The sequence below is a fragment of the Bufo bufo genome, chromosome 2 (genome assembly GCF_905171765.1).
Source record: "Bufo bufo chromosome 2, aBufBuf1.1, whole genome shotgun sequence".
NCBI lineage: Eukaryota > Metazoa > Chordata > Amphibia > Anura > Bufonidae > Bufo > Bufo bufo.
In genome coordinates this window covers 840,702,943-840,775,031 of record NC_053390.1, presented here as the reverse complement: position 1 = coordinate 840,775,031, position 72,089 = coordinate 840,702,943, and the positions used below count along the sequence as shown (strand labels likewise).

Here is a 72,089-nt window from a genome sequence, read left to right as displayed (position 1 = left end):
CACAGTCCTCCTGACCCGGTCCTAAAAATCCACCAATACCACAGTCCTCCTGATCTGGGCCTCAGAATGAAGACATACCACAGCCCTCCTGACCTGGGCCTCAGTCCAAGGCCATACCACAGTCCCCCCAACCTGGGCCTCAGTACATCCATACCACAGTCCTCCTGACATGGGCCTCAGTACATCCATACCACAGTCCCCCCAACCTGGGGCTCAGTACATCCATACCACAGTCCTCCTGACATGGGCCTCAGTACATCCATACCACAGTCCTCCTGACATGGGCCTCAGTACATCCATACCACAGTCCCCCCAACCTGGGGCTCAGTACATCCATACCACAGTCCTCCTGACATGGGCCTCAGTACATCCATACCACAGTCCTCCTGACAGGAGCCTCAGAGCGCAGCCATACCACAGTCCTCCTGATATGGGCCTCAGTACATCCATACCACAGTCCTCCTGACAGGGGCCTCAGTATATCCATACCACAGTCCTCCTGACAGGGGCCTCAGTATATCCATACCACAGTCCTCCCGACAGGGGCCTCAGTATATCCATACCACAGTCCTCCTGACAGGGGCCTCAGTACATCCATACCACAGTCCTCCTGACAGGAGCCTCAGAGCGCAGCCATACCACAGTCCTCCTGATATGGGCCTCAGTACATCCATACCACAGTCCTCCCGACAGGGGCCTCAGTATATCCATACCACAGTCCTCCTGACAGGGGTCTCAGTACATCCATACCACAGTCCTCCTGACCTGGGTCTCAGTACATCCATACCACAGTCCTCCTTATATGGGCCTCAGTACATCCATACCACAGTCCTCTTGACCTGGGTCTCAGTACATCCATACCACAGTCCTCCTGACCTGGGCCTCAGTACATCCATACCACAGTCCTCCTGACCTGGGCCTCAGTACATCCATACCACAGTCCTCCTGACCTGGGCCTCAGTACATCCATACCACAGTCCTCCTGACCTGGGCCTCAGTACATCCATACCACAGTCCTCCTGACAGGGGCCTCAGTACATCCATACCACAGTCCTCCTGACATGGGCCTCAGAGCGCAGCCATACCACAGTCCACCCAACCTCAGCCTCAGACCATAGCCATAGCATAGAAGCCTCGTAGGCTCAACTGTGTAATAATGTGAATAACTAATAAATTACGACCCAAACCAATAACAGAGGCAACTGAAAACTAAGGAGTGGCCTTCCAAAATTAGCAATGGAGATTCCACCCAAAAAGCCATACTGGGGGCCGGAGTGCCCGTACCATGGAAGGCAGGCGACCAATTGTGTCACCTTAGTAAGGTGGGAAGAAAGGCGGGAGGCGGACAGGCATCACCAGCTTGAGTAAGGAGCGGACGGGACTCATAAGTGATGACAAGTGGTGGACCTCAGCCATCAGTGGAGGACATCTTTGTCATGAAGGACAAAAAAAAAAGGTCTGGTGGCGTCCTGAGGGGACAGCTATGGCTGGCGGGCTCAGCAACTCTGTTGGGAGCTGTGCTGTGGTTGGGGTCAGGCTCAGCCTACACTACTTTAGGTGTGAAGGGAAATAAAGGCAGATCATACAATCAGAAATGACTGGTGTATGTATCGGGGGTAAGTCTCTGGAGAAGGAGCTTGAGCAGGGATACTTATTGTACAACGGACATAAGGTCAGTGGGCCTGCACGATATATCGCTAAAGAAATTGTATCGCGATAATCGCCGATTGCGATATGGCGATTTGGCCGACCTAAAAATGCTGCCATTATTTTTCACTTTATAAAGACACACTTTTTTCTCCCAAAAGTGGGAGGAAAATGGCAGTGCGTCTCATAAAGCGATGGTTGACTTTTTACGTGGCTGACACTGATGTATCGCCGGCCGCTATGCTGCACAGCGCGGCTGGCGATACATCAGTTACGGGGAGGGGCTGGAGGCAAGTCGCGGCGGGCCCCGCGCACATAACGGTCTTTGTATGCAAAGTCTTTCTTTACCTCTGAAACAACCGCTCTCCTATTGATAAAATCGCCAGCCTCTGTGCTCACTATGAATGCTCTGCAGAGAGCGGGTGGCCGGCGCATGACCTCAGTCAGTCACGCTCCTGCTTCATTAATAAAGTGGGAGGAGCCTGACTGACTGAGGTCATGCACCGGCCGCCCGCTCGCTGCAGAGCATTCATAGTGAGCACAGAGGCTGGCGATTTTATCAATAGGAGAGCGGTTGTTTCAGCAGTAAAGAAAGACTTTACATACAAAGACCGCTATGTGCGCGGTCTAGGACACATGAGGGGACATTAACAAAGTAATGATGTGACAGATATAGCATCTTATGCTGGCCCCCCTCATTGCCCTATGTGTCCTAGCACACATCCCCCCCATAACAGTGCATCATCCACAGATCCCCCCCATAACAGTGTGCCATCCACAGATCCCCCCCATAACAGTGTGCCATCCACAGATCCCCCCCCATAACAGTGTGCCATCCACAGATCCCCCCCCATAACAGTGTGCCATCCACAGATCCCCCCCCATAACAGTGTGCCATCCACAGATCCCCCCCCATAACAGTGTGCCATCCACAGATCCCCCCCCATAACAGTGTGCCATCCACAGATCCCCCCCCATAACAGTGTGCCATCCACAGATCCCCCCCCATAACAGTGTGCCATCCACAGATCCCCCCCCATAACAGTGTGCCATCCACAGATCCCCCCCCATAACAGTGTGCCATCCACAGATCCCCCCCCATAACAGTGTGCCATCCACAGATCCCCCCCCATAACAGTGCCATCCACAGATCCCCCCCCATAACAGTGCCATCCACAGATCCCCCCCCATAACAGTGCCATCCACAGATCCCCCCCCATAACAGTGCCATCCACAGATCCCCCCCCATAACAGTGCCATCCACAGATCCCCCCCCATAACAGTGCCATCCACAGATCCCCCCCCATAACAGTGCCATCCACAGATCCCCCCCCATAACAGTGCCATCCACAGATCCCCCCCCATAACAGTGCCATCCACAGACCCCCCCCATAACAGTGCCATCCACAGATCCCCCCCCCATAACAGTGCCATCCACAGATCCCCATAACAGTGCCATCCACAGATCCCCATAACAGTGCCATCCACAGATCCCCCATAACAGTGCCATCCAGAGATCCCCATAACAGTGCCATCCAGAGATCCCCCATAACAGTGCCATCCACAGATCCCCCATAACAGTGCCATCCACAGATCCCCCATAACAGTGCCATCCAGAGATCCCCATAACAGTGCCATCCACAGATCCCCATAACAGTGCCATCCACAGATCCCTCATAACAGTGCCATCCAGAGATCCCCATAACAGTGCCATCCAGAGATCCCCCATAACAATGTCATACCCAGACCACCATTAGTTCAAAATCCACCAAAAGCACACCTTCTGGTTCAAAATCTTTTTTATCTTATTTTCCTCCTCAAAAACCTAGGTGAGTCTTATAATTAGGTTTGTCTTATAAAGCAGAAAATACGGTACCTGACTGACGGGTCACGGCAGGGGCTCCTGTGGCGGCGTCAGCGGCTCATACGGGAAAATCCAAGCACATAGACCTCTAGCACAAATCCCTTAAAATATCGCATCACATATCGTTATCGCAATTTTTAGGGCCCTAATCGCAATCTCACAAAATTCCTATATCGTACAGCCCTAGTAGGCAGCAGAAAAGGCGACCCCTCACACCCGATCTAATGTGTATGTAATAACTATCTGGTAAGTGCATAAATAATCAAAACCAGCAGCAGTCCAGACCTCTACATAGAAAGAACACAAAACGGCTCCAGATACCGGGGCCGTATCTGTGTACACAGGGTGTGATGAGGGGTGGAGGAGGCGGTGGTATGTGTGTACACAGGGTGTGATGACAGGCGGTATGTGTGTACACAGGGTGTGATGACAGGCGGTATGTGTGTACACAGGGTGTGATGACAGGCGGTATGTGTGTACACAGGGTGTGATGACAGGCGGTATGTGTGTACACAGGGTGTGATGACAGGCGGTATGTGTGTACACAGGGTGTGATGACAGGCGGTGGTATGTGTGTACACAGGGTGTGATGACAGGCGGTGGTATGTGTGTACACAGGGTGTGATGACAGGCGGTGGTATGTGTGTACACAGGGTGTGATGAGGGGAGGCGGTGGTATGTGTGTACACAGGGTGTGATGAGGGGAGGCGGTGGTATGTGTGTACACAGGGTGTGATGAGGGGAGGCGGTGGTATGTGTGTACACAGGGTGTGATGAGGGGAGGCGGTGGTATGTGTGTACACAGGGTGTGATGAGGGGAGGCGGTGGTATGTGTGTACACAGGGTGTGATGAGGGGTGGCGGTGGTATGTGTGTACACAGGGTGTGATGAGGGGAGGAGGCGGTGGTATGTGTGTACACAGGGTGTGATGACAGGCGGTATGTGTGTACACAGGGTGTGATGACAGGCGGTATGTGTGTACACAGGGTGTGATGACAGGCGGTATGTGTGTACACAGGGTGTGATGACAGGAGGAGGAGGTGGTGGTGGTATGTGTGTACACAGGGTGTGATGACAGGCGGTATGTGTGTACACAGGGTGTGATGACAGGCGGTATGTGTGTACACATCGTCTCCAGCATCTAATCCCACGTAAATAACCTCTCCCTTCAGTTAGGGAGCAGTATAAGAGGGGAGAACTACGACTCCCAGCATTACTCTCACACTTGAGGGGGTTGTCTTATTAGGATATGCCCCCATTGTCTGACAGGTTCAGGTCCCAGCACTGGGAAGTGGGGGCAGGTGCACTGCACAGCCGCCCTCCATTCATTTCTATGGGGCCAGGGATAATAGCTGAGCGCTGGCCCATAGAAGGGAATGGGAGGGGCGGCCGGTCGTGCGCGGTGGGATCTCATTCACTTCTATGAGGAGAGTCCTTGGTTGTGGCCGGTCCAGAGTCCTCCATCCTCCACTGGGACCCGCTTCGTTCCCTGTGGTGGGATCTACACCTATCAGACAATAGGGGCATATCCTAGTGAGATGCCCCCATTGTCTGAGATGAGATAACCCCTTTAATCTACCCCTTGTAATGCTAATGAAATGATAACGCGAAACTGACGGCCAGCAAACGCGGCGTTCCAGACACACTCTGCACAAGCCGTCACACTCTGAACACCCTTGAGGGCCGGGGTACTCTTCACCCACCTCCAGCAAAGCCCTTCCCAGGTGTCAGTAGCCGGGCGGCTGGGCACCCCGGCCACAGTTAGCCAAAAACCCCAAAGTAAGTACCGTGACACCATGCAATGGTTAATAGGGAAACACAAGATTGGTCAGTAAACGTAAGCCAGGACACAGGAACCAGAAGACAACCAAAACCAGAGTCAACCACCAGAGGAGCCACTCACCAGAAAGCTTCAGATCCAGAACCAGGGAAGCGACTGAATAATCAGCACTGAGAAGACCAGGTTTAAATTTCCCTCCACAGATCACCTGACACCACTGAGGTCACACCTAATCTCCACCCTCAGACCAGGGATGCACAGGTGAGGGCTTAGAATACAGAGGAAGGAACCTCCCACCACATGGCCAAGTCAGGAGACATGACAACAGAAGTTCCCTGGCAACAGCTGATGCTAGGAATTCCGGCGTCCCGTCTCCCAGCAGCACCACGATCTGGAGTGGATCTCACAGAGTGACGCGCATGCGCAAAGCGCGAACCTTTACTACCTTCGACCTCCGGGGGCGACACCCAGGGCCGTCTTTTCGAATGGGCACGCTGGGCAGTTGCCCGGGGGCCCCACTTGCCTGGGGGCCCGCCTGCCCAGTGAACCCACCAGCCAACTTCCCAACCGTCATTTAGCAGCGTTGCCGCCAGGGCCGTCTTTACCAAGGGGCAAAAGGGGCAGCTGCCCTGGGCCCAGTTGCTCCTGGGGGGGCCCAAGGCAGCTGCCTCTTGAGCCCTGCTAGCTACTGCCCCGGGTGTCAGGCTGTCGGCTACACAGGCATCATGATCGTACTGTGTTAATGATCTTAATTCTAGGACCTTAATGAGTTTTGATCTAGGACCTTAATGACATCATTACCATGTGACCAGTAACCTAGCAATTACTGGTCACATGGCTATGAAGTCATCACAGGTCCTATCAGGAGTGTTGCAGAAGTTAACTGTGGAGCTTTTCTGTGTAAAGATTACATCAGAAAAAGGTGACATGGGGTTATTATTTTAATATACTGTCAACTACTGTATAGTGGGGTGCTGTGTACTGTGTGGGGGGCTGTATACTGTGTGGGGGCCTGTATACTGTGTGGTGGGCTATATATTGTGTGGTGGGCTGTATACTGTGTGGTGGGCTGTATACTGTGTGGGGGGCTGTATACTGTGTGGGGGCCTGTATATTGTGTGGTGGGCTGTATACTGTGTGGTGGGCTGTATACTGTGTGGTGGGCTGTATACTGTGTGGGGGCCTGTATACTGTGTGGTGGGCTATATATTGTGTGGTGGGCTGTATACTGTGTGGGGGCCTGTATACTGTGTGGGGGCCTGTATACTGTGTGGTGGGCTGTATATTGTGTGGTGGGCTATATATTGTGTGGTGGGCTGTATACTGTGGGGGTGGGGGGGTGGCCTGTATACTGTGTGGTGGGCTGTATAGTGTGGGGGGGCCTGTATAGTGTGGGGGGCCTGTATAGTGTGGGGGGGGGGGCTGTATAGTGGGGGGAGTGCTATACTGCTGTACTGTATAGTGTGGGGGGCTGTATACTGTGTGGGGGCTGTATATTGTGTGGTGGGCTATATATTGTGTAATGGGCTGTATATTGTGTGGTGGGCTGTATACTGTGTGTGGGGGGGGGGGTGGCCTGTATACTGTGTGGTGGGCTGTATAGTGTGGGGGGCCTGTATAGTGTGGGGGGGGGGGCTGTATAGTGGGGGGAGTGCTATACTGCTGTACTGTATAGTGTGGGGGGCTGTATACTGTGGGTGCGGTATAGTGTAGAGTGCTGTACTGTATAGTGTGGGGGGCTGTATCGTGTGGGGGGCCTGTATACTGTGGGTGCGGTATAGTGTAGAGTGCTGTACTATATAGTGTGGGGGGCCTGTATAGTGTGGGGGGCCTGTATACTGTGGGTGCGGTATAGTGTAGAGTGCTGTACTATATAGTGTGGGGGGCCTGTATAGTGTGGGGGGCCTGTATACTGTGGGTGCGGTATAGTGTAGAGTGCTGTACTGTATAGTGTGGGGGGCTGTATACTGTGGGTGCGGTATAGTGTAGAGTGCTGTACTGTATAGTGTGGGGGGCTGTATCGTGTATAGTTTGGGGTGCTGTATACAGTGAGGTGCTGTATAGTGTGGGGGTCTATACTGCTCTACTATATACTGTGGGGTACTGTATAGTGTGGGGTGCTAAACTGCATACTGTGTGGTGGGCTGTATATTGTGTGGTGGGCTATATATTGTGTGTGGGAGGGGGGGGTGGCCTGTATACTGTGTGGTGGGCTGTATAGTGTGGGGGGCCTGTATAGTGTGGGGGGGGGCTGTATAGTGGGGGGAGTGCTATACTGCTGTACTGTATAGTGTGGGGGGGGGCTGTATAGTGGGGGGAGTGCTATACTGCTGTACTGTATAGTGTGGGGGGCTGTATACTGTGGGTGCGGTATAGTGTAGAGTGCTGTACTGTATAGTGTGGGGGGCTGTATACTGTGGGTGCGGTATAGTGTAGAGTGCTGTACTGTATAGTGTGGGGGGCTGTATCGTGTATAGTTTGGGGTGCTGTATACAGTGAGGTGCTGTATAGTGGGGGTCTATACTGCTCTACTATATACTGTGGGGTACTGTATAGTGTGGGGTGCTAAACTGCATACTGTGTGGTGCTGTATACTATAGGGTGCTATACTGCATACTGTGGGGTGCTGTATACTATAGGGTGCTAAACTGCATACTGTGTGGTGCTGTATACTATAGGGTGCTAAACTGCATACTGTGTGGTGCTGTATACTATAGGGTGCTAAACTGCATACTGTGGGGTGCTGTATACTATAGGGTGCTATACTGCATACTGTGTGGTGCTGTATACTATAGGGTGCTATACTGCATACTGTGTGGTGCTGTATACTATAGGGTGCTAAACTGCATACTGTGGGGTGCTGTATACTATAGGGTGCTATACTGCATACTGTGTGGTGCTGTATACTATAGGGTGCTATACTGCATACTGTGTGGTGCTGTATACTATAGGGTGCTATACTGCATACTGTGGGGTGCTGTATACTATAGGGTGCTATACTGCATACTGTGTGGTGCTGTATACTATAGGGTGCTATACTGCATACTGTGTGGTGCTGTATACTATAGGGTGCTATACTGCATACTGTGGGGTGCTGTATACTATAGGGTGCTATACTGCATACTGTGTGGTGCTGTATACTATAGGGTGCTATACTGCATACTGTGTGGTGCTGTATACTATAGGGTGCTATACTGCATACTGTGTGGTGCTGTATACTATAGGGTGCTATACTGCATACTGTGTGGTGCTGTATACTATAGGGTGCTATACTGCATACTGTGTGGTGCTGTATACTATAGGGTGCTATACTGCATACTGTGTGGTGCTGTATACTATAGGGTGCTATACTGCATACTGTGTGGTGCTGTATACTATAGGGTGCTATACTGCATACTGTGTGGTGCTGTATACTATAGGGTGCTATACTGCATACTGTGGGGTGCTGTATACTATAGGGTGCTATACTGCATACTGTGTGGTGCTGTATACTATAGGGTGCTATACTGCATACTGTGTGGTGCTGTATACTATAGGGTGCTATACTGCATACTGTGTGGTGCTGTATACTATAGGGTGCTATACTGCATACTGTGTGGTGCTGTATACTATAGGGTGCTATACTGCATACTGTGTGGTGCTGTATACTATAGGGTGCTATACTGCATACTGTGGGGTACTGTATACTATAGGGTGCTATACTGCATACTGTGTGGTGCTGTATACTATAGGGTGCTATACTGCATACTGTGTGGTGCTGTATACTATAGGGTGCTATACTGCATACTGTGTGGTGCTGTATACTATAGGGTGCTATACTGCATACTGTGTGGTGCTGTATACTATAGGGTGCTATACTGCATACTGTGTGGTGCTGTATACTATAGGGTGCTATACTGCATACTGTGTGGTGCTGTATACTATAGGGTGCTATACTGCATACTGTGTGGTGCTGTATACTATAGGGTGCTATACTGCATACTTGGGGGTTTACATCCACTTTAATCATACAACTAAAAAAACGAAATAAATATAGATATATATATAAATGTACACACACTCTGGTGCTGGTGGGTAATGCTGGTGTGGGTACTGCTGGTGCTGGTGGGTATTAATGTTGGAGTGGCGTGTGTACTGCCTGGGTACTCTACATTGTGACATCACAAAAAAAAAAAATGTTTGGGTTTACATCCACTTTAAGTTATTAGTGCCCCTCAAGTTTTGACTGTAATATCTTATGTGTCCCCCTTATATAGCAATCTTAGAGTTGCCACTCGTTCGAGGAAGTGTAAAAAAGGTGAGGAAAAATAAAGTTTATTACGTGTTGGTGAAAATAACCTTTAGTGCAGAAATGAAACGTAATGTTTTGAGTGGAGCACAGAAGAGGAAAAAGGCTGCAGAGGAGAAAGAGAAAATGTGCAAACTTCCAAAACTAACATCTTGGCTCAATCCAGGTGCAACGTCAGCCAGTAGTTCTGCTCCTCCAGATGTAGCATCCACATCTACATGCACTCCAATTCCAGCAGAAATACCAATGGTATCATTACCTGATCCTACTGCTGGGGAAAATCCACAAGAGGAAATGCCCAATAAATATCGCCTTATTGATAATTTGCATTTTTATTCTAGTGCGTGATTGTGTAGACAGGGCCCCAGTGCACTGTATTGCCCGGGGGCCTATAATGCTCTTAAGATGGCACTGGCGACACCCTGCCTCTCGTGGCCAGCAAAGGATGAGGGAGGGTGGCCAGAGGTCCGGAGACCACCTGGGAAAATGAGAGACACGTTTTTGCGTGTTCAGGTGAGACTGCGTCTGGCTGTCGCCCCTTCACTTCCCTCTCCTCATGTACAGACCTCACCACAGCTTCTTCCCCAGAACTTCTCCCCACTCCTCTCCTGCACTGGTCACATGATGGTGACATCATCACAGGCCCTTCTCTACCACTGCCTCTAGAACTGATCAGGTGACTGTGAGGTCATTACTGGTCCTTCTCCACCACTGCCTCTAGCACTGATCGGGTGACCCCGAGGTCATCACTGGTCCTTCACCACTGCCTCTAGCACTGATCAGGTGACTGCGAGGTTATTACAGGTCCTTCTCCACCACTGCCTCTAGCACTGATCAGGTGACTGCGAGGTCATTACAGGTCCTTCTCCACTACTGCCTCTAGAACTGATCAGGTGACTGCGAGGTCATTACAGGTCCTTCTCCACCACTGCTTCGAGAACTGATCAGGTGACTGCGAGGTCATCACAGGTCCTTCTCCACCACTGCCTCTAGAACTGATCAGGTGACTGCGAGGTCATCACAGGTCCTTCTCTACCACTGCCTCTAGAACTGATCAGGTGACTGCGAGGTCCACACAGGTCCTTCTCCGCCACTGCCTCTAGCACTGATTAGGTGACTGTGAGGTCATCACTGGTCCTTCTCCACCACTGCCTCTAGCACTGATCAGGTGACTGTGAGGTCATCACTGGTCCTTCAGCTCCTGCAGTGTGTACTGTGTGAGGGAAAGCAAAACGTGTCTATTTTGTATACATATTGATTTTATAGCTATGTATAACGTGCACTTACACAAGAGGGGGAGTTATCCTTGGAAGACAGGAGTACAACTCCCCCCATGCTGACCATTCCTTTTCTTATCTGAAACCAAACATAGTAACTCAGACCTTGTCTCCACCAGGACCCCTGTATTGTGTCTGTGTATGTCTACCTGCTCTGCTTATTACAATAAGGAGGGCATTACGAGGAACACATCTTGTGTCGGGACCTGGAGCGGCTCCCTCAGCTTCACAACAGTTAGGAGACCGCATCACAGCAGAAGGTCGACCTCAACCGTAGGAGAAGGCATCACAGCAGAAGGTCGACCACAACCGTAGGAGACGGCATCACAGCAGAAGGTCGACCACAACCGTAGGAGAAGGCATCACAGCAGAAGGTCGACCACAACCGTAGGAGACGGCATCACAGCAGAAGGTCGACCTCAACCGTAGGAGACGGCATCACAGCAGAAGGTCGACCTCAACCGTAGGAGACGGCATCACAGCAGAAGGTCGACCTCAACCGTAGGAGACGGCATCACAGCAGAAGGTCGACCTCAACCGTAGGAGAAGGCATCACAGCAGAAGGTCGACCACAAACGTAGGAGACAGCATCACAGCAGAAGGTCGACCACAACCGTAGGAGACGGCATCACAGCAGAAGGTCGACCCTAACCGTAGGAGACGGCATCACAGCAGGTCAACCTCAACCGTAGGAGAAGGCATCACAGCAGAAGGTCGACCACAAACGTAGGAGACGGCATCACAGCAGAAGGTCGACCTCAACCGTAGGAGAAGGCATCACAGCAGAAGGTCGACCACAAACGTAGGAGACAGCATCACAGCAGAAGGTCGACCACAACCGTAGGAGACGGCATCACAGCAGAAGGTCGACCCTAACCGTAGGAGACGGCATCACAGCAGGTCAACCTCAACCGTAGGAGAAGACATCACAGCAGAAGGTCGACCACAAACGTAGGAGACGGCATCACAGCAGAAGGTCGACCTCAACCGTAGGAGAAGGCATCACAGCAGAAGGTCGACCACAAACGTAGGAGACAGCATCACAGCAGAAGGTCGACCACAACCGTAGGAGACGGCATCACAGCAGAAGGTCGACCCTAACCGTAGGAGACGGCATCACAGCAGGTCAACCTCAACCGTAGGAGAAGGCATCACAGTAGGAGACGGCATCACAGCAGAAGGTCGACCACAACCGTAGGAGACGGCATCACAGCAGAAGGTCGACCACAACCGTAGTAGACGGCATCACAGCAGAAGGTCGCCCTCAACCGTAGGAGACGGCATCACAGCAGGTCGACCACAACCGTAGGAGACGGCATCACAGCAGAAGGTCGACCTCAACCGTAGGAGACGGCATCACAGCAGGTCGACCACAACCGTAGGAGACGGCATCACAGCAGAAGGTCGACCTCAACCGTAGGAGACGGCATCACAGCAGAAGGTCGACCTCAACCGTAGGAGACGGCATCACAGCAGAAGGTCGACCACAACCGTAGGAGACGGCATCACAGCAGAAGGTCGACCTCAACCGTATGTGGGAAACCCCTGGAGCAGACCCCTCCCCCTCCATGATACGGTACAGCAGACCCCTCCCCCTCCATGATACGGTACAGCAGACTTCTCCCCCTCCATGATTCGGTACAGCAGACTCCTCCCCCTCCATGATTCAGTACAGCAGACTCCTCCCCCTCCACGATTCAGTACAGCAGACTCCTCCCCCTCCACGATTCAGTACAGCAGACCCCTCCTCCTCCATGATTCATACAGCAGACTCCTCCCCCTCCATGACTCAGTACAGCAGACTCCTCCCCCTCCACGATTCAGTACAGCAGACCCCTCCTCCTCCATGATTCAGTACAGCAGACTCCTCCCCCTCCATGATTCAGTACAGCAGACTCCTCCCCCTCCATGACTCAGTACAGCAGACCCCTCCCCCTCCATGATTCAGTACAGCAGACTCCTCCTCCTCCTCCATGATTCAGTACAGCAGACTCCTCCTCCTCCTCCATGATTCAGTACAGCAGACTCCTCCCCCTCCATGATTCGGTACAGCAGACTCCTCCCCCTCCATGATTCAGTACAGCAGACTCCTCCTCCCCCTCCATGATTCAGTACAGCAGACTCCTCCCCCTCCATGATTTAGTACAGCAGACTCCTCCCCTCCCCATGATTCGGTACAGCAGACTCCTCCCCCTCCATGATTCAGTACAGAAGACTCCTCCCCCTTCATGATTCAGTACAGCAGACTCCTCCTCCCCCTCCATGATTCAGTACAGCAGACTCCTCCCCCTCCATGATTCAGTAAAGCAGACTCCTCCCCCTCCATGATTCAGTACAGCAGACTCCTCCCCCTCCATGATTCAGTACAGCAGACTCCTCCCCCTCCATGATTCAGTACAGCAGACTCCTCCCCCTCCATGATTCAGTACAGCAGACTCCTCCCCTCCCCATGATTCGGTACAGCAGACTCCTCCCCCTCCATGATTCAGTACAGCAGACTCCTCCTCCTCCATGATTCAGTACAGCAGACTCCTCCTCCCCCTCCATGATTCAGTACAGCAGACTCCTCCTCCCCCTCCATGATTCAGTACAGCAGACTCCTCCCCCTCCATGACTCAGTACAGCAGACTCCTCCTCCCCCTCCATGATTCAGTACAACAGACTCCTCCCCTCCATGATTCAGTAAAGCAGACTCCTCCCCCTCCATGATTCGGTACAGCAGACTCCTCCCCCTCCATGATTCAGTACAGCAGACTCCTCCTCCTCCATGATTCAGTACAGCAGACTCCTCCTCCCCCTCCATGATTCAGTACAGCAGACTCCTCCCCCTCCATGATTCAGTACAGTAGACTCCTCCCCCTCCATGATTCAGTAAAGCAGACTCCTCCTCCTCCATGATTCAGTACAGCAGACTCCTCCTCCCCCTCCATGATTCAGTACAGCAGACTCCTCCTCCCCCTCCATGATTCAGTACAGCAGACTCCTCCCCCTCCATGACTCAGTACAGCAGACTCCTCCTCCCCCTCCATGATTCAGTACAGCAGACTCCTCCTCCCCCTCCATGATTCAGTACAACAGACTCCTCCCCCTCCATGATTCAGTAAAGCAGACTCCTCCCCCTCCATGATTCGGTACAGCAGACTCCTCCTCCCCCTCCATGATTCAGTACAACAGACTCCTCCCCCTCCATGATTCAGTAAAGCAGACTCCTCCCCCTCCATGATTCGGTACAGCAGACTCCTCCCCCTCCATGATTCAGTACAGCAGACTCCTCCTCCTCCATGATTCAGTACAGCAGACTCCTCCTCCCCCTCCATGATTCAGTACAGCAGACTCCTCCCCCTCCATGATTCAGTACAGTAGACTCCTCCCCCTCCATGATTCAGTAAAGCAGACTCCTCCCCCTCCATGATTCAGTACAGCAGACTCCTCCCCCTCCATGATTCAGTACAGCAGACTCCTCCCCTCCCCATGATTCGGTACAGCAGACTCCTCCCCCTCCATGATTCAGTACAGAAGACTCCTCCCCTTCATGATTCAGTACAGCAGACTCCTCCTCCCCCTCCATGATTCAGTACAGCAGACTCCTCCCCCTCCATGATTTAGTACAGCAGACTCCTCCCCTCCCCATGATTCAGTACAGCAGACTCCTCCTCCATGATTCAGTACAGCAGACTCCTCCCCCTCCATGATTCAGTACAGCAGACTCCTCCTCCCCCTCCATGATTCAGTACAGCAGACTCCTCCCCCTCCATGATTTAGTACAGCAGACTCCTCCCCCTCCATGATTCAGTAAAGCAGACTCCTCCCCCTCCATGATTTAGTACAGCAGACTCCTCCTCCATGATTCAGTACAGCAGACTCCTCCCCCTCCATGACTCAGTACAGCAGACTCCTCCCCCTCCATGATTTAGTACAGCAGACTCCTCCCCCTCCATGATTTAGTACAGCAGACTCCTCCCCTCCCCATGATTCAGTACTGCAGACTCCTCCTCCATGATTCAGTACAGCAGACTCCTCCTCCTCCATGATTCAGTACAGCAGACTCCTCCTCCTCCATGATTCAGTACAGCAGACTCCTCCCCCTCCATGATTCAGTACAGCAGACTCCTCCTCCCCCTCCATGATTCAGTACAGCAGACTCCTCCCCCTCCATGATTTAGTACAGCAGACTCCTCCCCCTCCATGATTCAGTAAAGCAGACTCCTCCCCCTCCATGATTCAGTACAGCAGACTCCTCCTCCTCCATGATTCAGTACAGCAGACTCCTCCTCCTCCATGATTCAGTACAGCAGACTCCTCCCCCTCCATGATTCAGTACAGCAGACTCCTCCCCCTCCATGATTCAGTACAGCAGACTCCTCCTCCTCCATGATTCAGTACAGCAGACTCCTCCTCCCCCTCCATGATTCGGTAGAGCAGACTCCTCCCCCTCCATTATTTAGTACAGCAGACTCCTCCTCCATGATTCAGTGCAGCAGACTCCTCCTCCTCCATGATTTAGTACAGCAGACTCCTCCTCCATGATTCAGTGCAGCAGACTCCTCCTCCTCCATGATTCAGTACAGCAGACTCCTCCCCTCCCCATGATTCGGTACAGCAGACTCCTCCCCCTCCATGATTCAGTACAGCAGACTCCTCCCCTCCCCATGATTCGGTACAGCAGACTCCTCCTCCATGATTCAGTACAGCAGACTCCTCCCCCTCCATGATTCAGTACAGCAGACTCCTCCCCTCCCCATGATTCGGTACAGCAGACTCCTCCCCCTCCATGATTCGGTACAGCAGACTCCTCCCCCTCCATGATTCAGTATGGAAGACTCCTCCCCCTTCATGATTCAACACAGACTGCGCCCCAAACAAAGCCAACCAATCAGGAGTAGCCCCCGGAACTGTTCACCCCGCCCCCTGACGTCACTTAGCAATACACATGCCGGACTTCCTGACTGGTACCACGTGACTCCGATTCTCACGTGACAGGCAGACGTCATAGGCGCGCCGCCAGCCGTGGAGGTCAGCAACATGGCGGCGCCCGAGTAACACATGAGAGAGCGTGAGCTCCGGGTGACGTCATCACTGTGTCCGCTGAGTGAGTATGACGGAATGCTGCTCTTCACCGCCGACGGCAGATCGGCGTCAGGTGACACAGCGGGGGAGGGAGACCCCGGTACCGGAGGAGTCATGTGATGTCCGAGGGGGGAGGGGGAGGTGTGCGCCCCCGGGGTATGTGCCAGGGACTCTGCGGGCACACGGGGGTGTCGGGGTCTGTGCGGGCACACGGGGGTGTCGGGGTCTGCGCGGTCGCACACACGGGGGTGTCGGGGTCTGCGCGGTCGCACACACGGGTGTCGGGGTCTGTGCGGGCACACGGGGGTGTCGGGGTCAGTGCGGGCACACGGGGGTGTCGGGGTCAGTACGGGCACACACGGGGGTGTCGGGTCAGTACGGGCACACACGGGGGTGTCGGGGTCAGTACGGGCACACACGGGGGTGTCGGGGTCAGTACGGGCACACACGGGGGTGTCGGGGTCAGTACGGGCACACACGGGGGTGTCGGGGTCTGTGCGGGCACACACGGGGGTGTCGGGGTCTGTGCGGGCACACACGGGGGTGTCGGGGTCTGTGCGGGCACACACGGGGGTGTCGGGGTCTGTGCGGGCACACACGGGGGTGTCGGGGTCTGTGCGGGCACACACGGGGGTGTCGGGGTCAGTACGGGCACACACGGGGGTGTCGGGGTCAGTGCGGGCACACGGGGGTGTCGGGGTCAGTGCGGGCACACGGGGGTGTCGGGGTCTGCGCGGGCACACGGGGGTGTCGGGGTCTGCGCGGTCGCACACACGGGGGTGTCGGGGTCTGCGCGGTCGCACACACGGGGGTGTCGGGGCCTGCGCGGTCGCACACACGGGGGTGTCGGGGCCTGCGCGGTCGCACACGGGGGGGGGGGGGGGGTGTCGGGGTCTGTGCGGTCTGCGCAGTGTATTGTCCTGTGGATGGTTGTGTCTCCAGTTGTCACCTGTCATTATCCTCCAGGTTGTCGGCTGTTTCCCGGACAGACGAGCTCCTCGGCCATACGCCTGGTCGCCATGCTTCACCTTCCTCGGGCCCCGCTCCTCCTGCGTGTCTCCTGCGGCCCCTGCATAACAAGCTCCCGGGGCCGGAAGTCTCGCTTTGATCCACCGGCAAAATCTAAAGCTTCGCGAATCAAGTTCCCCCCGGCGGTGTGTGTGGAGGAGCTCCTGAGCGTGCAGCACCGCTACCGGCAGTACTCCGCCATCCTGGGCGCCATGAGGTACGTGAGGGGGGCGCAGAGTTATGTCCCCAGGAGCTGACACTCTAAGGTCAGGAGCGGCGCTCCCCGAGGTCGGTACAATACTTCTATTACTGCCACATAGAGGACAGAGGAGGGACTGAGTATAAAACAGACAGGATTCAAAAGCCCCCGAATCTGGGGTCATAGGTCACGGCGTCCGGTAGTCAAGGCAACGTATATACAAAAGAAAGCAGTGATACGGGCAAGTAGGAATACATGAGGATACAGACTGGAGGTAACAGTACAAGTAGGAATACATGAGGGTACAGACTGGAGGTGACAGTACAAGTAGGAATACATGAGGATACAGACTGGAGGTAACAGTACAAGTAGGAATACATGAGGGTACAGACTGGAGGTAACAGTACAAGTAGGAATACATGAGGATACAGACTGGAGGTGACGGTACAAGTAGGAATACATGAGGATACAGACTGGAGGTAACAGTACAAGTAGGAATACATGAGGATACAGACTGGAGGTGACAGTACAAGTAGGAATACATGAGGATACAGACTGGAGGTAACAGTACAAGTAGGAATACATGAGGATACAGACTGGAGGTGACAGTACAAGTAGGAATACATGAGGATACAGACTGGAGGTGACAGTACAAGTAGGAATACATGAGGATACAGACTGGAGGTGACAGTACAAGTAGGAATACATGAGGATACAGACTGGAGGTGACAGTACAAGTAGGAATACATGAGGATACAGACTGGGAGTAACAGTACAAGTAGGAATACATGAGGATACAGACTGGGAGTAACAGTACAAGTAGGAATACATGAGGATACAGACTGGGAGTAACAGTACAAGTAGGAATACATGAGGATACAGACTGGAGGTAACAGTACAAGTAGGAATACATGAGGTTACAGACTGGAGGTGACAGTACAAGTAGGAATACATGAGGGTACAGACTGGAGGTGACGGTACAAGTAGGAATACATGAGGGTACAGACTGGAGGTGACGGTACAAGTAGGAATACATGAGGATACAGACTGGAGGTGACGGTACAAGTAGGAATACATGAGGATACAGACTGGGAGTAACAGTACAAGTAGGAATACATGAGGATACAGACTGGAGGTGACAGTACAAGTAGGAATACATGAGGATACAGACTGGAGGTGACAGTACAAGTAGGAATACATGAGGATACAGACTGGAGGTGACAGTACAAGTAGGAATACATGAGGATACAGACTGGAGGTGACAGTACAAGTAGGAATACATGAGGATACAGACTGGAGGTGACAGTACAAGTAGGAATACATGAGGATACAGACTGGAGGTGACAGTACAAGTAGGAATACATGAGGATACAGACTGGAGGTAACAGTACAAGTAGGAATACATGAGGATACAGACTGGAGGTAACAGTACAAGTAGGAATACATGAGGATACAGACTGGAGGTGACAGTACAAGTAGGAATACATGAGGATACAGACTGGAGGTGACAGTACAAGTAGGAATACATGAGGATACAGACTGGAGGTGACAGTACAAGTAGGAATACATGAGGATACAGACTGGAGGTGACAGTACAAGTAGGAATACATGAGGATACAGACTGGAGGTGACAGTACAAGTAGGAATACATGAGGATACAGACTGGAGGTGACAGTACAAGTAGGAATACATGAGGATACAGACTGGAGGTGACAGTACAAGTAGGAATACATGAGGGTACAGACTGGAGGTAACAGTACAAGTAGGAATACATGAGGATACAGACTGGAGGTGACAGTACAAGTAGGAATACATGAGGATACAGACTGGAGGTGACAGTACAAGTAGGAATACATGAGGATACAGACTGGAGGTGACGGTACAAGTAGGAATACATGAGGGTACAGACTGGAGGTGACAGTACAAGTAGGAATACATGAGGGTACAGACTGGAGGTGACAGTACAAGTAGGAATACATGAGGATACAGACTGGAGGTAACAGTACAAGTAGGAATACATGAGGATACAGACTGGAGGTGACAGTACAAGTAGGAATACATGAGGATACAGACTGGAGGTGACAGTACAAGTAGGAATACATGAGGATACAGACTGGGAGTAACAGTACAAGTAGGAATACATGAGGGTACAGACTGGAGGTAACAGTACTTGTATTGTTACTCCCAGTCTGTAACCTCATGTATTCCTACTTGCCCGTATCACTGCTTTCTTTTGTATATACATTGCCTTGACTACCGGACGCCGTGACCTATGACCCCAGGTTCGGGGGCTTTTGAATCCTGTCTGTTTTATACTCACATAGAGTCCCTTCTGTGTCCTCTCTGTGGCAGTAATAGAAGTATTGTACCGACCTCGGGCAGCGCCGCTCCTCTCCTCTGTACGGCTGTGGGACGCCGGCTCTTACTCTCTGGTTTTGATCTAAGGTCCCTATCAGGATGTATTTAGAGTGTTGGGGGGGACCAGAAAGAAGCCCCACAGACACGGGGAGAACATACAAACTCCAGGCAGATGTTGTCCTTGGTTGGATTCGAACCTTGGACCCCAGCGCTGCAGCCACCAGTGCTAACCACTGAGCCACCGTGCGTATGCTCCTGGGCTCTGTTCCCAGTGACATCATCACTTTGCCTCTTCACTCGATTTGGGCCCCGTAGACTGATTAAATGAGAACCCGATAAGTCTTCAGGAGCCCCATAGAATCAGAGGTGCAGATCTGAGCCCTAGTGAGCGGCTTTCTAGGGTTCCTCTTGTGTTTTTGTAGACCTTACCCTGGTGAGCGGCTCTTTTGGGTTCCTCTTGTGTTTTTGTAGACCCGAAACCTGGTGAGCGGCTCTTTTGGGTTCCTCTTGTGTTTCTGTAGACCTGGGCCCAGCAGATGCCTCCCTGGGGTCCCTTTTGTTTCCTGTACATCTAAGCCCTGGTGGGCACCTCCCTGTTGCTCCTCTTGTGTTTCTTTAGACCTGATCCCTGATGGCCACCTCCCTGGGTTTCCTATTGTGTTTTTGTAGAGCTGAGCCCTGGTGGGCACCTCCCTGGGGTTTCTTTTGTGTTTTTGTAGACCTGGGCCCAGCAGATGCCTCCCTGGGGTCCCTTTTGTTTCATGTACATCTAAGCCCTGGTGGGCACCTCCCTGTTGCTCCTCTTGTGTTTCTTTAGATCTGGTGAGCGGCTCTCTAGGGTTTCTCTTGTGTTTTTTTTTTTTTTTTTTTAGACCTGATCCCTGGTGGGCACCTCCCTGGGTTTCCTATTGTGTTTTTGTAGAGCTGAGCCCTGGTGGGCACCTCCCTGGGTTTCCTATTGTGTTTTTGTAGAGCTGAGCCCTGGTGGGCACCTCCCTGGGGTTTCTCTTGTGTTTTTGTAGAGCTGAGCCCTGGTGGGCACCTCCCTGGGGTTTCTCTTGTGTTTTTGTAGAGCTGAGCCCTGGTGGGCACCTCCCTGGGGTTTCTCTTGTGTTTTTGTAGAGCTGAGCCCTGGTGGGCACCTCCCTGGGGTTTCTCTTGTGTTTTTGTAGAGCTGAGCCCTGGTGGGCACCTCCCTGGGGTTTCTCTTGTGTTTTTGTAGACCCTGTGTCCTTACGATGGAGGAGAATCATCTGAATTAATGGTAAGAGCAGGCCTCTGGAGATCTGGAACATGACTGGTTGCTGTGGGTGGCTGCTCCGCTTTGCACAGATTTTGATGACTCTCCTCCTTACTACATGTCCATGGCAGTCGGGCTTCACCATTGACTTCGCTCATCCTTTTGTAGGGCAGATTTTAAGGAGGAGATGTTACGGTCGCGCTTTGAGCAGCAGGTGGGCTCTTTTGCTGAGCATCGTCTTCACCAGGAGGCCATGGAGCATGCAGCCCTGATGGCGTGGAACAAGGAGGAGAACAACAAGGCCCTGCGCCGGAGGTGAGGCTTGGGGGCCACAAGGTGTGTGGTTAGTGTCTTCCCAGCACAGTGCTCCTGACCAGCTCTTTCCACAGGTTGGAACGTTTGAAGGTGGAGGAGCACGCCTTCCAGACGCTGAGGAAAGAAGCTGCCAAGCTGAGAGACGAGGCGGAGCTGGAGGAGCTGCAGGAGCGGGAGCTGGAGATCCAGAGGCTGGAGGTGCAGTATGGAGGGGGCAGATGCCTTGGTTGATTCCACACAAGGTGCTTTACGTTTAGGCCTTAGTGAGCAGATTTATCAGTATGTGGGCCGGGCACCGTATTTATGAAGCCCCCTATAGATGTATGGAAAAGTGGGCGCGGTATATAAGTCACTGAGGCGACCTGGTGTGAACAGCAGCATATCCGCCTACAAGACATGGAGCGAGAGCTACAGTGTCTACTGCTGGGCACAGCGCTCGTCCGGGGCCTTCTGGATTTATAATGGGGCATTTCTTCTGCATCTTGTCCTGTGTGTCTATTGTGACCATGAAGATCCTGTCACCTGGGGGGCGGAGCCTGATTCATATGGCGCTCCACCATTGTAGTGTTGAGGTGGAGCTCCCCTTTAAGGTGAGGTGCAGCAGGCGTGTAACTGCCGGTATCTTCTTCTGCAGGAACTCTCCAAGACATTCATCACTCCTGAAAACCTGGTGGAGAGAATTGAGGCCGCCCTGAACAATCCAAAGTCCTACAACTTCTGCCTGGACCGAGACGGGAGAATCCTGCGGCCGGGGGCGCACCAGTCCTGAGACGAGCGTGTCCCCTGCGGCCGGGGGCGCACCAGTCCTGAGACGAGCGTGTCCCCTGCGGCCGGGGGCGCACCAGTCCTGAGACGAGCGTGTCCCCTGCGGCCGGGGGCGCACCAGTCCTGAGACGAGCGTGTCCCCTGCTGCCAGCGCAGGACTGCTCCAGGGTGAACGGACTCTTCTTTTCTATCAGATTGGTTCCTTGGTCATCCAAGCCCTCTTCTGCTCTGTGGCCACCTTGAGTCTCTGAAGACGTGGTGGCCATGGGTTGGGGCGAGTGGCTGCTCGGTGCGCGGTGACGACCTTTCCTTACATCTCAGAAGCCACCAACACCTGCAGGAGTTCTGGGAGGAGGATGCCCCTGAGGACGGAGATCCCCTGGACCTCAGGCTTCCAGAGCCTGGAACTTGTCTGCCCTGTAATATGAATAAATGTGTATGAAGAGCTGAAGCTGTCGTTACTGTGACGTCGTCTGCTGTGGACCCGCCCGCTGCAGTGTAACAGCGCAGCCCCATCATCACTCCCTTACAGAATGGGGGTTATCCTTCCGCGCTATGATCATGGCGTCTCTCCAATTCCAGCCCATCGTGGTGAGAGAAATGAGTGTTTACCACCTGCTCTGGGGGTCACTTACAGGCGATGTTCACCTTCGGGGGCAAGTTTATTTAGGATTGTATTTAGCTGATTTTGGGCTATAAATCATTTTTTTTTCAATTGATCTTTATTAAAAATATTGAGCCGTTCTCTCACAAAGGGTTAACTGTCTACATCCTACATTCACTTTGTGCCGCTCATCTAATGACCCTTAACCCCTTCATGCATTCTCACATACATGTACGTGTTCTGATCGGGCGGGTGCTGGGACAGTACTAGGACTGACAGCCGGGCCCCTGCTGTATAGCAGATTAACCCTTCAGACGCCGCCGTCAGTGCTTACCTGTGCACAGGAGGGGCCTCTCTGACCCCATCACCCCCGCTGCAGCCTCACACAGGAGACCCAGCACCCGGCAACTGTCAGTGTAGAACACTGACAGACAATACAGCGCAGACCCAGAGGAGTTGACGTCCCATAGTGGGGCGAACATAAAAAGTGGAAAAAAAAAGAGTTTTTTAAACACACTGCTGGACGTTTTATAACAGACTAATCCGGCCACCACCAAAGGGGCGGGAAGCAAAACGAATGATTTGATTGGTTATTGATAACAGGTAATACTGCCACATCTAATGAAAAATACTCTGCAGAATCTTGTCTCGGAGTTAGTGCTCGTTAGCAGCGCATCCCAACTAACAAGGAGTGTAACTGTCAGACTGTGAGGAGGGAGCGAGGGGCCACTGCCTTGGCCTTGCAGCGGGGGGCATTTGCTTATTAACAGAACACCCCCCCCCCCCCCCTTATCCTTCACAGCTGGGTCAGTAATCTTCCACCTAAACACAAGGATGGAGGACATGTTCATCCAAAAATGGATTCTCATCCCTCACAATTGCCCCATTTTGACCCAGAGGTTCTCCAGGTGGGACAGGTCCATCTGCCGGCCGGAGGCCAGATTCCCGCTCAATAATCCTGGTAGTTTCTTCTTTTGGTACAGAACCTGTTGGCGCACATAAACATGGGCTTAAAGGGATTCTGTCATCAGATTGAACCCCTCTAACCTCACCATATGCTCGTGTCCAGACTAATAAGAAGAATCCTAAGCTGGCCTTATTAAACCTCACCGTGGCTCTATTTGCCCAAAAAACTGGTTTTTATAACCTGTCAATCACTTACTTAAGGTGCCCAAGGGGAGGTCCGTTAATACAGGGTGCCCGGCCGCACCCCTCGCCGTCCGGTGCCCAGCGCCGCCTTCTACAGCTCAGCACCGCCTCCGCAATCCTAGTGCTCAGGCGCGGGATCTTGTAGAGGGATGGGGAGGATTGCGGAGGCGGCGCTGAGCTGTAGAAGGCGGCGAGGGATGCGGCCGGGCACCCTGTATTAACGGACCTCCCCTTGGGCACTTTAAGTAAGTGATTGATAGGTTATAAAAACCAGTTTTTTGGGCAAATAGAGCCACAGTGAGGTTTAATAAGGCCAGCTTGGGATTCTTCTTATTAGTCTGGACATGGGCATATGGTGAGGTTAGAGGGGTTCAATCTGATGACAGAATCCCTTTAACCCCAGCATATACTACTATTATAATCAGCACTACTTGCATATTGTTTGTCTTGCCATCAGGAGCCTCCACCCGCCCTGCTATGGGGAGAGGGACCGCAGTGGGGTCATACTTCTCATCATCAGGCCATGGTCTTCTGTGTGAGACAAACTGCCAACAAGACAAGTTCCTTCTACTGGATCTGGAAGGGAAGCAAACACCCGTTTATGGCTGTGCTCAGGCCTCTCTGTGAGGGCCGCATGTAGCTTGTTAGGCTGTTGTGGAGAATACAATCCTAATCTGGGGGCGCTTCCAAACAGGATCTCAAATGGGAATAATCCTGTCTTTCTGTTTGGAAAGGTCCTGACTGAGTATAAGGCTAAGGGCAAACCCTCTGGCCAAGGCCGCTGAGTTTCCTGCATGGCTTTCTGGATTTTTTATTTGAGCGTGCCATTTAGACGCTCGACACGGCCGCTCCTTTGGGGGTGGTATGCTGTATGGAAAGCCTGGGTGACCCCTAAAGCCTGCGTCACTTCCCTCATTACTTCAGGGACACCATACCTGTACACCAGCTCACTGAGCAGCTTCTTTGCTGTGTTCTTTGCCTTTGCTACTGGGAAGTCTTCCGGCCACCCTAAAAAGAGATCAACACCCACAAGGACAAATCCCTATTCTACCTGAGGCAGTTGTATATAGTCTATCTGCAGTCTCTGGAACGGGTAAAGTGGCCTGGGGGGGGGGGGGCTTGCTTGGAGTCTTCACCACTTCACCGGGATTGTTCAGTGCACAGACCATACATCCTTGTACAAATCCTGGAGCAATCCACCCTGCATTAACCACACTTACCATGGCACCTTTTGATAGGTGAGTGGGCCCTTGGGCCTCCTAAGCCGTAGCTGGGTATAGAGGGCGCGGTAAACAAATTTTGTCCTTGTTTCTCCAAATTCCATGTTCCTCAGGTTTGGCCCTTGTTTTGCCCAAAGTTCTTCCTCAGAATGGGCTTGTTCGAGCATTATTTGAAATGCACTTACAGAAATGTCCTCAGGTCTCGAGGCTCTCACTGGGGTGGTGTCAGCATTTAGTGGCTGGAGTGCAGCTTGTTTGGCTGCCTTGTCTGCTCGATCATTGCCTTCTGCTTCCACCGTGGTACATCTTGTATGAGCCTTTACCTTAATGATACCGACCTCCTCTGTTAATAACAGAGTACATAAGTTCAAGTACAGAGTCTTTATCTGTAATTGGCCGGCCTGCGGATGTTAGAAAGTCTCTAGACGCCATATTGGTCCATAGTCATGTGCAATACCAAAAGCATACCTGGAGTCCGTGTAGATGTTCACCTTCTTCCCCTTGGCCAATTTCCACACCTCAGTGAGTGCCTTTAGCTGCGCCTCTTGCTCTGACATGTGAGGTGGCCGTGGTTCAGCTATCCCTACCTCATGCTGTGTGACCACTGCATATCCAGTGTGGAACCGGCCGTCCTCCCATCAACCTGCTTCCATCTATAAAATACTCAACATCAGGGTTATCAGGGGGTTTTCATGGACATGATTAACTCCTGACGTTTCTTGTTGCATTAATTGTACACAGTCATGGAGGTCATGTTCCATCATGTCATTTAGGAGGCTGCCTGTACCTTCTATGCACCCTTTTCCCATTCTGAATCTGTGATTGGTAACAAAGTAGCAGGATTCAGAGTAGTACACCTTGTGAAGGAAATGTTAGCGGCATGAGGAGTGCACACTGGAGTAAGAGTTGCCTGGCCGTAGAAATATGCTGAGGTTGGACCTGTGTTAATATGCCCTGTATGTCATGAGGTGTTTGTACAGTCACCGGGTAGTCTAACACAATGTCAGAGGCTTTTTCTATCATTGCCTGCACTGCCGCTACCGCCCTGACACAGGAGGGGGCGCCTCTGGCAACAGGATCTAATCTGGCTGAAAAGTACACCACTGTCCGCTGGCGGTCACCATGTTTCTGAGTCAGTACAGCCGTGCTGTGACCCTGCATTTCTGATCAGAACAGGTTAAATTCCTAATCGTATTTTGGAATACCCGGGGCCGAGGTTATGCACAGCTTCAATGTATGGAAATTATTCACAATGTTGAAGAGATGAAGGAAAAGTGGCACTCACCATTAGTTGTGTTGATAGTAGCTTTATTACTGTAAAAACATGCTGGATGCGGGTCACTGCACAGATATTCAGGGTAACAGCTGTATGGCACTAACCAGTGCTTTGTCCTGTGGTTGAGGGGCGTAGTAAATACCGCACTCACTCCTCCACGTGACCAGTCAACAGGCCCCTTAACAAGTGGGAGGCACATATGGAAACTGTTGTAATTCCTGCACCGTTCACCTGATCTGGATGTAAATACCCTCAGATTACAGCTGACAGTCTGCAGTTAAAGCACATCTTGTCCGTTTCATTTCACATCCATTGTGGTGGTGTATAGAGCCAAAAATGCTAGAATTGTGTCCATGTCCCAATATTTATGGACCTGACTATTTTTAGAAATCCAGTCTAGAGCATCACGCTCTCCCTCCTTCAGATTAGAACCCTCCTTAGGACAGTTCAGGGCTTTCATTTCTTTCATAACCTGTCTCTGAGGGGAGGTCCAGGCTGGAGCCGGCCGGCCAGGGTGGAGTAAAGGTGGTTCTAAATCCCCTTGTGTCTCACTATGTTCTGATTGTGTCTCTGCTACACAACCTTGCAATTCTAAAAGGGTTTGTATCATCTGTCTGTCAGTGTTATCTAGATATTCACCAAAATTAAATCCTAGGAGACCTATAGTAATGGGGGTTTCTGCCTCGTTTGCTTCTTCTACACTTAGATTTTTGTCTTGGAAATACTCAGAATTCAGTTTCCTCACTGCCTTAAATAAATCTATTTCAAAGTGTGTATCATTAAACTCATTGACCAAACCAAAGTTCAGGCCCTTGGATAGAAGTGGGAGACCGTCTGTGTTTAGATGGATTTCAGTCCGGTTGACCACATTATGTCCCACTGGTAGCTCTTGGGTATGTTCCGCACACACAGCGAACGTCTCCAGGCTACTTGTTTCCTTTTGTATCCACTTCTTTGCGGTTTTGTGTGCTGGCATAGAAGTAGTTAAACTACCATTGAGAGGAGGAGATAGAAAGTGTAAATTATTACAAAAAGAAGCTGAATGGATAATGAGAACGAATGGGATCTTCAGGTCTGAATGATGAAAATGACCTGGCTGTCTTTACGGTAATTATGTTGTTTTTAATCCATGAATGCCCTGTGTATTTGATACATTGACATGTAATTGTCTCACCTGTTGACTGGTCACGTGGAGGAGTGAGTGCGGTATTTACTACGCCCCTCAACCACAGGAGGCTTGACAAAGCACTGGTTAGTGCCATACGGCTGTTGCCCGCATCCAGCATGTTTTTACCGTAATAAAGCTACTATCAACACAACTAACGGTGATTGCCGCTTTTCCTTCATCTCTTCAACATTGGGATTGTTATCAGCACTTCGTAAGCAGAGCACCACCGTAGCGTGCCGTGACAAGTGTGAATCCAGTCATATATCACCAGGAACCGCATGGTGCAGTGCCGACTGTGTCTTTCTCTCTATATTTAGTATGGAAATGATTCACTGCCTCTTCTGTCAGGTGAAATGGGTCAGATGACAGACAATCATACAAAGGCTGCATTAACATGGAGGCATGTCTAATCCAGGGGCGACAGTATGACACCTGCCCCAAAAACACCCGCAGGCTTTGTGCTCCTTTGGGCACTTGTATCCTTTCTTTCTAGGGTTAGGTGGCGAGCTCCATGGGAGAGGCAGTGTCCTAGAAATACAATACCAGCTTCTGCTTTGAGGCTTTACACCCGTTCTGATGTAGGAAAAGTAAAAGAGATATAGTCGCCTCACAGCAAGTCTCATTGTCTTGTTATTTTCTCTTATTATTGTAGACCTAGTACTCGCTATCGCACATTCCATTGTCGTGACGTTACTCCCCTCGCAGCTGCAGCCCCCCGCACTCTCCCCTCATACTCCGCTTTCTCTTTCCATATGTTCTCTATCTCAGCAAACAGAGTTCCTACGGGTTCTGCGACATATTTGGCTGCAGCCCCTGAATTCTTTTTCAGGTCCAGTTCTAACCCTTTTGCAGCAGCAATAAATTGTGGCAGTGCAGTGACTCGCCATTCAGGTTTACAGGCTTTTAACTTGGCTGGCAGAGCAGGTCTCAAGCCTTCTCTAAATGCGGATGTCAACAATTTCTCACCCATTGGTCCAGTCTGATCCCAACCCATGTCAGTCCAAATGGTCCGCAGTCCAGCTGCATAAGTCTCTACTGTCTCTTGACGTCCCTGAACTATGTCTTTTAGACTCCTGGAGCTCTCATCTTCTTTTCCCTTTGCCCATCACTTGAAAACTCATACAAACTCGCCAGGCACTGGCCAGGGAGTATGGAGGTGTTGTATCTCCCAGTTTTCACACATTTTTGTTGCTGAGTATACAACAATCTACCTCGCACAACTTCTCCTCTCCATCCCTCAGTTTCAACCTCACAAGCTACTTTTATCCATATATCAGCCACTTCTTCACAGCCATGATCCTTTATCCATCCACAATGTGTCCTACTGAATCTTTCCCAGACCTCTAGGTTAAGATTCCCATACTTCATCCCTGCCTTCTCCAACACTCTGTCCACATTCTTCAGACCCTCCTTACCTCCTCTTTCCTTCACCAAGGTTTTGGCTGTCTTGTAACCTTCAGGTATACTGAAATTATTCCCCATTTCTCTTCAACTGTACCAGAACAACTATAGAAAGTAACAAAATTCAGATGTCTATTCCCCCTGAGTCTCCAAGGAGCTTCCTCACTATATTCACCTAGTGTACTCTGTTACTGAGATTTATTATACAAATCAAGTCTACAAACCGGACATCGGAGTCCAAGGACTTTGATTTTCCTTGCTATAATGTTCTGCAATTTTCCAAACACAGTAAAGAACAAACAAAACGTATACCATGACTTCTAAAGCCAGACCAAAAACATCCCAATAAAAGTTACTCATGATCCGAAACTAAACCCAACAATCATAGGTATTTTCAACTTTTAAGGTTCTTTATCAATATGAACTCGACTGTAAAAGGACTTTATACGTACGTTCCTTCAACAATCCCTCGAGCCAGACAACCGGTCAGGGAGGCACAAATATAATGTAAGATAAAGTCTCTTACCTTGCAGCGCTGTCTTTTATATCTGCTAGTCCTGGTCTGGATTATCCAAGTTGTCGGGAGATGAATGAAGTGTCCATTAGTCGAGCCCCTCGTTGAAGCGCCAAGTTTGTTGGGGCAAAACCCTCACTTCTATGATTGTCGGGATTCCAAATTGAAGTTTTATTTATGAGCGCTCAGAGAGCTGACACAGACACGCTGCTGAATCAACTGCTCTACTTTATTCCATAAAAAGCATACATTTTATAACAGTATAGATGACAGATAAATCTGGCACACCACCAAAGGGGGTGGAAAGCGACTAATTATTTGATTGGTTATTCATAAAAGGTAATACTTCCACATCATACTAATAAAATTCTAATTAAAAAGATTCTGCTGAATCTTATCTCAGAGTTAGTGCTCGTTAGCAGCGCATTCCAAACTAACAAGGAGTATAACTCTTGTATGTCAGACTCTGATAAGAAAGCGATGGGGCCACTACCTTGGCCTTGCAGCTAGGAGCATTTGCTTATTAACAGAACCCCCCCTCATCCTTCACAGCTGGGTCAGTAATTTTCCACCTAAACACAAGGATGAAGGACATGTTCATCCAAAAATGGATTCTCAACCCTCACAAACGCAGTTATTACAAATAAAACTGTGCAAAAATAGCCATTTTTTGTCACCTTGCCTCACAAAAAGCATAATAGTGCGCGATCAAAAAGTAGTTTGTGCCCCAAAATAGTACCAATAAAAATGTCCCCTCATCCCGCTAAAAACAAGTCCCCTCACAAGACAGTCGCCAGAAAAAAATATGACTTTCAGAAAATGGCAACACAAAAACATGCTTTTTCTTTACAAAAGTGCTTGGTGTAAAAGGTAAAACCTATATAAAATCATACTGACCGGCAGTCAGCAATACTAAAATCCCCCAAAAAAATGGCGGAATGACTGCCATTTCTTTATCCTGCTTCTCAACAAGCAAAATAATAAGCGATCAAATCCACTGGTGATGGCAAAGCATCCCATAAAAATAAGTCCTGACACAGCTCCGTTCAGAGAAAAATAAATGTATGGTTGTCAGAAAGTGTCTGCACTGGTCCCAGAGGCTGATCGATAGCAACGTGGCGACCGTAATCTAATCCATCAGAATCTGCTCATCAAAAGCTGAATGGCGCTCCTTCCCTTCTGAACCCGGCAGGGTGCCCGAACAGCAGTTACCTCCACATTTGTGGTATTTCAGTGCCCAGAAGAACCCGCCTCACACTAAGGGCTCTTTCACACAAGCGGATCCCTGCGTGGAATCCACTGCGTGAAAGAGTGCCAAGCGGCGCTCCAGACAGCAGAGACATGGAGCAGTAACATGATTGATAATGCTCCACGCCTCTCTGTGATCTTTTTACTACAAAATCATAGTGAGATAAAGTTGTCACTGTGATTTTGTAGTAAAAAGATCACAGAGAGGCGCGGAGCATTATCAATCATGTTACTGCTCCATGTCTCTGCTGTCCAGAGCGCGGCTTGGCACTCTTTCACGAAGCGGATTCCACGCATTAGATCTACTCGTGTAAAAGAGCCCTAAGGGGCGCAGTGTCTCAGATGGAACGCAGTGGGCATAGCACATAATTCCTTTCATAAGGAATTATGAACCGCCTGGCCATCGCAGGCGCAAACCGGATACATATTTGTGTCCCGGTGGCCACGAGGTACGTTCCCATGGTCTTTGGTTAATGGGACGAGGTCAGGGTAGGGAGATATCCGTATCTCCCCATAGAAACCACATAACGGTACCAGATTTGGGCTCTACTTGTAGCCGGAACACAGGCAGGTCCATTGGTCCCAGAACCATCTCCCTATGACCCTCTGGTCTGGAGCTATGAACCCCAAAGGGTTTTGTGGGTCATTTGCGGCCAGCCCAGAAGAGGGGGAGTGGACCCCTCCCTGAGGCCGGGAAGGGAGGGGCCGGCTACAGGTTAAAAGTCTGGTGCCAGCAAATAGGCGCGTCTTTCTCTGAAGAGGGGTCACATCCTACAAATGTGTTTAGAGGGACCCAGGAAATAGCTGAGATCACGGCCCTTCATGTGGACTCCAGCAAAGAACATCTCACAATCAGGGTGGAGTCGCTGTGACCCCCCCCCCCCCCCCATGTGGTCAGGAAGCTGAGAACTGTCCGTGTCCTGAAGGGTTAATCAGGGTGGAGTCGCTTTGACCCCCCTCCGTGGTCAGGAAGCTGAGAACTGTCCGTGTCCTGAAGGGTTAATCAGGGTGGAGTCGCTGTGACCCCTTCCCCCCCCCCCCCTCCGTGGTCAGGAAGCTGAGAACTGTCTGTGTCCTGAAGGGTTAATCAGAGTGGAGTCGCTGTGATCCCCCTCCGTGGTCAGGAGGCTGAGAACTGTCCGTGTCCTAAAGGGTTAATCAGGGTGGAGTCGCTTTGACCCCCCCCTCCGTGGTCAGGAAGCTGAGAACTGTCCGTGTCCTGAAAGATTAATAAGGGTGGAGTCGCTGTGACCCCCCCCCCCCTCTGTGGTCAGGAAGCTGAGAACTGTCCGTGTCCTAAAGGGTTAATCAGGGTGGAGTCGCTGTGACCCCCCCCCATGTGGTCAGGAAGCTGAGAACTGTCCGTGTCCTAAAGGGTTAATCAGGGTGGAGTCGGTTTGACCCCCCCTCCGTGGTCAGGAAGCTGAGAACTGTCCGTGTCCTGAAAGATTAATCAGGGTGGAGTCGCTGTGACCCCCCCCCCCCCCTCTGTGGTCAGGAAGCTGAGAACTGTCCGTGTCCTGAAGGATTAATCAGGGTGGAGTCGCTGTGACCCCCCCCCCCCCTCTGTGGTCAGGAAGCTGAGAACTGTCCGTGTCCTGAAGGATTAATCAGGGTGGAGTCGCTGTGACCCCCCCCCCCCCCCCATGTGGTCAGGAGGCTGAGAACTGTCCGTGTCCTGAAGGGTTAATCAGGGTGGAGTCGCTTTGACCCCCCCTCCGTGGTCAGGAAGCTGAGAACTGTCCGTGTTCTGAAGGATTAATCAGGGTGGAGTCGCTGTGACACCCCCTCCGTGGTCAGGAAGCTGAGAACTGTCCGTGTCCTGAAGGGTTAATCAGGGTGGAGTCGCTGTGACCCCCCTCCGTGGTCAGGAAGCTGAGAACTGTCCGTGTCCTGAAGGGTTAATCAGGGTGGAGTCGCTGTGACACCCCCCCCCCCCCCCCATGTGGTCAGGAGGCTGAGAACTGTCCGTGTCCTGAAGGGTTAATCAGGGTGGAGTCGCTTTGACCCCCCCTCCGTGGTCAGGAAGCTGAGAACTGTCCGTGTCCTGATAGATTAATCAGGGTGGAGTCGCTGTGACACCCCCCCCCCCCCCATGTGGTCAGGAGGCTGAGAACTGTCCGTGTCCTGAAGGGTTAATCAGGGTGGAGTCGCTTTGACCCCCCCTCCGTGGTCAGGAAGCTGAGAACTGTCCGTGTCCTGAAGGATTAATCAGGGTGGAGTCGCTGTGACCCCCCCCCTCCCCCCATGTGGTCAGGAAGCTGAGAACTGTCCGTGTCCTGAAGGGTTAATCAGGGTGGAGTCGCTGTGACACCCCCCCCCCCCCATGTGGTCAGGAAGCTGAGAACTGTCCGTGTCCTGAAGGGTTAATCAGGGTGGAGTCGCTGTGACCCCCCCCCCCCCCCCTCCGTGGTCAGGAAGCTGAGAACTGTCCGTGTCCTGAAGGGTTAATCAGGGTGGAGTCGCTGTGACACCCCCCCCCCCCCCTCCGTGGTCAGGAAGCTGAGAACTGTCCGTGTCCTGAAGGGTTAATCAGGGTGGAGTCGCTGTGACCCCCCCCCCCCCCCCTCCGTGGTCAGGAAGCTGAGAACTGTCCGTGTCCTGAAGGGTTAATCAGGGTGGAGTCGCTGTGACCCCTCCCCCCCCCTCCGTGGTCAGGAAGCTGAGAACTGTCCGTGTCCTGAAGGGTTAATCAGGGTGGAGTCGCTGTGACCCCTTCCCCCCCCCCCCTCCGTGGTCAGGAAGCTGAGAACTGTCCGTGTCCTGAAGGGTTAATCAGGGTGGAGTCGCTGTGACACCCCCCCTCCCTTCGTGGTCAGGGGGCTGAGAACTGTCCGTGTCCTGAAGGGTTAATCGGGGGGGGGGGGGGCACAGCGACTCCATCCTGATTAATCCTTCAGGACACGGACAGTTTTCAGCCTCCTGACCACAGGGGGGGTGTCACTGCCCCCGACACCGTAGTCCCCCCACACAGTAGTGTCCCCCACATTGCCATCCCTCCCATAATAAATTGCCCCCCCCCCCACTGTGCCACACAGTATCCCACCATATTCCCCCCACGTCCTCCTGTGTGCACCCCTCATGTCCCCCAAAGTTGCCACATTATAAAATAAAATAAAAGTTTGCCCCCACACGTCCTCTGTGCACCCCGGCCCCCTCATGTCCCCCAAAGTTGGCACATAAAAGAAAAAGAAAGAAAGAAGGAAACCCTAAAAGCTAAATACTTAGTAGTGTCCCCCACACAGTAATTTCCCCCACACTGCCCCCCACACAGTAATTTCCCCCACACTGCCCCCCACACAGTAATTTCCCCCACACTGCCCCCCACACAGTAATTTCCCCCCACACTGCCCCCCACACAGTAATTTCCCCCACACTGCCCCCATACAGTAGTGTCCCCCACGCTGTCCCCCACACAGTAGTGTCCCCCACGCTGCCCCCACACAGTAATTTCCCCCACACTGCCCCCATACAGTACTGTCCCCCACGCTGTCTCCCACACAGTAGTGTCCCCCACGCTGCCCCACACACACTAGTGTCCCCCACACAGTAGTGTCCCCCACGCTGCCCCCCACACAGTAATTTCCCCCACACAGTAGTGTCCCCCACGCTGCCCCCCACACAGTAGTGTCCCCCACACAGTAGTGTCCCCCACGCTGCCCCCCACACAGTAATTTCCCCCACACAGTAGTGTCCCCCACGCTGCCCCCCACACAGTAATTTCCCCCACACAGTAGTGTCCCCCACGGTGCCCCCACACAGTAATTTCCCCTACACTGCCCCCCACACAGTAGTGTCCCCCACACTGCCCCCATACAGTACTGTCCCCCATGCTGCCCCCCACACAGTAGTGTCCCCCACACAGTAATTTCCCCCACACAGTAGTGTCCCTCACGGTGCCCCCACACAGTAATTTCCCCTACACTGCCCCCCACACAGTAGTGTCCCCCACACTGCCCCCATACAGTACTGTCCCCCATGCTGCCCCCCACACAGTAGTGTCCCCCACGGTGCCCCCACACAGTAATTTCCCCTACACTGCCCCCCACACAGTAGTGTCCCCCACACTGCCCCCATACAGTACTGTCCCCCATGCTGCCCCCCACACAGTAGTGTCCCCCACACTGCCCCCATACAGTACTGTCCCCCATGCTGCCCCCCACACAGTAGTGTCCCCCACGGTGCCCCCACACAGTAATTTCCCCTACACTGCCCCCCACACAGTAGTGTCCCCCCACACTGCCCCCATACAGTACTGTCCCCCATGCTGCCCCCCACACAGTAGTGTCCCTCACGCTGCCCCCCACACAGTAGTGTCCCCCACGGTGCCCCCACACAGTAATTTCCCCTACACTGCCCCCACACAGTACTGTCCCCCACGCTGTCTCCCACACAGTAGTGTCCCCCACGCTGCCCCACACACACTAGTGTCCCCCACGGTGCCCCCACACAGTAATTTCCCCTACACTGCCCCCACACAGTAGTGTCCCCCACACAGTAGTGTCCCCCACGGTGCCCCCACACAGTAATTTCCCCTACACTGCCCCCACACAGTAGTGTCCCCCACACAGTAGTGTCCCCCACGCTGCCCCCCACACAGTAGTGTTCCCCACAGTTACAGGGGGAGCAAATTGAACAGTTGGTGGTGCCCAAGCCTTACCGTAAGCACGTATTAGAATTAGCCCACCAACATGTTCTTGGGGGTCACCTGGGTCAGCAGAAAACACAGGACCGAGTTCTACAGCGGTTTTACTGGCCCAGTGTGTTTAAAGATGTGGCACAATATTGTGAGTCTTGCCCAACTTGCCAGATTACTAGCCCCCAGCCCCATTTCCGTAGTCCCTTGATACCCCTCCCGATCATCGAGGTACTGTTTGAGCGTATCACGATGGACCTCGTAGGCTCCGCCCCGAAGTCCTCTAGGGGTCACCAACACATCCTCGTAATCTTAGATTATGCCACACGGTACCCCGAGGCGGTGCCACTTCGTTATACGTCGGCTAAGTTAATAGCCCAGAAGTTAATGGAGATGTTCTCCCGAGTGGGGCTCCCTAAAGAGGTATTGACTGATCAGCGGACCCCATTTATGTCCAAGGTCATGAGGGAGCTATGTAAATTGTTCCTCATAAAACAGTTGCGGACGTCCGTGTACCACCCGCAGACGGACGGCCTCGTAGAAAGGTTCAACCAGAACCTAAAATATATGTTAAAACGGGTGGTATCTAAAGATGGGAAGGATTGGGATCTTCTGTTGCCCTATCTTATGTTTGCGGTGCGAGAGGTGCCCCAGGCGTCGACGGGGTTCTTGCCCTTCGAACTGTTGTATGGTCGGCATCCGCGAGGTCTGCTGGACATAGCCAAAGAGGCGTGGGAACAACAACCTACTCCCCATAAGGGCCTGATTGAGTATGTCACCCAGATGCAGGAACGGATGGAGACAGTGCTGCCACTGGTAAGGGAACATATGGAAGCCGCCCAGCGAGCCCAAGGGGGGGTTTATAATTGCCAGACCCCGGGTGCGGAACTTTAACCCTGGCGACCGGGTTATGGTACTGGTCCCGACAGTCGACAGTAAATTCTTGGCTAGGTGGCAGGGTCCATACGAAATACTTGAGAAAATGGGAACGGTGACCTACAAGGTACACCAGCCCGGACGGAGGAAACCGGAGCAGGTGTAACATGTGAACTTATGAAAGCCCTGGCTAGATAGGGAGACCAGTCCGGACAGCCGTTCTCGGCCGGGGATTTTAGGGTTAGAGTGTCCAGTTCCCCGTTCTAACTCGGGGGAAGCTGTTGCCACGATAAAGGTTGCTAACAATCTGTCCTCTAAACAGGCTCAAGAGGTCAAGGAGTTCATTAGCAGGAATACGGATGTGTTCTCGGACCTTCCGGGAGGCACCTCTGTCGTCCGCCATGACATTGTCATGGAACCTCGGGTCAGTGTCCGGTTGAGACCATATCGGGTACCTGAGGCCCGCCGACAAGCCATTTCGGAAGAGGTGCAGGTTAATGGATATTGTGCTGCGACCCCATCATCAATACACCTCAGCCTACTTGGACGATATCCTCGTCCACAGTACCGACTGGGAGAGTCATTTGGGAGAGTCAGGCTGTAGTGGACTCCCTTAGGAAGGCAGGCTTAGCCGCGAATCCGAAAAAATGCGCAGTAGGGTTAGAGGAGGCCAAGTATCTGGGATATGTAATTGGTCGCGGAGTTATAAAACCTCAGGTACACAAAATTGAGGCAATCAGAAATTGGCCCCGACCCGTAACTACTCGGCAGGTAAAATCATTCCTGGGAATTGTGGGATATTACATGAGGTTTGTGCCCCACTTTGCCACAATAGCTGCGCCACTGACAGGGTTATTAAAGGGGCGTAAGTCAGGGACGGTCCGCTGGAATGAACAAGCGGTAAAGGCTTTCTCCTCCTTGAATTCGGCCCTGTGTGTGGTTTTGATAACCCCGATTTCAAGAAGGACTTCATAGTTCAGACCGACACCTCTGAGGTTGGCCTTGGGGCTGTACTGTCTCAGGAAGTCAACGGGGAAGAGCATCCCGTTGTCTTTCTCAGCCGTAAACTCACCCCAGCCGAGACCAGGTATAGTATAGTGGAGAGAGAGTGCCTCGCCATCAAATGGGCACTCGAGGCTCTCCGTTACTATCTGATGGGCAGAAGCTTCCGCCTGGTGACCACTCCCCTCTCAAGTGGATGTGCCAGGCCAAAGAAGGGAATCCCGAGTCACCAGGTGGTTTCTGTCTCTACAGAATTACAAACTTATAGTGGAGCACAAAGCTGGACGATTACTGAGGTGTGTCCACCCCCTAAGGGTTGAACAAGGGGGGGGGGGGGGGGGTATGTGGTAAGGTGCAGGGTACCGTAATGGATGGCAGATACGTGTCACCGAGGTTCCTGGCCTCGGTGAGGTAAGAGACGGATTTTGTGTGTTAACGGCAGAAGCTGCTGACACCTTTAATACTTAGTGTGGCTGCAAAGCCAATCCGGGCCGGCTTTTACTGGGAGTAGGTAAAGAGTTGGGCGGGTGCCTACTCCCCACGTTCCAGAACCAGGTTTTGGAGCTGGGATTTAAATTCCCAGGCAGCAACCTCAGCTGAGAGGAGAAGGAAGGAAAATCACTGTGAGTCTGGGTGGTTTCTGCAGAGTGTGGAGCTGAGGACCCCGACACAGGCGTACAGAGCGCCCAGCATCCTGGGGGGAAACGTTATGTGGCTGTGCGATCGGCCAGGACTCATTCCAGTAAAGGAGCCAGGTGAAGCTCGCTGTTATTCTGTGTGTGAACGAACACCAAGTGCATGTTCTGCTTGTCTGTTTGAGCAAGAGTGAAATAAACGCTCGTTTGCTTCGTTACCTGGACTCCATTAGCCTCTATACTGCACCCGCACCCCTGTCTACCGGAGAAAACCCCCACAATAGTGAGGGGGAGGTGTATACGGCTGATGTGTGATACAGGGCGGTATATATTACTGTATATAGTGAGGGGGAGGTGTATACGGCTGATGTGTGATACAGGACGGTATATATTACTGTATATAGTGAGGGGAAGGTGTATATGACTGATGTGTGATACAGGGCGGTATATATTACTGTATATAGTGAGGGGGAGGTGTATACGGCTGTGTGATACAGGGCGGTGTATATTACTGTATATAGTGAGGGGGAGGTGTATACGGCTGATGTGTGATACAGGGCGGTATATATTACTGTATATAGTGAGGGGGAGGTGTATACGGCTGATGTGTGATACAGGGCGGTATATATTACTGTATATAGTGAGGGGGAGGTGTATACGGCTGTGTGATACAGGGCGGTGTATATTACTGTATATAGTGAGGGGGAGGTGTATACGGCTGATGTGTGATACAGGGCGGTATATATTACTGTATATAGTGAGGGGGAGGTGTATATGGCTGATGTGTGATACAGGGCGGTATATATCACTGTATATAGTGAGGGGGAGGTGTATACGGCTGATGTGTGATACAGGGCGGTATATATTACTGTATATAGTGAGGGGGAGGTGTATACGACTGATGTGTGATACAGGGCGGTATATATTACTGTATATAGTGAGGGGGAGGTGTATACGGCTGATGTGTGATACAGGGCGGTATATATTACTGTATATAGTGAGGGGGAGGTGTATACGGCTGATGTGTGATACAGGGCGGTGTATATTACTGTATATAGTGAGGGGGAGGTGTATACGGCTGATGTGTGATACAGGGCGGTATATATTACTGTATATAGTGAGGGGGAGGTGTATACGGCTGATGTGTGATACAGGGCGGTGTATATCACTGTATATAGTGAGGGGGAGGTGTATACGGCTGTGTGATACAGGGCGGTGTATATTACTGTATATAGTGAGGGGGAGGTGTATACGGCTGATGTGTGATACAGGACGGTATATATTACTGTATATAGTGAGAGGGAGGTGTATACGGCTGATGTGTGATACAGGGCGGTATATATTACTGTATATAGTGAGGGGGAGGTGTATACGGCTGATGTGTGATACAGGGCGGTATATATTACTGTATATAGTGAGAGGGAGGTGTATACGGCTGATGTGTGATACAGGGCGGTATATATAACTGTATATAGTGAGGGGGAGGTGTATACGGCTGATGTGTGATACAGGGCGGTGTATATTACTGTATATAGTGAGGGGGAGGTGTATACGGCTGATGTGTGATACAGGGCGGTATATATTACTGTATATAGTGAGGGGGAGGTGTATACGGCTGATGTGTGATACAGGGCGGTATATATTACTGTATATAGTGAGGGGGAGGTGTATACGGCTGATGTGTGATACAGGGCGGTATATATTACTGTATATAGTGAGAGGGAGGTGTATACGGCTGATGTGTGATACAGGACGTTATATATAACTGTATATAGTGAGGGGGAGGTGTATACGGCTGATGTGTGATACAGGGCGGTATATATTACTGTATATAGTGAGGGGGAGGTGTATACGACTGATGTGTGATACAGGGCGGTATATATTACTGTATATAGTGAGGGGGAGGTGTATACGGCTGATGTGTGATACAGGGCGGTATATATTACTGTATATAGTGAGGGGGAGGTGTATACGGCTGATGTGTGATACAGGGCGGTATATATTACTGTATATAGTGAGGGGGAGGTGTATACGGCTGATGTGTGATACAGGAAGCTGACAGAGGAGGAAGTTATAGAAAAGCAGAAGCTGAGGGCGGGGGAGGGACGGAGCTGAGGAAAGTTTCATGAAGTGTCTGCTCTGTGGATCCATATTGTCGGGTGGACATGTCCCTCAGAGTCGGGGCTCAGTGATCTCGGGGCAGGATGGCGGCGGCTGCGGACAAGCCTCTGAAGGAGGGACAGCTGCACATCAAGCAGTACAGGGTTGTAAAGGTGAGTGCTGCCCTGCAGTGTCTACCCCAGGTGAGTGCTGCTCTGCGGTGTCTACCCCAGGTGAGTGCTGCTCTGCGGTGTCTCCCCCAGGTGAGTGCTGCTCTGCGGTGTCTACCCCAGGTGAGTGCTGCTCTGCAGTGCCTACCCCAGGTGAGTGCTGCTCTGCAGTGCCTACCCCAGGTGAGTGCTGCTCTGCAGTGCCTACCCCAGGTGAGTGCTGCTCTGCAGTGCCTACCCCAGGTGAGTGCTGCTCTGCAGTGCTCTATCACTTACCTTTCATCATGGTTCTCCAGTATATGTGATGATGCCGCAGGTATCTGAGGAGGTCAATGTGATGGTACATACCCGTATGGTCACCAGTAGACGTCTATCACTTACCATTCATCATGGTTCTCCAGTATATGTGATGATGCCGCAGGTATCTGAGGAGGTCACTGTGATGGTACATACCCGTATGGTCACCTATAGATGTCTATCACTTACCTTTCATGTATCTCCAGTATATGTGAGGAGGTCACTGTGATGGTACATACCGGTATGGTCACCAGTAGACGTCTATCACTTACCATTCATCATGGTTCTCCAGTATATGTGATGATGCCGCAGGTATCTGAGGAGGTCAATGTGATGGTACATACCAGTATGGTCACCTGTAGACATCTATCACTTACGTTTTATCATGTTTCTCCAGTATATTTGAGGAGGTCACTGTGATGGTACATACCCGTATGGTCACCTATAGATGTCTATCACTTACCTTTCATCATGGTTCTCCAGTATATGTGATGAGGCCGGTGGTATCTGAGGAGGTCACTGTGATGGTACATACCGGTATGGTCACCAGTAGATGTCTATCACTTATCTTTCATAATGGTTCTCCAGTATATGTGATGATGCCGCAGGTATCTGAGGAGGTCAATGTGATGGTACATACCAGTATGGTCACCTATAGACATCTATCACTTACGTTTTATCATGTTTCTCCAGTATATTTGAGGAGGTCACTGTGATGGTACATACCGGTATGGTCACCAGTAGACGTCTATCACTTATCTTTCATAATGGTTCTCCAGTATATGTGATGTGATGTGATGAGGCTGGTGGTATCTGAGGAGGTCACTGTGATGGTACATACCCGTATGGTCACCAATAGACATCTATCACTTACCTTTCATGTATCTCCAGTATATGTGAGGAGGTCACTGTGATGGTACATACCAGTATGGTCACCAGTAGACGTCTATCACTTACCTTTCATCATGGTTCTCAGGTATATGTGATGAGGCCGGTGGTATCTGAGGAGGTCACTGTGATGGTACATACCCGTATGGTCACCTATAGATGTCTATCACTTACCTTTTATTTTATCATGGTTCTCCAGTATATGTGATTGTGATGAGGCCGGGCGGGTATCTGAGGAGGTCACTGTGGTGGTAATTTGTATATATCAGCGTGGCCATCATTTGGTTCTCCAGTTTGTCCTTATAAGTTTTTTACTGTGCATGGTGTTTGGAGAGGTTTTCCAGAGGAAAGAATAATTCAGGTTGTCCACTATGAATATATACAGGTTCACTTGTATGTAGGACTTGTCATCCTCACACCATATGGTTCCTCTTCATCTCTTGTGAATGTGTGTCACCAGTATATCACACATAGACCGGTCCTCACATTCCAGTGACCATGATTCTCATACGTGACGTCATGGAGCCAGAACTTTGCCTTCACCTCATGATGTCACACATTATCTGACAGAAGATGACGTAGAAAGGTTATTGTGTACAAATGGAGCTCTAGATGCGATTCTTTCACCATGACCTGCGACTGTGATGCAGATTTCAGATGCTAGCCACCACCATTCAACCATGGTAATCTTCTAGTTTCTCTGTGAATGCTCTAGGTGTCTGGTGTTGGAGGCATCTTCATCAGTAAGGTGAGGAAGTCTTTAAGCCTATGAGTTTATTCATTGATATGGCGCCGTCATATTCCACAGCAATGTAGGGAGAGTGTTACATCAGTCCTCATAGGTACTTATAATCTGTACTCCACGTTACTGTGACTGTACGTTTTTGGCGTGTAGGAGGAAACCGGAGAACCTGGAGGAAACCCACACAAACATGGGGAGAACATGCAAACTCCATGCAGATCTTTTCTGTGAACACAGACTGATCTTGTTGTGGACCTGACATTGGCAATGCTCTGCTTTTACCATCTTTATAACTTCCTCAGACTCTACTCTTCTGTGCCCTTCTCCTCTCCAGTGACCAGTATAGTCCCTCCACTGAGGACTATTCTCAGTGTAAACCGGCCAAATGAACCATTAGCAGATTCCAGGGATCCAATGTGGAGGTACTCGTCTTCTGAATCGTTTCTTCTAGAGGGGGCAATATCATCCAAGCCTGACTGTCAGATTGACCCTCACCCATCCTAACCTACCCCCTCCTTGACACTCACCCTTATCTTTACTTGGACATCTCAGGCTGACCCTTACCCTTCAATTGACCCTCCTTGATCCTCACAATTGAACAGGCAGTTGTTTTCATGGACTCCAGCTACACAGGAGTATGATATGGGTCCCTCTCCTCTGTCTCATACTGTCATACTGTCATAAAATAATACTGTCATAAAATAATAGATGGCGGAGGTGCAGTAGACATCGCTTATCTGGACTTTAGTAAGGCTTTTGATACTGTCCCACATAGAAGGCTTATCAATAAAGTGCAGTCTTTGTGCTTGGACTCCCATATTGTGGAATGGATTAGGCAGTGGCTGAGGGACAGACAATAGAGGGTTGTAGTCAATGGAGTATATTCAGACCATGGTCTTGTTACCAGTGGGGAACCTCAGGGATCTGTTCTGGGACCCATATTGTTTAATATCTTTATCAGCGACATTGCAGAAGGCCTCGGTGGTAAGGTGGGTCTTTCTGCTGATGACACAAAGATTTGTAACAGGGTTGATGTTCCTGGAGGAATACACCAAATGGAAAAGGACTTGAGGAATGGTCAAAAATCTGGCAACTAAAATGTAAAAACCCAAGAGCAGAATATACAATCAGTGATACAGTCCTAACCTCAGTATCTGAGGAAAGGGATTTAGGGGTCATTATTTCAGAAGACTTAAAGGTAGGCAGACCATGTCATAGAGCAGCAGGAGATGCTAGCAGAATGCTGGGGTGTATAGGGAGAGGCATTACCAGTAGACAGAGGGAGGCGCTCATGCCGCTCTACAGAGCACTAGTGAGACCTCATCTGGAGTATTGTGCGCAGTACTGGAGACCATACAGTGGGGGAAATAATTATTTGACCCCTCACTGATTTTGTAAGTTTGTCCAATGACAAAGAAATGAAAAGTCTCAGAACAGTATCATTTCAATGGTAGGTTTATTGTAACAGTGGCAGATAGCACATCAAAAGGAAAATCGAAAAAATAACTTTAAATAAAAGATAGCAACTGATTTGCATTTCATTGAGTGAAATAAGTATTTGAACCCCTACCAACCATTAAGAGTTCTGGCTCCCACAGAGTGGTTAGACACTTCTACTCAATTAGTCACCCTCATTAAGGACACCTGTCTTAACTAGTCACCTGTATAAAAGACACCTGTCCACAGAATCAATCAATCAAGCAGACTCCAAACTCTCCAACATGGGAAAGACCAAAGAGCTGTCCAAGGATGTCAGAGACAAAATTGTAGACCTGCACAAGGCTGGAATGGGCTACAAAACCATTAGCAAGAAGCTGGGAGAGAAGGTGACAACTGTTGGTGCGATTGTTCGAAAATGGAAGGAGCACAAAATGACCATCAATCGACCTCGCTCTGGGGCTCCACGCAAGATCTCACCTCGTGGGGTGTCAATGGTTCTGAGAAAGGTGAAAAAGCATCCTAGAACTACACGGGAGGAGTTAGTTAATGACCTCAAATTAGCAGGGACCACAGTCACCAAGAAAACCATTGGAAACACATTACACCGCAATGGATTAAAATCCTGCAGGGCTCGCAAGGTCCCCCTGCTCAGGAAGGCACATGTGCAGGCCCGTCTGAAGTTTGCCAATGAACACCTGAATGATTCAGAGAGTGACTGGGAGAAGGTGCTGTGGTCTGATGAGACCAAAATAGAGCTCTTTGGCATTAACTCAACTCGCTGTGTTTGGAGGAAGAAAAATGCTGCCTATGACCCCCAAAACACCGTCCCCACCGTCAAGCATGGGGGTGGAAACATTTTGCTTTGGGGGTGTTTTTCTGCTAAGGGCACAGGACAACTTATTCGCATAAACGGGAAAATGGACGGAGCCATGTATCGTGAAATCCTGAGCGACAACCTCCTTCCCTCTGCCAGGAAACTGAAAATGGGTCGTGGATGGGTGTTCCAGCACGACAATGACCCAAAACATACAGCAAAGGCAACAAAGGAGTGGCTCAAGAAGAAGCACATTAAGGTCATGGAGTGGCCTAGTCAGTCTCCGGACCTTAATCCAATCGAAAACCTATGGAGGGAGCTCAAGCTCAGAGTTGCACAGAGACAGCCTCGAAACCTTAGGGATTTAGAGATGATCTGCAAAGAGGAGTGGACCAACATTCCTCCTAAAATGTGCGCAAACTTGGTCATCAATTACAAGAAACGTTTGACCTCTGTGCTTGCAAACAAGGGTTTTTCCACCAAGTATTAAGTCTTTTTTTGTTAGAGGGTTCAAATACTTATTTCACTCAATGAAATGCAAATCAGTTGCTATCTTTTATTTAAAGTTATTTTTTCGATTTTCCTTTTGATGTGCTATCTGCCACTGTTACAATAAACCTACCATTGAAATGATACTGTTCTGAGACTTTTCATTTCTTTGTCATTGGACAAACTTACAAAATCAGTGAGGGGTCAAATAATTATTTCCCCCACTGTATCTCCAGAAGGATACTGATACTTTGGAGAGAGTTTGGAGAAGAGCTACTAAACTGGTACATGGATTGCAGGATAAAACTTACCAGGAAAGATGAAAGGACCTTAACATGTAGAGCTTGGAAGAAAGAAGAGACAGAGGGGAGATGAGAGAAACTGCTAAATACATAAAGGGAATCAACAAGGTAAAAGAGGAGAGAAGATTTACAAGAAGAAAAACTGCTACAAGAGGACACAGTTTTAAATTAGAGGGGCAAAGGTTTAAAAGTAATATCAGGAAGTATTACTTTACTGAGAGAGTAGTGGATGCATGGAATAGCCTTCCTGCAGAAGTGGTAGCTGCAAATACAGTGGAGGAGTTTAAGCATGCATGGGATAGGCATAAGGCCATCCTTCATATAAGATAGGGCCGGGGCTATCCATAGTACTCAGTATATTGGGCAGACTAGATGGGCCACATGGTTCTTATCTGCCGACACATTCTAGGTTTCTATGTAGGTGCTCTCCTCTCACTCATACTGTCATTCAGGTGCCCTCCTCTCACTCATACTGTCATTCAGGTGTCCTCCTCTCACTCATACTGTCATTCAGGTGTCCTCCTCTCACTCATACTGTCATACAGGTGTCCTCCTCTCACTCATACTGTCATTCAGGTGCCCTCCTCTCACTCATACTGTCATACAGGTGTCCTCCTCTCACTCATACTGTCATTCAGGTGCTCTCCTCTCACTCATACTGTCATTCAGGTGCTCTCCTCTCACTCATACTGTCATACAGGTGCTCTCCTCTCACTCATACTGTCATTCAGGTGTCCTCCTCTCACTCATACTGTCATTCAGGTGCTCTCCTCTCACTCATACTGTCATTCAGGTGCTCTCCTCTCACTCATACTGTCATACAGGTGCTCTCCTCTCACTCATACTGTCATTCAGGTGTCCTCCTCTCACTCATACTGTCATACAGGTGTTCTCCTCTCACTCATACTGTCATACAGGTGTTCTCCTCTCACTCATACTGTCATACAGGTGTCCTCCTCTCACTCATACTGTCATTCAGGTGTCCTCCTCTCACTCATACTGTCATTCAGGTGCTCTCCTCTCACTCATACTGTCATACAGGTGTCCTCCTCTCACTCATACTGTCATACAGGTGTCCTCCTCTCACTCATACTGTCATACAGGTGTTCTCCTCTCACTCATACTGTCATACAGGTGTTCTCCTCTCACTCATACTGTCATACAGGTGTCCTCCTCTCACTCATACTGTCATTCAGGTGTCCTCCTCTCACTCATACTGTCATACAGGTGTTCTCCTCTCACTCATACTGTCATTCAGGTGCTCTCCTCTCACTCATACTGTCATTCAGGTGCTCTCCTCTCACTCATACTGTCATACAGGTGCTCTCCTCTCACTCATACTGTCATTCAGGTGTCCTCCTCTCACTCATACTGTCATACAGGTGCTCTCCTCTCACTCATACTGTCATTCAGGTGTCCTCCTCTCACTCATACTGTCATACAGGTGTTCTCCTCTCACTCATACTGTCATACAGGTGTTCTCCTCTCACTCATACTGTCATACAGGTGCTCTCCTCTCACTCATACTGTCATACAGGTGTCCTCCTCTCACTCATACTGTCATTCAGGTGCTCTCCTCTCACTCATACTGTCATACAGGTGCTCTCCTCTCACTCATACTGTCATTCAGGTGTCCTCCTCTCACTCATACTGTCATACAGGTGTTCTCCTCTCACTCATACTGTCATACAGGTGTTCTCCTCTCACTCATACTGTCATACAGGTGTCCTCCTCTCACTCATACTGTCATTCAGGTGCCCTCCTCTCACTCATACTGTCATTCAGGTGTCCTCCTCTCACTCATACTGTCATTCAGGTGTCCTCCTCTCACTCATACTGTCATACAGGTGTTCTCCTCTCACTCATACTGTCATTCAGGTGTCCTCCTCTCACTCATACTGTCATTCAGGTGCCCTCCTCTCACTCATACTGTCATACAGGTGTCCTCCTCTCACTCATACTGTCATTCAGGTGCTCTCCTCTCACTCATACTGTCATTCAGGTGCTCTCCTCTCACTCATACTGTCATACAGGTGCTCTCCTCTCACTCATACTGTCATTCAGGTGTCCTCCTCTCACTCATACTGTCATTCAGGTGCTCTCCTCTCACTCATACTGTCATTCAGGTGCTCTCCTCTCACTCATACTGTCATACAGGTGCTCTCCTCTCACTCATACTGTCATTCAGGTGTCCTCCTCTCACTCATACTGTCATACAGGTGTTCTCCTCTCACTCATACTGTCATACAGGTGTTCTCCTCTCACTCATACTGTCATACAGGTGTCCTCCTCTCACTCATACTGTCATTCAGGTGTCCTCCTCTCACTCATACTGTCATTCAGGTGCTCTCCTCTCACTCATACTGTCATACAGGTGTCCTCCTCTCACTCATACTGTCATACAGGTGCTCTCCTCTCACTCATACTGTCATTCAGGTGCTCTCCTCTCACTCATACTGTCATTCAGGTGCTCTCCTCTCACTCATACTGTCATACAGGTGCTCTCCTCTCACTCATACTGTCATACAGGTGCTCTCCTCTCACTCATACTGTCATTCAGGTGCTCTCCTCTCACTCATACTGTCATTCAGGTGCTCTCCTCTCACTCATACTGTCATACAGGTGCTCTCCTCTCACTCATACTGTCATTCAGGTGTCCTCCTCTCACTCATACTGTCATACAGGTGCTCTCCTCTCACTCATACTGTCATTCAGGTGTCCTCCTCTCACTCATACTGTCATACAGGTGTTCTCCTCTCACTCATACTGTCATACAGGTGTTCTCCTCTCACTCATACTGTCATACAGGTGCTCTCCTCTCACTCATACTGTCATACAGGTGTCCTCCTCTCACTCATACTGTCATTCAGGTGCTCTCCTCTCACTCATACTGTCATACAGGTGCTCTCCTCTCACTCATACTGTCATTCAGGTGTCCTCCTCTCACTCATACTGTCATACAGGTGTTCTCCTCTCACTCATACTGTCATACAGGTGTTCTCCTCTCACTCATACTGTCATACAGGTGTCCTCCTCTCACTCATACTGTCATTCAGGTGTCCTCCTCTCACTCATACTGTCATTCAGGTGTCCTCCTCTCACTCATACTGTCATTCAGGTGTTCTCCTCTCACTCATACTGTCATTCAGGTGCCCTCCTCTCACTCATACTGTCATTCAGGTGCTCTCCTCTCACTCATACTGTCATTCAGGTACTTTTGCCTTCAGTAGACATCTACCCGTACATTGCATATCTTATCCAGTAACTTAGGCCAATAGCGTTATCTGGACTATACCTTTACAGGACATGTTTAGCATGGCTACAGCTCTACACAATGTACTGTAGAGAGCAGACATTTGCTGTCCTTAGTGATACTTCTAGCACATACTAGTGTCCCTACAGGTGGTAGTCCTGGTAGGCTCCAGAGGTCTATGCTCAGATACAGGTTACAGATGAGGACTGCACACACTTCTATGGTAGCAGCTGTTGTCGGTGGTCAGACAGTGGTCTCGGTAGCAATGTTACTATAACCTGATGTAGTGGAGGAGTATACAGACGAGGACTCATCCATGGTGAGAGAGGACTGGGATGAAGAGCTCGCATTCAGCTAATCCCTGGAGAAGAATGGGAAATACTACTGTGGTGATGATAGCTGACTAAGGGTGTAGGCTGCAGGTTGGATGGGTAATTTGGGCAGAGAGGCGATGATGGTGGCTCATCTGTAAGTTATGAGGGTGTGAGAGCCAGGAGGTGAGTCAGGAATTATAGGATCCTCTGTAGGAACATCACCCTGAAGTCTCCTTACATGTGCCTGGTGAATCAGACATTGACAGCTTCTGCCCTTGGGGTGTTCTAGAATGATAGTAGGATGTCATGTGGCTGGAAGCTCCTGTCCTCCTGACACATTATGGAGCAGATTCACTAAACCTTTCCAAGCTGTAAACTTAGACCAACAGTGAAATATAACTATTGACCTGTATGGGTGTATGACCCGTCCTGGTGATCTGTGTGGGTGTATGACCCGTCCTGGTGATCTGTGTGGGTGTATGACCCGTCCTGGTGATCTGTGTGGGTGTATGACCCGTCCTGGTGATCTGTGTGTGTGTATGACCCGTCCTGGTGATCTGTGTGGGTGTATGACCCGTCCTGGTGATCTGTGTGGGTGTATGACCCGTCCTGGTGATCTGTGTGGGTGTATGACCCGTCCTGGTGATCTGTGTGTGCGTATGACCCGTCCTGGTGATCTGTGTGTGCGTGTCCTGTCTTGATGATATACATGTATATAACATGTCCCAATCTACCCATGTATGTCCCGTCCTAATCTATGTGAGCATGCCCTGTTGATCTACACATGTATGTCCTATCCCAATGATCTACCCTACACACCCGCCGATCAGTTGTTCTGCAGTAACTTCTACACTAATACTACACAGCAGCGGCCATTGTGTGGTGGTTACTGCAGCGCTGCTCTCATTGAAGTGAATGGTAACCAGTACGCAATGGATGGAGCTACACAGAACAGCTGATTGGTGGGATGCAGGATGTCAGATCCCCACCGACCAGACAGTGATGGCCTATCCTGAGCAGTGTACCCCCTTCAAGGGTTTGGAATGATTTAATGCTTCCATTGGAAAGAACCTGCCACAGATAAACCAGGCCAGCTCGTTCCCAAAGACTGCCACATCTGAGGGTTTTATTCCAACATTATGACACAGACGTGCAAGGTTATCATAAGTGGGTGTCTGACATGGGTTACGGGCAGCACTCCACATCAGCAGGGCCTACCTGGGCAGAGGGGAATTCTGCAGGATCCGGAGAGCAAGGCTGATCCCCTGGAATAACATGGAGGTGAAACATTTGGGTCATAGGGTCTGACAATCGCGTCTACAAGGGTGTCATAATTGGGAAGCCCTGTGATATAGTTTAAGATTGGACAACATAGAACTTTCCAGAACCCTAGGGTGTGGAAGAACCTGCCTTTCCAGCCTAACCAGGAGCACCGTGTCACGGATCAGCAGGTGTGAACCCACTGTGCCCCTGACTGGCTATACTCTGGAGGGGCATGTTTAAGCAACTACCTGGTTTTCACTAGAGCCTCAGATGGTGAGGATAGACTTGACCCGTTAGGGTAGTTGCCACGGGCTACTCTAGAGCAATCCCCGAGTCAGTGGCAGCTGGTCCGGGTGGACCAGGAGGTACCTGAGTAGGTACCAGAAGTATAAGCGTAGTCAGGCGGGCAGAGATGTTACCAGGAGCAATGGTGCAGGACCGAAGGATAAGGCAGAGACGTGGTCAGATAGGCAATAGGTCAGGGCAGGCGGCACAGGTACAGGTCAGGTAATCCAGGTCGGCAACAGGAGAGAGAAAGCAAGCAGGCAGGGATCAGAGGATAAGCAGAGTCCAGGAACGAAGTATAGATCAGGAGCACACGAGAGTATCAGAAACTAGGAAACTCAAGGACCTTGACACTGAGGCATCTGAGAAGGGGGCTGAGCCACTTATATATGTGCAGGAGGGCTAGGATTTGTCAGCGAGGTCACCTGACCTAACCCACACAGCCCATGATGCACTCCGCCCCTAGAGCAGTGTAATCCGAAACCTGCCGACCTCATGCTGTGTCCAGGGCTGAGTGGAAGCTGTGGAGCGGAATCCTCAAAAGCAACAACACCTACAGAACAGAGCCCGGGGCCGCAGTGGTGAAATGGGAAGCACTGGCCACAGGTCACCGCTGAGCGCGGCACCCGGGACCGCGGCGATAAGCGGGGGAACAGCGGCGTACAGCAGCCACTGTTACACACAGAACCAAACCCAGCTTATGAATAGTCCTGGAGCTCATACATGGGGGAATGAAGAAGAACATATAGAATTTTGGGGATAAGGATAATTCAGGTCATTATCGAAAAAGGTAATCTCTTCAATTTTCTGCCAGCCTGGAGGATGAGTGGAAAACTGTGGAACTCCTGTAAAGATCTGAATGCCCAAAGCGGTAAACTGGGTGACCTATTGCAAGAAGAGCAAGGAAATTTGGGTAGTACACAGCACTTATCCCAGTTTTTTAGGCCAGATTACAGTCCATAGTCATTAATAACGCTAGGACATCATGACCCCCACATCTGCATAGACAGAAATATGATCCTGCAATGTGCCAGATATAAATCATGCAGTGACTGGAGTACGAAATATGGGCAGCCAATGGATCCACAGCAATAGCATAGAGCATGGGGGGCAGAGGACACCCCTGTCAAGTTCCTCTACCCAACCTGAAACTATCGGAAACATACCTGTTAATCCTAACCTAGTGGCAGCGTTAGCATACAATAGTTGTACCCATTTCATGAAAGTTAACAAACCTCATTCTACACATCGCAGTATACCAAAAGGGCTACAAAAGCGTCAGGCATCCAAGGCTAAGATAACCCTCCCTTCTCCATTATTATGGCTTGTGTGAATGGCAAACACAAGATATCTCAGATGAGGGTTGTGAGACTTCCCAAGAATGAACCCACGTCAGAGCAAATTTGTTCAGAATTTTAACATCCATTTGAAGGCGCAATATTGGTGAATCTGAGGAGCAGATAGTATGGTCCTTGCCCAACAGCAACAAAAATGGCTTCAGTTCTCAAGGCAGGAATCAAAATCCTGGTCAAATAGGGTTTTAAGATCAGGTGGTTTAGACCCAAAGAATTTCTTACACAATTCGCTGGATAGGCCATCTGATCCCGGAGATTTATTATTCCTAGTGTCAGAGATAACAAGAGTACTTCTCTGTAAGGGGTTTGTCAAGGAGGTCTTTAGCCTGGTGATTATGAAACCAACACCAGGAGTGAAGCTTCCACAAAGATACGTTCTAATGGAAACACCTGCAGTTACTGACATTGAGATAATGCCCCATTTACACCTTCAGGTTTTCTGATGCAGTTTTTAAAGCCAAACCCAGGAGTAGATTCAGAAAAGAGGTGCAGTAACATTTGTCCTTCATAGGTGGACACTCCCCTGATGGCTACAGTCCATGGCTGCTCCAGGCGGGGTTGTCATCTTTGATGACAGTTAAATAAGGATGAGCGAATGGTTTCTCCGAGGAGCTATATGTCAGTGTGACAGCGGCACTGCGTAGAGGTGACATAACTAAAGAGGTGTCACGGCCCAGGAATCATAGCTCGATCTGTAGAGCAGTGATCAGTAACGCACTCGGCTCCTTAAACATGGGAATGCACTTTTTGTGAGAATTTTGCTCTGATTCCGCAATCAATCCACAGAAAAATCTTCAAGTGTTGATTGCATATTTTCACCCAATGCATTGCTTGAAAGAATCAACATAATTCAGACCACAAGCCAACTTATACATGGACAATCTCCGCAACGTGTCGATGGGTCTGTGGGTTTCATCTAGTTGGCTGGTGTTGTGTTTCTCACAGGCAATCCTAGAACACATGCATGTCAGTGTGATAGCGGGAGATCTTGTGGTGGGGGAATAGACTAGTACGATGTGTGACGTGTCCCCCACATCTGCTGGTCTGATCCCCTATTATGTTCCCACATTGACTAACAATGGATGAAGAAGATTCCGTCCTCTGGCCACCGCACTGGCCGCAGTCAAAGATGGCACAAAACTAACAGTGATTCCCCTTTCACAATTTCATCAGGATGTCTGGGCATCTTCTAAGGATGAGTTCACACATTGCATCTTCGTTTCAGTCATCAAAATTTGACTTGTAAATTCTGCATTGAAACCCCAACAAACCTAGCCAGTCACAGTGTAAATATTGTGTCTCAGATTCTCAGCGTGCTGCTGATTGTTCCTACCTGCTCCAGAAAAGCCATGGAGATTCAACAGGGATTCTGTTCAGTGCAATCCAGCACAGTAGAATGGGGGTCAGGCCCTAGTAACATAGTAACACAGTTTATACGGCTGAGTCCTCCGTCCAACAGGTCAGCCTATTAGGGTACTTTCACACTTGTGGCAGAGGATTCCGGCAGGCAGTTCCAGCGAAGGCAATCCGGACGCAAACTGATGGCATTTGTCAGATGGATCTGGATTCGGATCCGTCTGACAAATGCATTGCAATACCGGATCCGTCTCTCCGGTGTCATCCGGAAAAACGGATCAGATATTAATTATTTTTTTGCATTTTTAAAGGTCTGCGCATGCGGATCCGTTTTGCTGGAACATTTAATGTCGGATCTGGCACTAATACACTTCAATGTAAATTAATGCCGGATCTGGCAAGTGTTCAGTATTTTTGGCCGGAGATAAAACTGCAGCATGCTGTGGTATTTTCTTCGTCCAAAAAACGTAAGAGGGACCGAACTGATGCATCCATTCAGAATGCATTAGGATAAAACTGATCAGTTTTTTTCCAGTATTGAGCTCTTGTGACAGAACTCAATACCGGGAAACAAAAACAGTAGCGTGAAAGTACCCTAATCCTGCAAGTTGATCCAGAGGAAGGCAAAAAAAAACTGTGAGGTAGAAGCCAATTTTCCTCACTTTAGGAGAAAAAAATTCCTTCCCGACTCCAATCAGAATAACTCCCTGGATCAACGACCCCTCTCTAGTAGCTATAGCCTGTAATATTATTACACTCCAGAAATACATCCAGGCCCCTCCTGAATTCCTTTATTGTACTCACCATCACCACCTCCTCAGGCAGAGAGTCCATAGTCTCACTGCTCTTACCGTAAAGAGTCCATAGTCTCACTGCTCTTACAGTAAAGAGTCCATAGTCTCACTGCTCTTACAGTAAAGAGCCCATAGTCTCACTGCTCTTACAGTAAAGAGTCCATAGTCTCACTGCTCTTACAGTAAAGAGTCCATAGTCTCACTGCTCTTACAGTAAAGAGTCCATAGTCTCACTGCTCTTACAGTAAAGAGTCCATAGTCTCACCGCTCTTACAGTAAAGAGTCCATAGTCTCACTGCTCTTACAGTATAGAATCCATAGTCTCACCGCTCTTACAGTATAGAGTCCATAGTCTCACCGCTCTTACCGTAAAGAGTCCATAGTCTCACTGCTCTTACAGTATAGAGTCCATAGTCTCACTGCTCTTACAGTAAAGAATCCATAGTCTCACTGCTCTTACCGTAAAGAGTCCATAGTCTCACTGCTCTTACAGTAAAGAGTCCATAGTCTCACTGCTCTTACAGTATAGAGTCCATAGTCTCACTGCTCTTACAGTAAAGAGTCCATAGTCTCACTGCTCTTACAGTAAAGAGTCCATAGTCTCACTGCTCTTACAGTAAAGAATCCATAGTCTCACTGCTCTTACCGTAAAGAGTCCATAGTCTCACTGCTCTTACAGTAAAGAGTCCATAGTCTCACTGCTCTTACAGTATAGAGTCCATAGTCTCACTGCTCTTACAGTAAAGAGTCCATAGTCTCACTGCTCTTACAGTATAGAGTCCATAGTCTCACTGCTCTTACAGTAAAGAGTCCATAGTCTCACTGCTCTTACAGTATAGAGTCCATAGTCTCACTGCTCTTACAGTAAAGAGTCCATAGTCTCACTGCTCTTACAGTAAAGAGTCCATAGTCTCACTGCACTTACAGTAAAGAGTCCATAGTCTCACTGCTCTTACAGTATAGAGTCCATATTCTCACTGCTCTTACAGTATAGAGTCCATAGTCTCACTGCTCTTACAGTAAAGAGTCTATAGTCTCACTGCTCTTACAGTAAAGAGTCCATAGTCTCACTGCTCTTACAGTAAACAGTCTATAGTCTCACCGCTCTTACAGTATAGAGTCCACAGTCTCGCCGCTCTTACAGTAAAGAGTCCACAGTCTCGCCGCTCTTACAGTAAAGAGTCCACAGTCTCGCCGCTCTTACAGTAAAGAGTCCACAGTCTCGCCGCTCTTACAGTAAAGAGTCCACAGTCTCGCCGCTCTTACAGTAAAGAGTCCACAGTCTCGCCGCTCTTACAGTAAAGAGTCCACAGTCTCGCCGCTCTTACAGTAAAGAGTCCACAGTCTCGCCGCTCTTACAGTAAAGAGTCCACAGTCTCGCCGCTCTTACAGTAAAGAGTCCACAGTCTCGCCGCTCTTACAGTAAAGAGTCCACAGTCTCGCCGCTCTTACAGTAAAGAGTCCACAGTCTCGCCGCTCTTACAGTATAGAGTCCACAGTCTCGCCGCTCTTACAGTATAGAGTCCACAGTCTCGCCGCTCTTACAGTAAAGAATCCTCTTCTATGTTTGTGTACAAACCTTCTTTCCTCCAGACGCAGAGGATGTCCCCTCGTCACAGTCACAGTCCTGGGGATAAATAGATGATGGGAGAGATCTCTGTACTGACCCCTGATATATTTATACATAGTAATTAGATCTCCCCTCAGTCGTCTTTTTTTCTAACGTGAATAACCCTAATTTTGATAATCTTTCAGGGTACTGTAGTTGCTCCATTACAGTTATTACTTTAGTTGCCCTCCTCTGGACCTGGAGTGCAACTAAAGTAATAACTGTAATGGAGCAACTACAGTACCCTGAAAGATTATCAAAATTAGGGTTGTTCACAGGAGCCCAGAACTGTACACAGTCCTCCATGTGTGGTCTGACTAGTGATGTGTACAGTGGTAGGACTATGTTCTTATCACAGGCATCTCTGCCCCTTCTGATGCAACCCATTATCTTGTTGGCCTTGGCAGCAGCTGCCTGACACTGGTTTTTGCAGTTTAGTTTGCTGTTTATTAAAATTCCTAGATCCTTTTCCATGTCAGTGTTACCGAGTGTTTTACCATTTAGTATGTACTGGTGACGTGTAGTATGTATTGATGACATGTGGTATGTACTGGTGACTTACATGAAGAGAATAGGGCCAAATACTGACCCCTGTGGTACCCCACTAGTGACAGTGACACATCCAATACTGCCCCCTGAGGTACCCCACTAGTGACACTAATAACCACCCTCTGTTTTCTATCCCTCAGCCAGTTACTTACCCACATACAGACGTTTTCTCCCAGTCCGAGCATTCTCATTTTACATACTAACCTTTTATGTGGTACAGTGTCAAATGCTTTGGAGAAGTCCAGATATACGACATCCATTGATTCGCCGTTGTCAAGTCTAGAACTTACCTCCTCATAGAAACTGATTAAATTAGTCTGACATGACCGATCCCTCATGAAGCCATGCTGATATGGCGGTGTTTGCTTATTTTCATTGAGGTCCTCTAAGATAGCATCTCTCAGAAAACCTTCACACAGTTTACCCACGACAGATGTTAAACTTACCGGCCTATAGTTTCTGGGCTCTGTTTTTGGACCCTTTTTTTGAATATTGGCACCACATTTGCTATGCGCCAATCCTGTGGAACATTCCCTGTCAGTGTAGAGTCCGCAAATATCAGAAATAAGGGTCTGGCTATGACATTACTTAATCTTAGGATACGGCGGTGTATGCCATCTGGTCCCGGCAATTTGTCTATTTTCATCTTTTTAAGACGCCGCTGTAATTCTTCCTGGGTCAGACAGGACACTTTTAATGGGGAATTTACTCTTACATTCTGCATTTCATCTGACAGTTTATTTTCCTCAGTGAATACAGTGGAGAAAAACATATATAACAGCTTTGTTTCTCCTCATCGCCCGGCCTAGATCTCCATAATGCAGTGAGTTCAGGTCCAGTTGTTCGGGAAACGTGGCCTTTTCTGTAATATTTTGGTTGGGTTAATGAGACCACATGGAAACGTATTTGTGATCTGCACACATGACGCAGTGCCTGCGGGCTTTTCCAGAGCCTCGAGTGCTGTTAGGCTGCTTGGTGGCTCCCTGTTGTGGCACCGACTTGACAGAGATGCCATGAAGTTGGTAAGTGGTTTTACAGTTTCATCATAACCAATACCAAGACCCTCTTGATTCCACAATGTGCTGAGCAGATCAATGACTTGGACATGTGGCTTCTGCTATGAATTATGAGCCCTCACACCGCCCTTGTTTGGGTTTGCACATATTAAGATCACATAATATTAAGATCAACACATCGCCCCCTGATTGACTTGATCTCCCATCTTGGTGGACAAGCTTTTATTTTACCCTTGCCTGTGAGGTTAATTCTGCAAAACCTCTTTACAGCTCTATTCTGGGTGGTTTACCTGGAAGTCGCTCTTGTGATGCCAGGCTCTCAGGGCATGTACTTGATGGCCTGGTTCTCACTGTAGATCAGCATTAAAGGTCTGGTATGTTTTGTCAAGGCTCCTGGTATACAACATGGCTAGTGTTTGATTCCACTTGTTCCCTTGCTCTTTAGCCTTGATCTCTCATCATTTCACTGCAACTTCTCCAAAGTCCTCTTCCTGAGATGAAATACAAGTTCACTTCCCCATCACTGCGTCCATGGGGCCAGGCTGACACAATAATTGTGTTTGCTTCCTCCAGAAACCACACAGCAGCTTGGGGTTGAGGAGCTTGTGCTGGGACCATATGTCCTATACTCCAGTTGCAGCCAGAGCTGCAGTCCTGATATGACATTCTTCTGATCTCCCTGTAGGCCTTTCTCATGTGCTGAGCTCCCATAATGCACTAATTGGGTGGATGGAGGACGTGCCATGTTCTTACTGTGTAGATTCAGCCACTATGTGAATGTTCATTTCCTCTTTCTGGAGTTGAGGCCACCATCAACCCATTCTTTATGGCTGCACACGTTTGCTCACTCCCAGTACAAACCATCTCTTCATGCATCTAGAAATTGGCGACAGTTCAGTATTATAAGCTGACTACACCAGTTCTGGAGATCAGAGCAGTTTAGTATTATGAGCTGATCACACTAGGTCTACAGATCATAGATGGTCCACTATTATGACCCAATCACATCAGGTCTGGAGATCGGGGATGGTGTCAATATTACAAGCTGATTAAACCACGTCTGGAGATCAGAGATTGTTTCAGTATTGTGAGTTAATCATGCGAGATCTGAAGATCAGGGATGGTTTCAGTACTACAAGTTGATCACACCTGTCTGGAGATCAGGGATGGTTTCAGTATTATGAGCTGATCACACCAAGTCTGGAGATCGGGGATGGTTTCAGTATTATGAGGTGATCACACCAAGTCTGGAGATCGGGGATGGTTTCAGTATTATGAGGTGATCACACCAAGTCTGGAGATCGGGAATCAGAAACATAGAAACCTAGAATGTGTCGGCAGATAAGAACCATTTGGCCCATCTAGTCTGCCCAATATACTGAATACTATGGATAGCCCCGGCCCTATCTTATATGAAGGATGGCCTTATGCCTATCCCATGCATGCTTAAACTCCTCCACTGTATTTGCAGCTACCACTTCTGCAGGAAGGCTATTCCATGCATCCACTACTCTCTCAGTAAAGTAATACTTCCTGATATTACTTTTAAACCTTTGCCCCTCTAATTTAAAACTGTGTCCTCTTGTAGCAGTTTTTCTTCTTGTAAATCTTCTCTCCTCTTTCACCTTGTTGATTCCCAATCCCTTTATGTATTTAGCAGTTTCTCTCATCTCCCCTCTGTCTCTTCTTTCTTCCAAGCTATACATGTTAAGGTCCTTTAATCTTTCCTGGTAAGTTTTATCCTACAATCCAGTATTACGAGCTGATCACATCGGGTCTGGAGATCACAAATGGTTTCAGTATTACGAGCTGATCGAACCAGGTCTGGAAATTGGGGATAGTTTCAGTATTATGAGCTGATCACACCAAGTCTGGAGGTCAGGGATGGTTTCAGTATTACAAGGTTATCACACTAGGTCTGGAGATCGGGGATGGCTGTAGGTTCTTTACCCTTCTTAAAGGGCCTGTCCAGTCTTCTGTACATGGCATATATGGGCAACCTAGTGTTATCTCACAAGTCACACGTTTGTAGCACCATCTAACCGTCTCTTGTGTCTTTTGTGACAGAAGTGGAAGAGATGCTACATGGTCTTGTATCCGGACTCTCAGTTTGGCGTGGCTCGACTGGAGATCTATGACTGGAAGGATGGCACATTGACTGGAGAGAAGATATACGCCCGACGTGCCGCTGACCGGAAGGTTATAAGACTGTCAGAATGTATCCATGTGGCCCCAGCCCCAACAGAGAATGGCCACAAAGAAAACATGGCAGCATTCATCATAGAGACAAGCGAAAAGACCATGGTGCTCTCCACAGAGCGGCTGCAGTGCGAGGAATGGGTGCAGAGGCTAAGCGAAGTCGCCTTCATGGTGAGTACCAGTGTAAAGGTGGATTTAGATCGGCCGATTGTCAGGAAGTAGTGATCGGCTGCTCGTTCAGTGAGGGAGACCACGCATTAACATGAAGCGATCTCCTGTGTCTATGCACTATATGTATGTGTCGTCTGCAGACGTCTGTGCACTATATGTATGTGTCCTCTGACGTCTGTGCACTATATGTATGTGTCGTCTGCAGACGTCTGTGCGCTGTATGTATGTGTCGTCTGCAGACGGTACTCTCCACAGTGCTGCACCCCCTACATCTCCTCCTCATCTCTGTCTACCATCCTACCTGTACTCTCCACAGTGCTGCACCCCCTACATCTCCTCCTCATCTCTGTCTACCATCCTACCTGTACTCTACACAGTGCTGCACCCCCTACATCTCCTCCTCATCTCTGTCTACCATCCTACCTGTACTCTCCACAGTGCTGCACCTCCTACATCTCCTCCTCATCTCTGTCTACCATCCTACCTGTACTCTCCACAGTGCTGCACCCCCTACATCTCCTCATCTCTGTCTACCATCCTACCTGTACTCTCCACAGTGCTGCACCCCCTACATCTCCTCCTCATCTCTGTCTACCATCCTACCTGTGCTCTCCACAGTGCTGCACCCCCTACATCTCCTCCTTATCTCTGTCTACCATCCTACCTGTACTCTCCACAGTGCTGCACTCCTACATCTCCTCCTCATCTCTGTCTACCATCCTACCTGTACTCTCCACAGTGCTGCACCTCCTACATCTCCTCCTCATCTCTGTCTACCATCCTACCTGTACTCTCCACAGTGCTGCACCCCCTACATCTCCTCCTCATCTCTGTCTACCATCCTACCTGTACTCTCCACAGTGCTGCACCCCTACATCTCCTCCTCATCTCTGTCTACCATCCTACCTGTACTCTCCACAGTGCTGCACCCCTACATCTCCTCCTCATCTCTGTCTACCATCCTACCTGTACTCTCCACAGTGCTGCACCCCCTACATCTCCTTCTCATCTCTGTCTACCATCCTACCTGTACTCTCCACAGTGCTGCACCTCATACATCTCCTCCTCATCTCTGTCTACCATCCTACCTGTGCTCTCCACAGTGCTGCACCTCCTACATCTCCTCCTCATCTGTCTACCATCCTACCTGTACTCTCCACAGTGTTGCACCTCCTACATCTCCTCCTCATCTCTGTCTACCATCCTACCTGTACTCTCCACAGTGCTGCACCCCCTACATCTCCTCCTCATCTCTGTCTACCATCCTACCTGTACTCTCCACAGTGCTGCACCCCCTACATCTCCTCCTCATCTCTGTCTACCATCCTACCTGTACTCTCCACAGTGCTGCACCCCCTACATCTCCTCCTCATCTCTGTCTACCATCCTACCTGTACTCTCCACAGTGCTGCACCCCTACATCTCCTCCTCATCTCTGTCTACCATCCTACCTGTACTCTCCACAGTGCTGCACCCCCTACATCTCCTCCTCATCTCTGTCTACCATCCTACCTGTGCTCTCCACAGTGCTGCACCTCCTACATCTCCTCCCCATCTCTGTCTACCATCCTACCTGTGCTCTCCACAGTGCTGCACCTCCTACATCTCCTCCTAATCTCTGTCTACCATCCTACCTGTACTCTCCACAGTGCTGCACCCCTACATCTCCTCCTCATCTCTGTCTACCATCCTACCTGTACTCTCCACAGTGCTGCACCTCCTACATCTCCTCCTCATCTCTGTCTACCATCCTACCTGTGCTCTCCAAAGTGCTGCACCCCTACATCTCCTCCTCATCTCTGTCTACCATCCTACCTGTACTCTCCACAGTGCTGCACCTCCTACATCTCCGTCTACCATCCTACCTGTGCTCTCCACAGTGCTGCACCTCCTACATCTCCTCCTCATCTCTGTCTACCATCCTACCTGTACTCTCCACAGTGCTGCACCTCCTACATCTCCTCCTCATCTCTGTCTACCATCCTACCTGTACTCTCCACAGTGCTGCACCCCTACATCTCCTCCCCATCTCTGTCTACCATCCTACCTGTACTCTCCACAGTGCTGCACCCCCTACATCTCCTCCTCATCTCTGTCTACCATCCTACCTGTACTCTCCACAGTGCTGCACCCCTACATCTCCTCCTCATCACTGTCTACCATCCTACCTGTACTCTCCACAGTGCTGCACCTCCTACATCTCCTCCTCATCTCTGTCTACCACCCTACCTGTACTCTCCACAGTGCTGCACCTCCTACATCTCCTCCTCATCTCTGTCTACCATCCTACCTGTACTCTCCACAGTGCTGCACCCCCTACATCTCCTCCTCATCTCTGTCTACCATCCTACCTGTGCTCTCCACAGTGCTGCTCCTCCTACATCTCCTCCTCATCTCTGTCTACCATCCTACCTGTACTCTCCACAGTGCTGCACCCCCTACATCCCCTCCTCATCTCTGTCTACCATCCTACCTGTACTCTCCACAGTGCTGCACCCCTACATCTCCTCATCTCTGTCTACCATCCTACCTGTGCTCTCCACAGTGCTGCACCTCCTACATCTCCTCCTCATCTCTGTCTACCATCCTACCTGTGCTCTCCACAGTGCTGCACCCCTACATCTCCTCCTCATCTCTGTCTACCATCCTATCTGTACTCTCCACAGTGCTGCACCCCCTACATCTCCTCCTCATCTCTGTCTACCATCCTACCTGTACTCTCCACAGTGCTGCACCTCCTACATCTCCTCCTCATCTCTGTCTACCATCCTACCTGTACTCTCCACAGTGCTGCACTCCCTACATCTCCTCCTCATCTCTGTCTACCATCCTACCTGTACTCTCCACAGTGCTGCACCTCCTACATCTCCTCCTCATCTCTGTCTACCATCCTACCTGTACTCTCCACAGTGCTGCACCCCCTACATCTCCTCCTCATCTCTGTCTACCATCCTACCTGTACTCTCCACAGTGCTGCACCATCTACATCTCCTCCCCATCTCTGTCTACCATCCTACCTGTGTCTTTGCTCTGTACATGATTTACGACTGACTTCCACCATAATCCGAACTAATCACTCCTGGCTCCAAGACTTCTCCCGATCTGCACCAGTTCTCTGGAGTGACCTACCTCAAGAAATTGGGTTAAATGACAATATATAAGGATATAGGTGCTCCCGAAAAACACATCTCATCACGGTGGCCTATCACATCCCCTGATCTCACCCCTCTCCATATATAGCCCATCTATCATTTTCTGAACCTGATCCTCCACCATACTTTCCACTGCACCCAGAAGCACCTCCTATATCGGCTGGTGACGGCTCATGCAGCTTTATATCTGCTGCCCTAATCTCCTAACATGGCCGGACCACTGTACAAAACAAGCACTCTTACCTTCTGTGTCACCCCTATCCCCTCATAGATTGTAAGCTCTTGTGTCACCCCTGTCTCTTCATAGATTGTAAGCTCTTGTGTCTCCTCCATCTCCTCATAGATTGTAAGCTCTTGTGTCTCCTCCATCTCCTCATAGATTGTAAGCTCTTGTGTCTCCTCATCTCCTCATAGATTGTAAGCTCTTGTGTCTCCTCATAGATTGTAAGCTCTTGTGTCTCCTCCGTCTCCTCATAGATTGTAAGCTCTTGTGTCTCCTCCGTCTCCTCATAGATTGTAAGCTCTTGTGTCTCCACCATCTCCTCATAGATTGTAAGCTCTTGTGTCTTCTCCATCTCCTCATAAATTGTAAGCTCTTGTGTCTCCTCCATCTCCTCATAGATTGTAAGCTCTTGTGTCTTCTCCATCTCCTCATAGATTGTAAGCTCTTGTGTCTCCTCCATCTCCTCATAGATTGTAAGCTCTTGTGTCTCCTCCATCTCCTCCGGAGTGTAAAGCGCTGCCGAATATGTTGGTGCTATAGAAATAAAGATGATTAATATTACATGGGACAGCCACGAACTCCATCCATGCACAGTGGCCATGCTCTATGGAGACAGCGCTGCTGTGTCCTGTATAATATGACAACATTCAAGTTCTGCACTGATCATTGCGTCACAGGTCCTGGGCCCTCATAGGGTGGTGGCCTTAGGTGATGTCCAGTATACATTGCTCTCCTTAGTGTTTCCATGGTCAGATAATGGCACTTTGTGGTACTAAAAATTTCATCCTCCGGTTTCCTAGTATTGATGACCCTGGTGACACAGAGCAGTCATCCTCATCTTTCTACAGACCACTGACACAGGTGCCTTCAACCGTGATGTGGACTCCTCATTAGAGTTTTGAGGTTCTCCTCATTATATCCCATATAAACTGATTTATAATAAGGCGGCCAAGACAATTATCTACTGATGGCTGTCATGGCCGAGATCTGAGCATTTACTACAGCCCCATCAATCCTCTCTTCTACCTAATCCTTCTCTGTTCTCTCATAGGGAAAGGTGGAGGGCTCCCAGGACAAGGGGTCAGAGGCCTCAGATGAGGTCACGTCCCTGGAGATGGCTATAAACAACATTTACTTCTCCCGAGAGGAAGGTAAGCGGTTCAGTCTGGTGAAATAAGTGACGTCATACATGAGAAATAATAATCTATAGTATTCTAATGCAAGGAAACATCTACTGGGGAAGAAAATAGAAACCAGACCCTCAGAGGACAGAGACAATGATGGCGGGGACAATGGAAACAGAGACAGTGATGGTGGGAAATATGATGGGGACAATGGAAACAGAGACCATGATGGCGGGAACTATGATGGGGACAATGGAAACAGGGACAGTGATGGTGGGAAATATGATGGGGACAATGGAAACAGAGACCATGATGGCGGGAACTATGATGGTGAAGACAATGGAAACAGAGACAGTGATGGCGGGAACTATGATGTAGGGGACAATGGAAACAGAGACAGTGATGGCGGGAACTATGATGTAGGGGACAATGGAAACAGGGACAGTGATGGCGGGAACTATAACGGTGAAGACAATGGAAACAGAGACAGTGATGGCGGGAACTATAACGGTGAGGACAATGGAAACAGAGACAGTGATGGCGGGAACTATGATGTAGGGGACAATGGAAACAGGGACAGTGATGGCGGGAACTATAACGGTGAAGACAATGGAAACAGAGACAGTGATGGCGGGAACTATAACGGTGAGGACAATGGAAACAGAGACAGTGATGGCGGGAACTATGATGTAGGGGACAATGGAAACAGGGACAGTGATGGCGGGAACTATAACGGTGAAGACAATGGAAACAGAGACAGTGATGGCGGGAACTATGATGTAGGGGACAATGGAAACAGAGACAGTGATGGCGGGAACTATGATGGGGACAATGGAAACAGAGACAGTGATGGTGGGAACTATAATGGTGAAGACAATGGAAACAGAGACAATGATGGCGGGAACTATAACGGTGAAGACAATGGAAACAGAGACAGTGATGGCAGGAACTATGATGGGGACAATGGAAACAGAGACAGTGATGGTGGGAACTATAATGGTGAAGACAATGGAAACAGAGACAATGATGGCGGGAACTATAACGGTGAAGACAATGGAAACAGAGACAGTGATGGCGGGAACTATGATGTAGGGGACAATGGAAACAGGGACAGTGATGGCGGGAACTATAACGGTGAAGACAATGGAAACAGAGACAGTGATGGCGGGAACTATAACGGTGAGGACAATGGAAACAGAGACAGTGATGGCGGGAACTATAACGGTGAGGACAATGGAAACAGAGACAGTGATGGCGTGAACTATGATGTAGGGGACAATGGAAACAGAGACAGTGATGGCGGGAACTATGATGTAGGGGACAATGGAAACAGGGACAGTGATGGCGGGAACTATAACGGTGAAGACAATGGAAACAGACAGTGCTGGCGGGAACTATAACGGTGAAGACAATGGAAACAGAGACAGTGATGGCGGGAACTATGATGTAGGGGACAATGGAAACAGGGACAGTGATGGCGGGAACTATAACGGTGAAGACAATGGAAACAGACAGTGCTGGCGGAGACTATGATTGGGACAATGGAAACGGGGCAGAGATGGTAAGAACTATGATGGGGACAATGGAAAAAAGGGCAGTGATGGCGGGAACTATGATGGGGACAATGGAAACAGACAGTTATCACGGGAACTATGATGGGGACAATGGAAACAGAGACAGTGATGGCAGAGACAATTATGACCAGAACAGTGATGGTGGGACAGTGGTGATGGGGATATTGATGAGAGGCAGTGATGACACAGGGATACTGATAATGGGGACAATGTTGACAGAGATAATGATGCGAGGCAGTGGTGATGGGGGACAATGGTGATGGGGGACAATGGTGATGGGGGACAATGGGGATGGGGACAATGGGGATGGGGACAATGGGGATGGGGACAATGGGGACGGGGATGATGGGGACAGTGGTGATGGGGACAGTGGTGATGGGGACAATGGTGATGGGGACAATGGTGACGGGGACAGTGACGATGGGGACAATGGTGATGGGACAATGATGATGGGGACAATGGTGATGGGACAGTGATGATGGGGACAATGGTGACGGGGACAGTGATGATGGGGACAATGGTGACGGGGACAGTGATGATGGGGACAATGGTGACGGAGACAGTGGTGATGGGGACAATGATAGTGGAGACAATACTGGCAGGGACACATCTTGCAGCAAGCTGTCAGCCTTGTGAGCAGAGTGTTGTTAGAACCTGACAATGGTGAGAAACGTTGCAGAACTGATGACACTTCATTTACTGGGCTGAGCCCTGTAAGGCCGTGGATGCAGAGGATGGTTAGTAATATGTATTAAAGTGCTGGACTAGATGATGTTGTCCTCTTGTTGCAGTGTCTGAATACCGGGTCACCGTGCAGAGGACAGAAGCTGCAGAGCGTTGCTCTCTCCGCGGAACTTATATTCTGAACGCTGATGACGAATGCTTGATACTGAAGGATCCAAGCGCTAAGAAAGTCCTGTATTCCTGGCCTTACAAACTGCTGCGGAGGTATGGACGAGACAAGGTAAGGGTTAAATGACGGAGGAAATGCTACTGAATCAAATAAAATGAAGACCAATGACATCGCCTTCATAGATTCACATAAAGTTCATAGTCAACTGTAGGCTATGCAACAGCTCCAGCAGCACCTGTGCGGTGGTCATCGCTCCAGCAGTGTCCTCACAGTGGTCATCGCTCTCGCAGTGTCCGTACATTGGTTGTAGCTCCAGCAGTGTCCTTACAGTGGTCATCGCTCTCGCAGTGTCCGTACATTGGTTGTAGCTCCAGCAGTGTCTGTACATTGGTTGTAGCTCCAGCAGTGTCCTTACAGTGGTCATAGCTCTGGCAGCGTTTATACATTGGTCATCACTCCAGCAGCATCTGTACAGTGGTCATCGCTCCGGCAGTGTCCGTACAGTGGTCGTAGCTCCGGCAGTGTCCGTACAGTGGTCGTAGCTCCGGCAGTGTCCGTACAGTGGTCGTAGCTCCGGCAGTGTCTGTACAGTGGTCGTAGCTCCGGCAGTGTCTGTACAGTGGTCGTAGCTCCGGCAGTGTCTGTACAGTGGTCGTAGCTCCGGCAGTGTCTGTACAGTGGTCGTAGCTCCGGCAGTGTCTGTACAGTGGTCGTAGCTCCGGCAGTGTCTGTACAGTGGTCGTAGCTCCGGCAGTGTCTGTACAGTGGTCGTAGCTCCGGCAGTGTCTGTACAGTGGTCGTAGCTCCGGCAGTGTCTGTACAGTGGTCGTAGCTCCGGCAGTGTCTGTACAGTGGTCGTAGCTCCGGCAGTGTCTGTACAGTGGTCGTAGCTCCGGCAGTGTCTGTACAGTGGTCGTAGCTCCGGCAGTGTCTGTACAGTGGTCGTAGCTCCGGCAGTGTCTGTACAGTGGTCGTAGCTCCGGCAGTGTCTGTACAGTGGTCGTAGCTCCGGCAGTGTCTGTACAGTGGTCGTAGCTCCGGCAGTGTCTGTACAGTGGTCGTAGCTCCGGCAGTGTCTGTACAGTGGTCGTAGCTCCGGCAGTGTCTGTACAGTGGTCGTAGCTCCGGCAGTGTCTGTACAGTGGTCGTAGCTCCGGCAGTGTCTGTACAGTGGTCGTAGCTCCGGCAGTGTCTGTACAGTGGTCGTAGCTCCGGCAGTGTCTGTACAGTGGTTGTAGCTCCGGCAGCGTCTGTACAGTGGTCATCGCTCCAGCAGTGTCCTTACAGTGGTCATAGCTCTGGCAGTGTCCGTACATTGGTCATCACTCCAGCAGTGTCCGTCCAGTGGTTGTAGCTCTAGCAGTGTCTGTACAGTGGTCGAAGCTCCATCAGTGTCCATACAGTGGTTGTAGCTCCAGCAGCGTCTGTGAAGTGGTCATAGCTCCGGCAGGGTCTGTACAATGGTCGTGGCTCCTGTGATGTCAGTAACAGGGGCCAGGGCTGTGACAATCTCTCAGTCATGTTACATCAGCCGCTCATCTTGGAATATTTTTATTTGCACATTGCTAGATGATGTTTCTCTACAGTAATCGGTCTTCTACGTTACTCTTTTAGGTCATGTTCTCGTTTGAAGCCGGCAGAAGATGTCAGTCGGGTCCTGGAAATTTTACCTTTGAGACAACACAAGGTCATGACATTTTTCAGAAAGTTGAAGGTTCAATCCGGGCTCAGCAAGGTTCAGAAAACCGTCTCAGCTGTCCTATTCTGGATACAGAGAACCCCTCAGATAACACCTCTCTGGGATCAGACTCAGGTGGATCTGACACCCAAGTCAGAAAGGACATGGAGGAGAAGTCTCTTAAAGGCAGGGCTCTTCCCAATCTCCCATTGACTAAACCTGTTCAGCCCCAGCACTTGCTTGACCATTCGTCATTGAGTGCAATACCAGGGAAGACCAACACTCCCCCACGCTCTCCACTTTCTCGATCTTTAAGTTATCAATCTGGAGAGAATGAGCACCTGATGGTTTATTCAGAGCCCAAAGACTCTGTTAAGGGGGTCAATCCTCATTTTGATCCCCTGTATTCAGATCCTGTGGACAGTGTGGCTGGTCAAGGTGTGAGGCCACATAAGGACAAAAGTGCAGCTTCTCCTCTTTACTCAGACCTCTATGAACACGTTGGCTACGAAGTTGTAGGAGGAGGTGTCGGTGCACCTTCTATGGGGCTTCCAAAACTTCCAAGAGGAGGTGAGGAGCATATTTATGATGAGCCTGAGGGCATGGCACAATCTAGTGCTCCACTTCAGTTATACTCAGAGGTACAAACTGAGGCTGGGGCCTGGAAGAAGCAAGCCAACGATGACAAGGTGGGGTATGAGTTTCCATACAATCCCAACTCGGATGACTACTCTGTGCCGAACTTTCTGGGAAAACCCAGTCAGCCACGCAACAAGCCTGGTCCTAAACCTATTCCTGCTCCAAAACCTCAAGCAAAGCTAATTCCAAAACCACCAGGGAAAGAAGATGATTTTGAGAAGGTATTGGTGGTGGCTCATTGCAGCCAAGCAAACAGGAACAATAACAATGGAAACACTCAACCCATCTATAGTCAAGTGATAAAAACAGGGACAGTAGAGACCAAGCTAAAAATTACACCGCCCCTGGCACCAAAACCACAGTCTACACCACCCCTCCCAGTGATGGGCAAACCTCTACCATCACTATCTGCATCAAATAAACCACAGCCTGGGACTTCCCCAAATAAATCTCAGTTTGCTAAAAGCCCTATCACCCATGAGGATGTCGACAACATGACAAGTGTCCTAGCCTCTGGGACATTTCAGCTGCCACAGGCTTCAGAAATAGTACCTGGTGATTTGATCTATGAGGAACTGGGAGTTTTGTGACCCGAATGCTGAAGTGGTCACGTGTTTTGTATATGCACACACATTCTTCTAATGTCCATCAGTTTGTGGCCTCTGCTCCGATGATCAGGAACAGACTGTGCTTGATGTTCTTTGAGGTTGCAGGCACAACATGGAAGGTGGTGGGTAAAAAGCTGCTGTCTATGGACACATGGGTTTAAGAAGTCCACCCACAAGGTGAAGACACTGGTCCATGAGCTCCACTCTCTGAGAAGATCCGCATCCATTGCTAGCTTCTTCTTCTACCAGTTTTGGGGATTTATGACCTGTACCCACAATTCTAAAGGTGGTTCCATGTATCTCACCTGTGATTTGTGGTTGGACAGAGATGATCGTCTACTACTACAGTGGTCCCGGGTGAAGCTGTCATGGCTGCTCCTGGCTTACTGCAGACTGTAATCTACACAGTATCTATACCAGGACGACTTCTATAAATCTGTGAGGCTCCCATCCCGGTCTGCCAGATGATGCTGTGCAGTTTTATAATACAAGGAATAAATTGTTCTGGGTTTAATGATTCATGCTACCGGTATAGGACATGTATCTGTGTGTGTGTGTGTGTGCATAGGTGGGTGTGACGCAGTATAGGACTCGTGGGTGTGACGCAGTATAGGACTCGTGGGTGTGACGCAGTATAGGACTCGTGGGTGTGACGCAGTATAGGACTCGTGGGTGTGACGCAGTATAGGACTCGTGGGTGTGACGCAGTATAGGACTCGTGGGTGTGACGCAGTATAGGACTCGTGGGTGTGACGCAGTATAGGACTCGTGGGTGTGACGCAGTATAGGACTCGTGGGTGTGACGCAGTATAGGACTCGTGGGTGTGACGCAGTATAGGACTCGTGGGTGTGACGCAGTATAGGACTCGTGGGTGTGACGCAGTATAGGGCTACTTTCACACTAGCGTTTTGGCTTTCCGTTTCTGAGATCTGTTCAGGGCTCTCACAAGCGTCCAAAACAGATCAGTTTTTCCCTAATGCATTCTGAATGGAAAAGGATCCGCTCAGAATGCATCAGTTTGCCTCCGATCAGCCTCCATTCCGCTCTGGAGGCGGACACTGCCTGCAGCGTTTTTCTGTCCGCCATGTAGTGCAGAGCGAGACTGATCTGTCCTGACACACGATGTAAGTCAATGGGGACGGATCCGTTTTCTCTGACACAATAGAAAACAGATCCGTCCCCAATTGACTTTCAATGGTGTTCAAGACGGATCCATCCTGGCTATAGAAGACGTAATACAACCGAATCCGTTCATGACGCATCCGTTCATGGTAACGGAAGCGTTTTTGCAGATCCATGACGGATCCACAAAAACGCTAATGTGAAAGTAGCCTAAGAAACATGGGTACGATTCAGTATTGAACACGTGTATGCTGCTGTATAAAAAACATGTGTGATGCAGTATAGAACACGTGTAGGATGTGGTATATAACACGTGTGTGATGAAGTATAGGACACATACATGAGTGTGATCGAGTGTAGAACACACATGTGTATGATGCAGTATAGGACATGTGTATGGTGCTTTCACTGTGAGCAGATATAAAGCCATGGTCCCGTATCACCCTAGAAGCAGGTAAGTGTCAGTGTTCTGTGAGGATGATCAGTGGCATCATTTATAAGAGGCTCCTTGTCTCACAAGTCATAGTGTGATGAGCAGTGGCATCGATGGTGGGTGCTGGGACCGCTACGGAGTAATTTATAAGAGGCTCCTTGTCTCACAACTCATTGTGTGATGAGCAGTGGCATCGATGGTGGGTGCTGGGACCTATACAGAGAAATTTATAAGAGGCTCCTTGTCTCACAAGTCATTGTGTGATGATGAGCAGTGGCATCGATGGTCGGTGCTGGGACCGCTACGGAGTAATTTATAAGAGGCTCCTTGTCTCACAAGTCATCGTGTGATAATGAGCAGTGGCATCGATGGTGGGTACTGGGACCGCTACGGAGTAATTTATAAGAGGCTCCTTGTCTCACAAGTCATAGTGTGATGATGAGCAGTGGCATCGATGGTGGGTACTGGGACCGCTACGGAGTAATTTATAAGAGGCTCCTTGTCTCACAAGTCATCGTGTGATGATGAGCAGTGGCATCGATGGTGGGTGCTGGGACCTCTACAAAGTAATTTATAAGAGGCTCCTCCTCTCACAAGTCATAGTGTGATGATGAGCAGTGGCATCGATGGTGGGTGCTGGGACCACTACAGAGTAATTTATAAGAGGCTCCTTGTCTCACAAGTCATAGTGTGATGATGAGCAGTGGCATCGATGGTGGGTGCTGGGACCGCTACGGAGTAATTTATAAGAGGCTCCTCCTCTCACAAGTCATCGTGTGATAATGAGCAGTGGCATCGATGGTGGGTGCTGGGACCGCTACGGAGTAATTTATAAGAGGCTCCTCCTCTCACAAGTCATAGTGTGATGATGAGCAGTGGCATCGATGGTGGGTGCTGGGACCACTACAGAGTAATTTATAAGAGGCTCCTTGTCTCACAAGTCATAGTATGTTGATGAGCAGTGGCATCGATTGTGGGTGCTGGGACCTCTACAAAGTAATTTATAAGAGGCTCCTCCTCTCACATGTCATAGTGTGATGATGAGCAGTGGCATCGATGGTGGGTGCTGGGACCGCTACGGAGAAATTTATAAGAGGCTCCATGTCTCACAAGTCATAGTGTGATTAGCAGTGGCATCGATGGTCGGTGCTGGGACCTCTACGGAGTAATTTATAAGAGGCTCCTTGTCTCACAAGTCATCGTGTGATGATAAGCAGTGGCATCGATGGTGGGTGCTGGGACCTCTACAAAGTAATTTATAAGAGGCTCCTCCTCTCACAAGTCATAGTGTGATGATGAGCAGTGGCATCGATGGTCGGTGCTGGGACCGCTACGGAGTAATTTATAAGAGGCTCCTCCTCTCACAAGTCATCGTGTGATGATGAGCAGTGGCATCGATGGTGGGTGCTGGGACCGCTACGGAGTAATTTATAAGAGGCTCCTTGTCTCACAAGTCATCGTGTGATGATGAGCAGTGGCATCGATGGTGGGTGCTGGGACCGCTACAGTGTAAGTTATATGAGGCTTCTCCTCTCACAAGTCATTGTGTGATGAGCAGTGGCATCGATGCTGGGATCGCTATGGTGTAAGTTATAAGAGACTACTCCTCTCCCAAGTCATCGTGTTATGAGCAATAGCATCGCTGGTGGGAGCTGTAACTGCTATGGTGTAAGTTATAAGGGACTACTCCTCTCACAAGTCATCGTGTGATAATGAGCAGTGGCATCGATGGTGGGTGC

General features: G+C 49.9%; 2 protein-coding genes across 4 annotated transcripts; both read left to right on the top strand.

Moving 5' to 3' along the window:
* The first annotated feature begins 15,775 nt into the window (after window positions 1–15,775).
* On the top strand, window positions 15,776–22,580 carry MRPS26 (mitochondrial ribosomal protein S26). Of its 2 annotated transcripts, XM_040419507.1 has the most exons (6): window positions 15,776–15,945; window positions 16,890–17,148; window positions 20,897–21,043; window positions 21,118–21,241; window positions 21,678–21,803; window positions 21,927–22,580. In XM_040419507.1, exons 1-6 carry the CDS (start codon window positions 15,900–15,902, stop codon window positions 21,933–21,935), a joined length of 711 nt encoding a protein of 236 aa, XP_040275441.1. In that variant the 5' UTR covers window positions 15,776–15,899; the 3' UTR covers window positions 21,936–22,580. The 2 variants fall into 2 exon arrangements, with proteins under 2 accessions (XP_040275441.1, XP_040275440.1); XM_040419506.1 differs by lacking the exon at window positions 21,927–22,580 and having other exon boundaries at window positions 15,793–15,945; window positions 21,678–21,886.
* Window positions 22,581–39,614: 17,034 nt separating this feature from the next.
* On the top strand, window positions 39,615–69,316 carry DOK1 (docking protein 1). 2 transcript variants are annotated; one of them, XM_040419503.1, is made up of 5 exons: window positions 39,615–39,810; window positions 58,641–58,943; window positions 63,370–63,469; window positions 65,808–65,980; window positions 67,484–69,316. In XM_040419503.1, exons 1-5 carry the CDS (start codon window positions 39,742–39,744, stop codon window positions 68,774–68,776), a joined length of 1,938 nt encoding a protein of 645 aa, XP_040275437.1. In that variant the 5' UTR covers window positions 39,615–39,741; the 3' UTR covers window positions 68,777–69,316. The 2 variants fall into 2 exon arrangements, with proteins under 2 accessions (XP_040275437.1, XP_040275438.1); XM_040419504.1 differs by lacking the exon at window positions 58,641–58,943.
* Window positions 69,317–72,089: the final 2,773 nt, after the last annotated feature.

Excerpts from the sequence above, each read along its gene's own strand:
- DOK1 (XM_040419503.1), top strand. The coding sequence starts at position 39,742 with ATGGCGGCGGCTGCGGACAAGCCTCTGAAGGAGGGACAGCTGCACATC. Across the intron at positions 58,944-63,369 it reads TAAGCGAAGTCGCCTTCATG|GGAAAGGTGGAGGGCTCCCA; the intron begins GTGAGTACCAGT and ends GTTCTCTCATAG. Across the intron at positions 63,470-65,807 it reads TTACTTCTCCCGAGAGGAAG|TGTCTGAATACCGGGTCACC; the intron begins GTAAGCGGTTCA and ends CTCTTGTTGCAG.
- MRPS26 (XM_040419507.1), top strand. The coding sequence starts at position 15,900 with ATGAGAGAGCGTGAGCTCCGGGTGACGTCATCACTGTGTCCGCTGA. Across the intron at positions 15,946-16,889 it reads GTCATCACTGTGTCCGCTGA|GTTGTCGGCTGTTTCCCGGA; the intron begins GTGAGTATGACG and ends ATTATCCTCCAG. Across the intron at positions 17,149-20,896 it reads GCCATCCTGGGCGCCATGAG|GGCAGATTTTAAGGAGGAGA; the intron begins GTACGTGAGGGG and ends ATCCTTTTGTAG.